Source organism: Cavia porcellus, unplaced genomic scaffold (assembly GCF_034190915.1).
Source record: "Cavia porcellus strain 051 isolate PalLab524CR breed Dunkin Hartley unplaced genomic scaffold, mCavPor4.1 scaffold_22, whole genome shotgun sequence".
In the NCBI taxonomy this organism is placed as follows: Eukaryota; Metazoa; Chordata; class Mammalia; order Rodentia; family Caviidae; genus Cavia; species Cavia porcellus.
Genome location: NW_026947505.1, coordinates 52,656,713 through 52,728,801, shown reverse-complemented (window position 1 = coordinate 52,728,801; position 72,089 = coordinate 52,656,713). Strand labels below are relative to the sequence as shown.

The following is a 72,089-nucleotide window of genomic DNA, read 5'->3' as shown; positions in this document are numbered from 1 at the left end:
AAAAGATGGTCACACAAGTTTTGGAAAGTTGGAAGACATAGGAGAGAAATTGGATGAAAGAGAAAGTGTAGGAATGGTGAAGTGAATCAGGAAGAAAATAGAAAATATTCACTACTTTAAGATATAACTTTAAGAGGTAGTTGAGGAAAGAGAGAGAGTATGAGTAGGAGAAAACAAAAAGAAAGATAGTAATGAAATAAAAGAGAAGGAAACTATAGCAACAACAACAAAAAATGAAACCCAACCAAAACAAAACCATTGTTAATTTCCTATTATTTTGTTTTGAAATTTTGTATCATTGCTTTCATTCTTCTTTCATTTAAAAAAGAAACAAAACAAAACAAAACAAAACACCCCAATGAAGCAAAAAAGGATAATCAATTAAACAGAAGTAAATGTAGTATGGTTCCTCTGGTGTTTACAGGTCTATGATAGTGTCCCACTGAGTTCCCAGAAATATGCTGGGTACCCCAGCCAGGTTTGCTATAGGAATTGTGCTGGGTTTGGAGCTGATCTTGTTCTTTGGATGCAAGAGCTCGGACTGGTCTGTTGTTGGAGTTCTACCAAACCCTTCAATGTAAAGTGGCAACCCCATCTGCTTCAGTTCTACCTGTCTGTGTACTGAAGCGCCAGCCTGGCTCACCTAGCTTACCAACTGCTGCCCACTCACTGCTCTTTCAGACACTTCTATGTTGCTGATTTCATCTGGGGTTGCATATGCACCTCCGGTAGGGGCTGATCTTGATCTCTTTGGTCCCATTCACTGTTGTGCGTGTCCACACCCGGTTTCTGACCTTGTCTTTCTGATCCCTTGGTTCGTCCAGTGCTTTTAGTTTTCACTGTTGTTTTGTATTTTCCCTTGTGCTTAATCCTGTCTGCAGTGTGTACTGTATGCTGGGCTGGCTACTGTGTCTGATTTATTCCTTTTTTTTTCAAATCCATTTTATTTCAAAGAGAAAAAAATAAAACAAAATTTCAAAGCACATCAATCAGATGGCAACAACGGTAACTGCATTGCACATTGTCATACCCAAATCATTTACCCAGAGAACAAGATATCTGCATCCAATTGTCCAAACAATACCAATACAAATTTTTCTCTTCAATGAACTCAGAAAATTTGTAGTATAACTATCTTAACTATTTCTTATATACATATACATGTACACATGTTGTTTCTTTCAAGCACTCATAATAGTGAGACAATACGATGTTTACACGTGTCTGATTTAATTCATTTATGAGTATGGTCTCAGTTTGCATCCATTTACCTATAAAAGTCTCCAGTTTAGCCTCCTTTGTAAGAAGCCATGGCTCGAGTGAGTGGAGGGTGACCCAGGAAGAGAACCCAGGTAGCATCTCCCAAGATCTCACCATGTTAGAACTTAGGGCACTGGGCAACAAAGCAACCTGCTCGCCCCCCATGTAAGCAGCCATGAGCCACTGGTGTGCAAGCTGAGAATCGAAAAACATCTCGCTCTCCCCCATTATCAAAGGGGAGCCAGAGGTCTGAGCATCTCTTGGGCGGATGACTGTATGCAATATAGCAAATATAGGGAATTTCCTTCTACTACCTCTTTGAAGGCAAATATTGTTATAACTGTTTTGCTTTGTTCTGATTAATTGTATTGCTCTATTCAACATTCTGTTTGATAAGTTTTATAATCTGTATTTGGAATGATTTTGCTAAACCTGATTGAAAGGACAATTATTGTGAAGCTAATAAGATATACTATGGTACCTATTACTGTTATCCTGGTAACCTGCTGTGAAGTTTCATGACAATTTCACTGCATTGTCTTGATTGGCTTTGTTCTTTTATATTTTACTATCTTCAAAATAATAATAAAAAATTCTCCAGTTTATCCTTCTTTATGGTTGAGTAGTACTTCATTGTAAAAAAGTACCACATATTTTTTATTCATTCCCCAGGCAATGGGCATTTAGGTGGTTTCCAAGGTCTAGCTATTACCAGTTGTGCTGTTATAAACATGGGTTCACATATATTGCTGCGGTATGATATTTTAAATTCTTTTGGGTAGAAGTGGAATAGCTAAGTGGAATGGGCTTCTAATCCTAGCTTTTTGAGGCATCTCCACACTGATTTCCACAGTGTTTATGCCAGTCTACACTTCCACCAACAGTAGAGAAGGTTTTCTTATTGTGCAGTATTGTGTGAATTTACACCTCTGAAATGACCAGTAATGTCCAACATTTTTTCACGTATTTATTTTCTATTTATATTTCTTCATCTGAGAAGTGTGTATTCATCTCAGATACCCATTTTTGTACTTGATCTTTAAGTCTGGGAGGACTGGTTCTTTTTTTGATTTCTTTTTTTTTTTTTTGCTGAGTCCTGAAATTTATTTATTTATTTATTTATTTTTATTTAAGAGGAAAAAGAGAAAAACACAAAACAAACCAAAGCGGTGTAAGGGTACACGCAATACAGAACTACAAAACAAAACAAAACAAAACAAAAAAACATAACAGTAAGAAATCACCTGCTAGTAGATTACACACTATCTTCTTGAAAATAGTTCCTCAAATCACAGTATCAAAGAACACAAGGTGGACATTCAAACAGGGAGACTGCAAACAGCTGTGTTCAATGTTCCAAAAACATTGATAAAGTCAGCTATTTAACACCCCCAAACCTTTGTATGTTCTCCATAGTAACCCTTTGTCTGAGGAACAGCTGGAAAATGATGTCTCCCACATTGCAGGTTGGGTTGTCTCTTCACTCTGTTGTTGGTAGTTTCTCTTGCTATGCAAAAGCTTTTCAACAGGATGAGATTCCAGTGGTCGATCCTTTGCCATAGTTCCTATGCAATTGGGGTTTTAAAAAGTTCATAAAGTCTCTGCCTACAAAAATGTCTTCAAGCATTTTACCTACTCTATCTCCCAGCAGATTTAATGTTTCATTTTTAATATTAAGATCTTTGATTCTTTCTAATTTTAGCTTAGTGCATAATGAAAGATGTAGGCTCAGTTTTATTCTTCAGTATGTGTAGAGCCAGTTTTTCAGGTGGCATTTATTAAAGAGGCTTTAATAATTTTCAGTGAATGTGTTTGGCACCTTGTCAAAGATAAGGTGGCTTAGTGTATCTGGAGTTGTTTCTGCATCTTCTAATCTGTTCCATTGATTTTTGGGTCTTTGTTTATTTCCAGTATCATGCTGTTTTTATCACAGTAGCTTGATAGTATAACTTCAAGTCAGAAATTGTCTTGTCTTTGTTGTCCAGGATTATCTTTGCTATTTTAGGTCTTTTTTGGGTTCCAGATGAATTTTACAATTGTTTTCTCTAATTCTGTGAGATATACTATTGGAATTTTGATGGGTATTGTATTGAATCTGTGTAACAGTTCTGGAAGTATGGTCATTTTTACTATATTTGCTCTTACTACCCAAAATCATAGGATATCTCTCCATTTCCTAACATTCTCTTTTATCTACTTTTTCAGCGTACTGTAGATTTCAGTATAGATGTCTTTTACATCCTTTTTTACATTGATTCCTAGGTATTCCATTTTTTTGGATGCTAGTGTGAAAGGTGTTATTTCCCTGATTTCTCTGTCAGTGACTTATTTGTGTACAGGAATACTATTAATTTTTAGTGTTGACTTTGTATTCAGCTATGTTACTGAACTTACTTACTCAATGTAGTAGCCTTTGGTGTTGTTTTTGGGATGTTCTATGTAGAGTATCATGTCATCTGTAAATTATGATAGCTTAACTTCTTCCTTTAGGTTTATTCTTTTTATTTCTTTCTAATTACTCCATCTAATATTTCCAGGATGAAGTTGAGTAAGACTGAAGACAGTGGACATTCTTGTCTTGTTCCTGATTTTTGAGTGAAAACTGTAAGTTTTTGTCCATTTAGTATGATATTGGCTGTTGGTTTGTCATAGAGGGATTTTATCAGATTCTAATTCTATTAGATCATCTATTCTAATTTTCTGTTGGGTTTTTATCTTGAATGGGTGCTGGACTTTGTCAGAAGCTTGTTCTGCATCTATTGAAATGATCATATGATTTTTCTCCTTAGGTTTGTAATATGGTGTACTACAGTTATGGATTTGCATATGCTGAACCATCCCTACATCCCTGGGATGAATCCCACTTGATCAGGCTGTACAGTCTTTTTGATGATTTGCTGCATTCTATTTGCCAATATATTAGTAAGGATTTTTGTATCTATGTTCATTAGGGAAATGGGCCCATAATTTCCTTTATTAGTTGTGTCTTTCTTTGGTTTTGGTATCACGGTAATGCCTGCTTTCATAAATGAATTTGGGAGTATTGCTTCTTTTTCCATTTCTTTAAAAGAGTTTGAGAAGTAGTGGTGTTAGATCTTATCTAAATTTCTTGTAGAGGGCTTGGTATTTAGCTCTGCAGCATAAGCACCTGCCTGACAAGCATGAAGTTTTGAGTTCAATCCCCAGTTTTAAAAAACTTTTCTTGTAGAATCAGCAGTGAATTCATCAGTTTCAGAACTTTTCTTTGTTGATAGGTTTTTAATTACATCTCTAATTGATCGATACTGGTTTATTTAGAATTTTTATGTCTTCTTGATTCAGTTTTCATAACTCATAGGTATCTATTAATCTGTCCATGTCTTCTATATTTTCCATCTTATTAGAATACAAGTTTTCATAGTAAGTATAGGTGACTTTCTGGATTCCTGAAGGGTCTGTTGTGATTTTTCTCTTTTGATTCCTAACTGCCTTGATTTGAGTCTTTTCTTTCCTTTTTTGGTAAGGTTGAAAAAGTGTTTGTCAATTTTATTTAATCTTTCAAAGAACCAATTCTTGAATTCCTTGATTCTTGTATTGTTTTTTCATCTCCAATGTGTTAATTTCTGTTCTGATCTTTATAATTTTCTCCCTTGATCAAGCTTTTGGCTTAGCCCACTCTTCTTTTTCTAAAAGTTTGAGGTTCAACATTAAGCTGTTTATATGCGCTTGCACTGTTTTCCTGATATGGGTATTTATTGCTATAAATTTCCCTCTTAAGACTGCTCAGAGAGTCCTATAAGTTTCAGTATGTTTTACTGTTATTATCATTCAACTGTAAAAACTGTCTAATTTCTTCTTTAATTTCACCTGTGACCCATGGGTTGTTCAGTAGGGTGCTATTTAATTTCCATGTGTTTATGAGGTTCTTGTGGTTTCCTTTGGCATGCATTTCCAATTTGATTGCACTGTGGTCTGATAGTATGCATGGGACAACTCCAATTCCTTTGTATTTACTTAAGCATGTTGTATGAGCCAGTATATGGTCTATTTTGGAGAATGTTCCATGTGCGGCTGAGAAGAATGTGTATTCTGATATTGGGGTGGAACACTCTATAGACATCTACTAAGTCCATTTGTTAAAAAATTTGATTCAGTCCTCATATCTCATTATTGATTTTCTGTCTAGTTGATCTGTCTTTTTGTGACAGTGGGGTACTGAGGTCTCCAATACAATTGTATTAGAGCTTATTTGATTTTTCATGTCCATTAGTAATGGTATTATATAGTTGGGTGCATGGTATTTGTTGCATATCTATTTAGGATTGTTATCTCTTCCTCTTGGCTTGTTTCCTTTATGAAGATATAGTGATCTTTATTTCTCTTAATCAGTCTTGGCTTGAAATTCACTTTGTCTGCAAATAGAATAGCTACCCCTGCTGTTTTCTGGATTCCTGTTGCCTGGAGTATTGTTTTCCATCCTTTGACTTTCAGTTATGAATTTCTTTTTGAATTAAATGTTTCTAGTATCCAGCATATTGTTGGATCTTGCTTCTTGATCTATTCTGCCAGTGTGTGTCTTTTGACTGGTGACTTGAGACTATTAACATTGACGGTTAAAACTGGTATGTATTAACTCATGTTATTTTCCTGCGGTTGACTTCTCTTTACTTTTTTTGCTTCCCTCTGATTATCTGCCTTTCCTGTTTTGTTCCTTCTGTTGGGGTTCATGAAACTGTAGTCATTATCATCTCTTTTTAGTGTGTCCTTTAGATTATTTTGGAGTGCTGGCTTGGTGGTTATAAATTTCATCAGATGTTTTTTGTCATGGAAGTATCTTATTTCTCCATCAACTTTGAAATATAGTTTTGTGGGGTACATCAATGTGTGTTGAAAGTTGTTTTCCTTCAGAATTTAGAGTACTTCACTCCATGCTTTCCTTGACTTGAGAGTTTGTGCTGAGAAGTCAGCTGTGATTCTGATGGGCTTTCCTTTATAGGTGATTTGTTTCTTTTCTCTAATATCTTTTAAGATTCAATTCTTGTGTTGAATTTCTGGAATCTTGACTATGATATGCCTGGCTGTAATTTTTTTTGATTGCTGCTAATTCTATATGCCTCATTTATTTGTATGTCAAATTCTTTTTCTTTAACAGGAAAGTTTTCTTCCATGATGTCTATAAACATTTTTTAAAATGTCATTTGTGGAATCTCCTGCTTGTTGATTGACTTAATTAATCTAAGTTATTCTTCTTCACCTCATCTGGCAGCTGCTGGATTGATTTCTCATAATCCCTTGCTATTTTTGAGAAATCTTTCTTTTCCTACTTGCTAACTGCAAGCTTGCCTTGAATATCTGAGATCCTATCCTCACTTTGGCTTAATCTGCTTTCAGTGGTGTTTTTATTATCCCGGATATATGCTTGAATCTGCTTTATGGATTCCATTTATATCCTATTCTGAGCTTCCATTATTATCTTAAATTCATCTATTTTTTTTTCTGTGTCTGCTCCAGCATCGCTAAGCATAGTGTTATTTTGGTAATCTCTATAGTTATCTGGGAAATTATTTCTGATTTTATGTATTTCCAGAGCCTCATTCAATTGATTTTTTTTGTTACCACTTCAGAGAGGCCTGATGGGGGCTTTCAGATTGTCCCACTTCATTGCCCCCTGAATTTGCCTTTGGTGACCTGGATGTCTGGGGTTCCATTTTACTATGTGTCTTATAATTTTCTTTTCTCTCCTTTTTTAGTTTAATTTCTCGGGTGATGCTTGTAAATTGCACAATTGGGTTGCTTTATTGCTAGTATTTAGGTCATTGAGGAAATGACTACATCTCTGAAGTGTCTTCCATGCATAGCTAGTTTTTGGGTTTGAGTCTGTTAGAAAATCTTACCTCTTCAGTTTGTTGGAGATGAGTTGTTGTTTGTTTGATCTAGTCCCTAGTTCTTGTCAAAATATTTTCTGTGACTCTCAGTCAATTTCTGTCATGGAATACCAAGACCAACAGTTGTTTAGAACAATTATATCAATTTTGTCTGTAATGGTATCAGTGCAATCAAACACAGCCTAGAAAATGACAAATTGAGCTAACCTTTAACTTGCCACTTTTACCATATGAACTAGATTTGTGATTACATAACAAAATATAAAACAAACCAGAAAGTTATATGCAGTGTATAAGTCCTTAATGTGTCCTCAGGGATTAAGATTTAACATGGATTAGGGAGAAAATAGAGAAGTGAAAGAGGAAGAAGATATTAGTAGTAAGTTTGGAGGACAAATAGGGATCACACCAACTTGGGAAACTGGTATAGAGAGAGAGAGGAAAGGAAGAACAGAACAGAATCACACCCACAAAGAGGCTGGGAACCACATTCATGCTCATATAAAAAACAATGATGGATAATGAGAAAAAAGAAAATGATAAAAACCAAACAGCACACTTTCAGGATTCTCTCTGGTTTCAGTAGTAGACAACCCGTGGAGACAGAGTCCTGAATCATGCAGATCTATCTCAGCAAGCCAGCAATTGCTTTTTGGCAGGATAGTGGATAATCTTGTCATGCTTGCCACGAGACCGGATGAACCGGGCTCATTGCCTCTCAAGCAGTTTTGTGAATCTGAGCCCAGCTGGGAGCTGGCAGACAGAACCAATAGCAGTTCTATATATTAAATGCATTAATATACATTCTGCCATTATCATCTTGCTTCTGGGTTCTGAGCTTGGTTGGCCCATCTCCAAGATGGCTCCTGGCCAACTGCTGTCTCCTACAGGAAAACTAAGTCCTATGCACTGACCACCAACCAGTGCAGTCCTCCACACCTGCTGCTCCCCTCCACTACTGAATCTCTCTGCAGAGGCTTCTAAGATAACAAGCATCACTGCCAGAATGACTGTGTGTCCACAGGTTCAAACCACTCCTCTCGAACAGTAAGTTCTGTCTCAGGGAGAAGATGCTATTAGCTACTGCTTTCTTCGTTGAAATTTTTCTGATCAGTCTCTCTGTGGGCTTCAATTTACAATTTAGATTCTTCCTGGTTCAGAGGAACACTCAGAGAGGCTATTTACTCTGTGGCTTACTGCTCTACTATCTTGATCTCAATAGTAAATACCAGCTTTCCAGTCATGGGGAAAAATACTCAGCCCCCTTATTGTGAAGGAGTAGAGGTTTAATTTCACTCATGGTTTGGGGCACTCTGATTGGCTGGTTCCAAGACAAAAGCATCATGTTGCAAGAGATGTTAGGGCTTGCAGAGAAGGAGAACATTGCAAGAATGGAAGGGGAAAGGGGGCCAGACATAGTACCTAAGATTGTGCCTTCATGACCCAGACACACTCAGATATACCAAAACCTCTGGCTGGTTCTCAAACATACAAGTTGATACAGTTAAATTTATCCATCACAAGCTCACTCAATCTATGGAAAGTGTGTGACATCTAACTTGGTCAAACCAGACTTTTGGTGAAACCAATAAACCATTGCTTTTCATTAATGTTTAAATCAAATAAATGCATTAATATACATTCTGCCATTATCATCTTGCTTCTTAATTCTGTCTCTGTCTCTCTGTCTCTGTCTCTGTCTCTCTCTCTGTGTGTGTGTGTGTGTGTGTGTATTGGGGGTTGAACCCAAGTCCTTGCAGTGAGATACATCCTCACTTTATTAAATTTTTGACATAAGATATCACTAAGTTGCCCAGGATGGACTGGAATTCACAATCCTTCTACCTCAGCCTTCCAGGAGAATTAGATAATACACTATCATGCCTAGCTGATGGCTTTTTATTTTAAATTTAATTTTATATACTTACATTTTGATATGATATTCCAGTGAGTTGCTCATGGTGGCCTTGAACTTTTGATCCTTCAAAAGGTTTTAATAGCTTACACAACTACATATAAAAGATAAAAATATTACTTTAGGTATTTAAAGGAATCAGAATTGATGCAACACAATTACAAAATTGCATAAAACTTAAAGCAAGATTAGAGCACAAAATACTTGTTGAAAATGTCTTCATTCTCTTTTTAAGGCCAGTGATGTCATACTGTGCTTTCTAGTAGCCAGAAGAAGTTGGACATAATCATCTGATTTGCACACCCTTGAGCTGGAACTCTATTGCTTTCACTGGGGCTGAACAGAAATTCTCCCATTATGAAGCATAGTGGAGAATTTTTCAATAATAGTCATATATATATATATATATATATAGCATATAGTAAAGTTGTTACTATATATATAAATATATAGTAACAATCTTACTATGTATAGTAAGATTATACATATATATATAGCATATAGTAAGGTTGTTACTATATAAATAAATATGTAGTAACAATCTTACTATGTGTATATATATATATGTATGTATGATACATACTAAATGTATATCTCAGTCATCCTAGTAGGATTGCTCCTTATGATAGTCTTCATGGTAACAGTTATTGAGTACTTACCATGTAAGTAATACTTGGCTAAGATTTATTGAGAGTTATATGTGTTAAATTCTTACAAAAACATGGAGTGAGGCTAAAATGATAGCATGTGGCAATTGGTAATTAAAAGTAGCATAGCTTTCAGTCTCATTTTGTCTCTCTTGGCTCACGCACTCTGGGGTAAGCCACCTGAGCCCACTTAAGTGACAGACTGAGGTTTCCAGCCAACAGCCAGAGGGCAACAGGGAGCTCTATCAACAACTATGTGAATGGTATTGGAAATGTTGTTTTCAGCCCCCATGGAGCCTTAAAATGATATCAAGCTTGACTGATAGCATATGTCCTCATGAAAAACTTGAGGTAGAGAGATCCACAAGCCATTTCCCTATTTCCATGACATAATAAACTCTTGTAATTTGAAACTGCTATATTTGAGAAATTTTCTTATGCAGCAACAGATAACCAGTAGAGGTGTTTACCTTCCTGATGCTTTTTAAAAGCTGAAGAAATATTTTAGAAAACATAGCTAATCAACCTTATGTAAATATGTTTAAAGCAAACGATTCTGAAAGTCTGATCAGATAATCATTCCTTGGAAAATGCACAAATGAGTACACAACTTTTACATGCAATTCTAAGAGATTCATTCCTCCTGAGGCCCATCTAAGGACTCATAAATTTGTACATAGTAACGCTTTGTAAAGTGTATATACTCAAAAATCAAAAGCATTCCTACACAGTAACACCAAAATAACTGAGAGAGAAATAAGAGAAGCCACATCCTTCATACTAGCATCCAAAAAACTGAAATACTTAGGAATTAATCTAACAAAAGAAGTAAAAGATATATACAGGGAAAATTATAATACTCTGAAAAAAGAAATAGAAGAGGACCTCAGAAAATGGAAAGACATCCCTTGTTTATGGATAGGAAGAATAAATATTGTGAAAATGGCCATTCTCCCAAAACTGTTACACAGATTCAATGCCTTCCCAATGAAAATACCACTAACATACCTCACAGATCTAGAGAAATCCTAAAATTCATCTGGAACCAGAAGAGATGTAGAATAGCAAAGGCAATTCTAAGCAGCAAAGGCAAGGCAGGAGGCATCACAATCACTGAGTTGAAGTTATACTACAAAGCTACTGTAATAAAATCAACACGGTACTGGAATAAAAACATATCTGAAGATTAATGGAATAGATTAGAAGATACAACCACAACCACAAACACACTCAACCACCTTATCTTTGTAAAGGGGCCAAACATGTTCGTTGAAAGAGCGATAGTCTCTTTAATAAATGGTGCTGGAAAAACTGGCTCTCCACATGCCGAGAACTAAAACTAGACCCATGCCTATCACCATGTACTAAACTAAAGTCTAAATGGATCAAAGATCTAAATATTAAAACAGAAACACTAAGTCTGTTGGAAGACAAATTAGGTAAAAATCTTGAAGACATAGGGCTAGGTAGAGAATTCATGAACAGGAATCAAACTGCATGGGAAATACTTCCCAGAATCAACAACTAGGATCACATCTTATTAAAGAGTTTCTGCATGTCAAAATACATCTCCAGCATAGTGAAAAGAAAACCCACAAACTGGGAAAAAAATCTTAGTGCACTGTCCCTCAGACAAAGAAATTCTACCATGCTTTTGTTCTTCTGTTTCCATTGGTTCTATCATTTTGTGTCTTATTGGATTTTAACATGTGTGATATTATAAATAATTTTTTTATGGAAAATGAGATAATATAGTAGCCATTGTTCATTTTCTGTTATTTGGTTCTGAATGCCTTGTAATATTTTCATTCTCTTGAATCGTTTTATACTATTTCTTTTATGTTTGATACTATTGTATGTGGAGGTATTCTTAACTATTTCAAAGAAAGAGACATTATGGTAGCTACTGTTAATATCTGGTTGTCTTGTGAAGTGCCATGTTGTTTACATTTTTCTGTTCTGATCTGCTTTGTTCTGTTCTCTTTTATCTTAATCTCTTTAAAATAAAATTAAAAAATAAGGTGTATATAAAGTTGGTCAAACGTAGATTCTACTTATAAGATCTTAGAAGAGCTTATTAAAGTAAGGTTTAAATTTCTGCAAATTTAACAAGTCTTCATGTAATGCAGATGTTTCTGGCCTATAGATCTTACTGAGAAGTAAAACCAAAGAAGGGGTAGTTGGGACATTCTTTGGGCATTCATAAAATTATTTTTTTCTTAAACAATTTTCTATTGGATGAGCAGTAGGTTGTGCTCTTTGGCACATATCTGGAAAGCAGCAGTTATTCATAGTGCAGTAAAATTCCTTAGCATTTAACAGTAAACTAATTGGGACTGTTACTGATGACAAAATTAAATATTATAAACCTTGCCTCTACTTTCACTTATTCTTAGTTGACTTAAGCATGACTAATTTTGAAGGTCATCCCTCAAAATATTTTCTGTAGATAATATCTCTGCTATTTGGGCTGTGATGACAATTGTCTAGGTCACTCACTGTTTAGGGTCTACATGTCCAGTTTTAAAGAAACTCTAACTCTTCTTGGGCTTGGAGATGTTACTACATAGGGTGACTGGAACAAGATTAAAATATTTGGTTTCTCTGCCTTCATACTGTGTCTCATTTTGGGCTTAACTGTCGCCAGTTATCATGAACAGAATTACCAAACTATAAAAGTAGTGAAAAGATTTGGCACCAGGTGTGGTGTGCATGCTTGTAATCTCAGTACTCTGCAAGGTTGACACAGGATGTTCACAAGCTTGAGCTCTCTTTGGGTAACTTAAAAACTTTGGAAGATTTTTTTAAAGATTAAAAAAGACTAGGATTGTAATTCACTGCATAGGTCCTTGGTTAAATCCCCAGTACCACACACACACACACTTGGTGGCAGCCAAGTTCCTGGATGATTCCTGTCTTTTCCATTACAGATATGAATATTTTTCCTCTGTTATGGCTTACCTCTTGTTTACTATTCCTATCTTGTATCTGTGACTCCTTTGTAGTGGAACTGAAAAACTGTTTTATGAGAAAAATTCTTGCTTCCCATTCTTGGCCACTGATTAAAGCTCTTTTTCCCCCTGTCATCCTGTATTTTGAGATGCAGTCTTATCAAGTGGCTACAAAATTGGACTTTTCCTCAGTTTGAGGAGGATAACTGAAAGGTCTTTAAAAGGTGGTCATATACATGGAGACTTCTGTGTATTCCACACAGAGACAGCTGTGATAGGATCTTTGTACAGAGTAAGGTTCTTTAAAAAAAATAGTATTTGGTGAGCTCTGAAAACAGGCAAATGTACCCTGAGAAGGTCAAATTTCTTCATCCTGCTCATGCCTATAATTATTTAATTCCAGAAACATTATTGAATACTTATAAATGAACATTGGCTTCGAGCATAAAACTAAGAAAATGAACCAAAGAGTGCATAACTTTAAGAAAAAATATAATTTCCTAATAGCATAGTAACTTTAACTGATTATAAAATACCAGCAAATGGACTTGTGAAATTTTAAATTATGAACCAGATTCACTTTTGTGTCTCATATCTGAGATAAAAATAATAATTATACAACTCTTCACCTCTGGCCCTTTTGGGGAAATAATATGATAGTGAGACAGTCAGAGACTATCATGAGGACAAAGGACAGGTGCTTTCTGGGTTCTTTACTGGTCGCTCATTAAAATCATGATGTGTTAAAAAAATCATGATGTGAATTTTTCTTTAAGAGAAGAAATGACTTAAAAGCTGCTTGTGCTATAAAACTGCAATTCTTCACTTGGGCCTACAGATACCTGGTGGAAAACTAAAACCAGAACAAATCTTGACATTTGTTTTGTATCTACCGCCTTTATTGCCTGAAAACTTTGAACTGGATCTCTGTTCAGATGTGCATATAGGTATATTAATCATTTAGGGCATATCTCTTTAAAACCTGGTAATGTGAGGTTGTATAGCACTAAATGTATGTAACTTATTTCTTTCTTCTTCAAGACTAAGACTTCAAGGTAAGAGATTTACAGGAGCATTCAACTATCAAATTCTACCTAAAAGTCCCCAGTCATTGCCCTAAACCCACAGTAACCTTGGAGTCTCTCAGAGCCATTGCAAAACTGAGACCGCCTCAAACAGAAATGTTCATGACATGGATTGCCGGCTTAGGCTATGAGGGCTTCTGTCAGAGCCACCTTACAAAACGAGAACTCAGACAAAGATCAAGCAGACACTAGCCATCCCAGAGACTGTAGAAGCTGATACCTGCCTTTTGTGATGGGCTGATCTGGTTTCCTCCATCAGAGTCGTGATCTTCAGGTTGAGGTCCATTCCATATTTCTCTTACTTTCTTAACTCTGTCTAATAAATCTGGCTGTACATCAAAGACCTTCCTTAAGCTGAGTTGAAGTCCCCACCTCCTTTTTAGAGGAACCTTCTCAGACTCATTGGGTGACAATAGAAAGGCTGGTTCTATTGCAAAGCAAATCTTGAAGTGCTTAAAATAAAGGCATGCCAGCCAGTAAGGAGCTGCACATGTGTAATCCAAGTTGAGACAGGAAGATCACAAATTAACTGGGCAGTTAAGTGACTTAATGGGGTCCTTTCTTAAAATTAAAAATAAAAAGGAGTTGAAGGTGTATCTCAGTGCTAAGGTCCTGGATTCAATTCCAAATACCAAATAAATAAATAATTTTAAAAAACCAAGCAATTACCATTATGATGATGATGATTTTTTTTTGTTTATACCGGGGATCAAACTCATGATTGTGCACTTGCAAGATGATGATGATTTTATCTTTGAAGATTTTCAAATTTTCACTAACAAAACCACATCATGAAAAACTTGGTCCCAGAATTTGTCTCATTATGATTGCCTATAAACAAGATCTTATCAATAATCTGTACATGTTTACTTGCTTTTTTGTCTGTCATTTTTTCTGGGTTTCTTAAACAAAAATTTAAGAAGAGTAAATAGCTAATAGGGAATAAAAAGTCATCAGCTTTCATAGTCATAGTTTCATTTTAGATGTGTTAAACATTTTTGATTATAGCAATATTTACCAAATTACTTGGTGGTGGAAGAGTCCAGTTTGCTGAAAAAAGTAGGAGGAATGTAGTCAGCAATTCATTGATAAGAGGTGACAGGAGCAACTGTGTCTCTGAGACAGCAATGCTGAATTTTAGAAGTCATTGTATAGAACCTGGAGATGGAGAACCACAATAGAGTGCTTGCGCAACATGTGCAAGGCCCTGAATTCCACCCCCAGGACTCCCCACACCAGTCATATCCTACAGGTAAAGTGCTGCACTGGTCAGTTTTCCTTTTGCTGGGACAGAATACTTGATACAACTTAAATGAGGAAAGGCCCAGTTTCAAAATTTTCAATGCATAGTTTTCTGGCTCAGGTATAGGAACAATATGGTAGAAGGTGTTAGTGGAGTAGTTGCTCAACTCCTGATATCCAGGAGATAGAGAATAGGAGAAGGACCAGAAAGAAAGGGAGCAGGAGCCAGGTATGTTCCCCAAGGTCCTTGCCCCATGACTTAGGCAAGCACACTCAGAAGTGAGCTTTATGATTTGGGCAGCTCTCAAACTGACCAAGCTGACAGTCAGAATTAACTGTCAAGTATGCTTACACAACCTAGATGGTATAACCACTCCTATCGTGTACCTACAACCTGCTACAACCTGCTGCTCTTTCAGGTTGACCCTGTCCTATTGCTCTGCTGCTCTACAATATTGTAGTTGTCATATTTGTTCAAGTAATTTCTTTCCACAATAGTTCATATAGAATTTTCAAAACTTTTTCTACTACTTCACATGAGCACTCACAGATTCACTGTTCCTTTTTACATTATATAATAAATAATGACATTTAAATCATTCAAACTAACAGAGCTGGTAAATTCAATATCATAGTCAGGTTCATTTTCCTTCTCCTTCTCCTCCTTCTTCTTGTACTAGGAATCAAACTCACAGTCTTGGTGCTTGCCAGGCAGGCGCTTGTGCTGCCAAGCTAAATCCCCAGGCCCTTCATTCACTTCTTTTAAAACCACAAGTGGATATTGCTTTGGCCATCATTGTTATGGTGCTGAAAGAGAAATGCTTCAGTCCGTGTCATTAGAAGTTTTCCATATCTGATCTGGGCTAGTCCGATTGCCCTCAATATGCAGAAGCTTTAACAGCTTTCATCATTTTGTTCTTATTTTTCAAGTTGGTAGCTATGGTGGAATGATACATGCCTGACTGGTTAGTAATAAACATCACTGATTTCCACCTTCATAGTTCTTAATCACTTTAAGTCTCATTCCCAAGTCAATCATTAGTATAGCCTCGCACTCCCAACTTTAGCAGTAGATTTTGTATGCACAGGGTTTATAATAAACTGCACAACATGGGATCAAGCCACATACAAGAGAAAATTTTGCAATTAAGAGACTCAGTAAACAGGAGATATACAAGGTTGCTGCCTGTGTAATAGGAGGTATAGTAGACATTTTTTGATAAGCAGTATGCTCTAAAATAATGATAGAGTGGAGGTTTGTGGCTTAATGCACCAGTGGTTTCCAGCATATCCTAGGTTTGTTCCTTTGCAGTGACAAAAATAAGAAAAAAATTAAAGAAATGATATAAAAGTACAATAAACATGTAAAACAGTAATTATTAATTATCATTATCAAGTTTTTCATACTCCACATAACTGCATGAACTATTCTCTTATATTACTGATAGCACAGTGGGTTTGTTTATAGTAACATCACAATGAATGTGAATAATATGGTACAACATTACCATGGCTATAATGTCACTAAGGGATAGGAATTTTTCACTTGTTACAATTCTATGGCACCATCATTGCATATGTAGTTTTTGGTTGACCAGCCTGTACATATATTAAAACTGGAGATTCACATTGTAAAATCTTTCCTTTAATTTTTCAACTCATCGTATTACAATCTTAGACACTGAGGACTACATTTTATAATAGCTTAATTAAAAATAAAAACCTAACAACTTCCAATATTTAAATGTAGTTTATAATATAGGCAATATTGAGTAGTACAGCAACAGAAAGTCAATCTAGGGCTGAATTCAACTCCAACTGGACAAATGTGCTATGGTAGTATTTGATTGGTATGTTAATTTTTTAAGAGAAAAAAAGATTTAATAAAACAATATTATCAACATCTAGGAAAGCAAATTTTCATAAATATTTATGGTTTACAAAGTCATTATATTTCAAAAACCTAAAAAGATAATTGCATTCAATACAATCATTACCATCAGTTTACTGATAACTTCCATCTGATATTTTCTTATGTGGATAAAAAAGAACTGACTGATTTGTGTGCACGCTAGAAACCATGTTGAATGTTTCTGCCTAAACTGAATGACATGCGTACAGATAGATGTGACAGTAAATTACTGGATTAGCCATCAAGTATGTGATAGTGAATGCCAAAAGATAAGGTAACATGAACAGTGTAATACTGGGGCAAAATACGGCTCACATTAAGAAAAATGTTCAGTTACTGCAACCTTTAAGCAACTTCTAAAAAGATCTAATCTGTATTTTCAAACAGTCATCAGAGTCCCAATTAATCATATATTCAAGAATAATAAATATGTCTTGTCACTTAATTCTGTGTTGACGTTAGTATTCAGTTCTACAAAAGGGATTCTGTGGTTTCTATCTTCAGCCTCCTTGTTTAAAACACCTGAGATGTTATCCTGGATTTGTCAGGCCTTTAAGGACATTATCAGGTTACTTAGGCATAATTTAGTAAATTATTAAAGTAGTATAAATGCAGGGTACGAATTATTTAAGGAGCTTGAAAATGCTTAAGTGCACGTCAACATGTCATTTGTGGGCTAAGTAAATAATTGAAATCACACTAATAAAGAAGTTATCACACAATTTTAAAGAAAGCTTAAATATAATTATACTGATAAGTAAGCCATCACTCAGTGTAATATATATAAATATATGTCTGTGTGTATGTGTGACAATGTGTGAGAAAATTCACTGTTTTTTAAGATGCTTTTTCTTCTTCTTATCAAATAAAAACATTTTGTTACCATGGTTAAGAACAAGATTAAACATAAGACAAATGACTCAATCAGAAAATCTAGAATAGGAAGCTGTCTTATTCCCTAGAAAGCAGGACCAATCACTAAAAAACAAAAAGAATTTCTCTGAATAAGAGAGAGGAAATTATACCACTTTCTGAATTGAGTCAGTAGTGCTATAAAGAAAAACAACATTCAGGACAGTACATTTAGATAGTGCAATTATATAGATTATTAAGATAATAAAGTAAAAATTAAAACATTGTACAAAATTCACACAAATACCACCAGCAATATATGTGAGATTTCAAAATGCAAGTTTTAAACCAAGTGTGAAATTTAGAAAGGTGGCATGACAATTTTTTTATTGCTGCTTTTAAAATATTGTCATAAACTTACTTAAAACAATAAAAATTTATTATCTTACAGTTTTGGGGTTAGATATCTAAAATCAGTTTTACTGGGTTAGAATGGACATCACTAAGCTTATTCTTCTTGAGTCTCTAAGAAGGAATACATTTATTTCTTTGTCTTTCCTAGCTTCTAGAAACTGCATAAATATTTTGGCTCATAGCTTCTTTTACATTTGAAGCTACTACTTAGTATAATCCCTCCTCTTTGACTTCTGCTTCACTTCTTAACTCACTCTGTCTCTTTCTCTTTTTTTCTCATCTTCCTGCTTTTATAGTCTAAAGATCCTTGTGGTTATATTAGACCCAGACATATAATCCAAGATAATCTCTCCATCTCAAAATTCTTAATTTAACTACCCCAGCATTACTATGTAAAGTAATGTAGTCATAGGTTCTGATGATTTGGAGGTGTATGTTCAGTTTACCACACTGGTCCTTTTGCTGGGATAAAATACTTGATGTTCACAACTTACAGGAGGAGAGATTTACTTTGGCTCAGTTTCAAAGGTTATAGTCCACAGTCTTCTGGCTTCAAAATAGGAACAGCATGGTAGAAAGGTCTGATGCAGCAAAGTTGCTCAACTCTTGGTACCCAGGAACCAGGGGAAGGGCTAGAGAGGAAAATAGAATTTTTATCTCCCAAACTACAAGTCTGTTCAATGACTTTATTGAATTTATCCCCCATGTACAGGGGTAAGAATCTGATGTAAGTAAGACAAGTGATCTTTTATTAGATTTAGGGTTTTTTTTTTGCCCTGGTACATGGAAAAATCTTCCTTAGTGATGATAGCTGTACCATATCAACTTTATGTTCCATCAGCAGTAATATTTTTTGAGGATGGGAGACTGCTATGAAGGAAAAATAATAAAATCCCTTGGAAAAGTCTAAAAAAAAGTAGAGACTGAGGACCATGTACACATGGTCATAAACTTAAAACAACAAAATACCCTTGACTTTCAGTTAAGCTCTTGCTATTGCTGGGGCAACTCAACCAGGTCTTTCACGCCAATTTCATGTAAATCAAATTTGTATATCTGCCACATTTAGAGACAAAACAGACTTACTGAGGCATGTTTCTGTATCAGGATGACCAGTGCCTCACATAAACCAGAAAAAGTTTCAGGGCTAAGCTTTGGAGAGACTGGAGTTGTCTAAGGGACGAGATGATTGAGAACTAGCTATCTTGTCCTAGAAAAGACCTGGGACCTCTGAAAGTCAATTTCCACAATATTGAGTTGAACTTTTCCCATCCCTGCAGGTTTCAGTGGAGAGTCTGTACGAATGTTTCCTTTTTCTCCCTGACAAACTCTAATTCAGTCTTCAAGGTCCAATTCCATATTCCCCTTACTCTCCTCCTGTAGCCTTTTTTGAGTGTATCTTTCATTCTCTTTTGTCTCTGTCATCTTCCTCTATTCTAGAACTAGTTTTCTTATCTTGTGTTTTCCCACAGTGATTGAAGCATTTTTTTTTGGTGTGTTTAACAATGAAATATTTTGTTGTTTTGTGGCATATATTCCTAACTACTTCCCTTGATGTTAAGTTACTTGAGAATGTTGCGTGCGTCAATCTGTGTCATGTACTATGCTATATAAAGACAGTCTTCCTTTCAGAGGGACTAACAATATTGGGAGGTAGAGCAGTAAATCCTGGCAGTGTGTGATGTATCGTATAACAAGGTACGGCCAATCATCAGGAGCACTCATGGGGACATGACTCAGGTGCAGAGAGGTAAGGGTTGGTTCCCATAAAGGTGATGCTTGTATTGACCTTAGAGGATAACAGAAGTTTTGATATTCCACACGAGACACAGAAACATGAAGGAACATGTTAGGTTCAGTGCACAATGAGGAAAATAGATTATGGGAACAAAACATTAGGTAGCAGACAGCTGAGATTAGAGATACTGACATTGGAAAAATTGGAAAGGTCATTCCAGAAGAGTTAAGATTTTGCAATTGCCTAGTCTAGCATAGAATATTGATCATCACATTGCTGATAGTTTGTAGGCAGACTGTTCACAGCTGTAGAAATCAAAAGATCTGGCCACAGAATTGACATTTGGCATCGGTGCTATTACAGTGATATCTCTACTTTGAGAAAGAAAAGTCAATAGTAGATGACTTAAAATTTTTCTGTTTTTAAGTTCAAATATCAAAGATATGAGCAGGACTGTATAGCTGTCTATGAAAGGGAATGTGAGTGGAATTGGAAAGCTGGGAAATAATATGTACTTCTTCATTGTTTCTCTGTATTCTTAGTACATTAATTGCTAATAGTAGTTATTCTGGGACCTATTGAGCTTTATAAGATTCTGAAAACATCTTAAAATTTTAGGGAAATTTTTGATTAATATTTGTTTGCTTATTTTCCTAGGGAGAAGGATTTTGAATATTTTTTAGCTTTGAAAAAGTCACTGGTCCCCGGAAGGTTAAAATCTACTGGCCTCTATCACAGTTACTAGAACAAAAGGACAAAGAAGCAACACTGTTTTATTTAAATTTTTTTATATTAAAGATAATAAGATACAACAAAACAAGACAAAACTAAGCCAATCGAGATGATGCAGTGAAACTGGTACAGACCTTCAGAGCAGGATGCCAGGAAAACAATAATAGCTACTATAGTATATCTTGTTATCTTCACAATTGTTGTCCATTCCATCAGGTATAACAAAATCAAACCAAAAACAAAACACTACAATCAAAACAGAATATTGAATAAAGCAAAAATAATTAATCAGAACAAAGCAAAACAGTGAAAAGAATATTGGACTACAAAACAAGATAGAAAGAAATCCCCTATATTTGCTATACTGCATACTGTCATCCTCCCAAGAGATGCTCAGACTGCTGGCCCCAGGCCTGCATAATCAACCAAACAATATAAGCATTTAGTCATTTTATGTACCTTAGTTGTTACAACTCAAGCTGTCTTAGGATCCATTGCTACCAGAGGTGGGTTGTGGTGGTTGGGGTCTTTATTCTCATCCCATCTGACAGTAGGCTTGTGCTGCTTACCAGGAAGGCTGGATCATTGGTTTCTTGGTGGGCACCCAAGACCTGGCATGGCAGATTCTTGGGAGATGCTGCCTTTTCCCTGCAACACTGATTTAGACTTTAAACTGTGGATTATATTCATAGTGGGATTTTGATTTTGGAGAAAAGTAGGGTTAGCAGATAGAACAACATTCAATAGACAATCGAAAAACAATCCTCAAATTCCAGAAGGCTCATGATAATAGTGATTTATTTCTTGCTCACTGTGAAGAAAAAGTCAATGCTGGGTGTGGGGAGCTGTGGGGCCATATATCACAGTGTAGAGGAGGCTCTGTTATGTGCAGTCCTTTAAAAATCAAACTTGTTTCATGCTGTGGCTCTGCCACTTCAATATGCTACCTAAAATGTGCACCGGCACCTCCCAGGTAACAGAGGGGAAAGGAGCGAGCAAGCAGGAAGGCACCTCACTCCTATACGTCTTCAAAGCGCTCTGGTACATGCTTCCTTAGATTTCATTCCCAAGTGCTGTCATGATAGCCCCACTTTTAGGTGCAAGAAGTTAGGAAATGTAGTTATTTAGGTACACAGGAAAAAGAAATTGTTCAGTGAGTATCAGGTTAACTTGTCATGGGAATTTAAGAACTGGTTGAGTTCTTACTGTTTTGGTCTATCTCCAGACAAAAAGGAGGGATTGAACTAGATGCCTTTTTTCAAAGACTTTCCTGTGGTTGTTTAAGGAATTTTTTTTAAAAATGTGTCTTATGTTAAAAGAAATTAGATCAGAAACAACCTCAAGAATTCTGATTCTTGGTCAGGCATGGTAATCCCCACACTCTAGGAGCCTGAAGAAGAAGGATCACAATTTTGAACCTAACTTGGGCAACTTAATGACTTAGTAAGATCCTGTCTCAGAATAAAAAAATAGAAAATGGGTTAGGGATCTAGTTCAATGTGAAAAGTCTGGATCCAGTTCCTAATATCTCACATATACAGACTTCTATAATTCATCAATACCCTCTAAGATAGTGATCTACCCAATGATTCAAATAAACTGTAAGGTACACTCTCAAGATTTCAATATGAAGACAAAAATGTCTCCCTTATAATCCTCTATACCCTGAGAACAGTCAATAATTTTTTGATGATTAGTATATTTTATTGTCAAATAAGATTAACACTTTGTTTTCTTTTTGATAAAACATTAGTCCAGGAGTTCATTAACTCAAGCTGCAGAACAAGTCAATTCCAGAGAGGAACAGAAAGATCAAGTCATGGAGATCATCTAAGAACTGGAGCCTATTAAAATGCTTCACTTTAATCATATAGAATTTTGCTAATTAAACAGTCAATTTAAATGACAACTGGATTTTGAGTTACATTTAATTTTAATTGTTTCTGGTCTCTAAAAATATACATAAGGCTTTTAAATTTTAATTCCACATTTTACGCAGCAGTTAACTCTCCCACACAGTCAGCTCCAACAGATGCAAAAGCAGAAAAAAAATACAAGCTGAAAGTACAGTTTCCCAGTTTCAAGTTTTTTTAAAAAAGTATCTGTTGAACTATTTAGATTAAATTCTGCCCTTAATGTGTTTTATTAACCCCCCCAAAACCAAGTTAACAATGTGGTACATATAAAAAGTAATAGATGATCCAAGTCTTGACTTTAAATACTTCCATTTCCATTGAAGCAGTCTCTCTTTTTTTGACTTCTAAGTCTGTTTTCCAGCTCTGACTTCATGCTTTCATTTTGAAAATGTATTGAAAAGCTTCCACTTTTCTGGGTGAGCATGGGCAAACTGCTGTACACTGTAAAGCCTCAGCTTCTATGTCTGTGAAACAGGAATAGTCTTCTAGGTCTATTTCTTAAACAAAAGATGAATAGGACAATACTTTAAAACCTTTTAAGGACTATAGAAATAGAGGTTACTATTATCAATACAACCACTAAAAATCCAAATAGGTGGGGAAAAAACTGTGAAGTTTGGAGAAGGAAGAACGCATGACTTAAATCCTATTGGGAATGAGAAGTGAGAATGGGGAGATAAGACTTCTACTGCAGTCATGGTGAAAGAGGTATTTAAATATGTGTAGAAGAAACTGTGTGTGGTGCACATGTAAGCCCAGCAGATCCAGAAGATGAGCTGAAGGGTTGGCTTGGTCATGAGCTTAATCCAGCCTGAGAGCTCATATTTATAATAGTTCATAGTATATAGCTCATAGTTATAATCTAGCACCCTTGGGAAGCTGAGTCAGGAGAACTGCAAGTGCAAACTCAGCTTGGTCAATTTAGTAACTTAGTAAAAAAGAAAAACAGAAAGAAAGAAAGAAAGAAAGAAAGAAAGAAAGAAAGAAAGAAAGGAAAAAGAAACAGAGAAAAAGAAGGAAATTTGGAATGTAACCCTGCACTGAAAAAGAAATGACAACAACAAAATCCCCCAAATAAATACACAGATAAGTGGAAAGGAAGAGAGGGCATCTCAGAACTATAAAGAAAATTCATATCAAGAAGAATGAGTAAAAATATCTGGCCATCTTAATCTCAGTATATTGCTATATAAATTTTAAAAAGTAAGTTAGTGCATGATTGTAATCTTAGAATTTTGGGAGGCTGTGGCATGAAAATTCAAGTTCAAGTCCACCTGAGCAATTTAGTGACATTCTTTCTCAAAATAAAAAATAAAAGATGATGGGAATTTGCTTAGTGTTAGAGTATCCTTGAGTTTGATCTCCAGTAACACACACACACACACACACACACACACACACACACACACACATCCCTGGCAAAAATGTCTGACCAGAAGAGCATATGTATTCCTCAGTGTTATAACATGTACTTAATATGAGCAAAACTCTGAATTCATCTCTGATATCTCCACACCAAAAACAATGACACCAAAAAAACTTGGTGAGAAAGAGAAAAATCTGAACTGCATGTGAAGAGTGGAAGAAGAAATAGAAAAACCACAATTTTTATCACTATGCTACCAAAACCATGAAGACCACAACATAGCAAGACACACCATGGGCTTGGTGGGATGGATAAGGACAGTGGACTAAAATCTTTATGTTTTGGAGACTTTGGAGTTAGGAAAATGGCATCATAAATAACCACATTGGTATTTTATTGGGAAAGAGAAGGAAACAGGCATTTGTATTGGATACACTGAGTTTGAGGTGAACGTTGGAGATGTAGGTGAAAAGTTCAAGACTTGCTGGATGCCACTACTGTTTAAGTGCTACTTGTTAGAGCCTTGCACTGAGCTATTTGGAGCCTTTCAAACATATCACAAGCTCATAGTTTCATTGCTTCCACTTGTTACTTCTGATTATAATGCCCGTCCCATCTTTCTCTCCTGTGATAGTTAACTGATTGTGTCAGCTTAAATAAGAAACACCCAAATAAACTGGCTCAGTATGGTTCTGGGGCCACCCTAGGGAGGATTGTGACCAGAATGGTATAAAAGGGAAACGAGAAAGGAGAGATTGTTTCTGTTTTTTTTTGAAGGAACTCTGGTCTTTGCCTTCACTTTAGATGTTGATTCCTTGCTTCCAGCACAGACTCTTTAGTTCTGCAATGCAGACGCATTTTGGTACCAGAGAACTGGGGTTGTTGTGACTGTACCTGACCATGCCTTTAGAGCTGGCTTGTGGGAAGAATTTGAAAAGATTTGGAGATTTGACTGAAGAAGAAGCCCTAGAGTGCTTTAAACTGTACTTAATAGGAGATTCTGGTCAGAGTTTACAAGAACCAAATGCTGATTAAAAAGTTCTGCTGGCAAAGACAAGTCTTAGGATGTTTCTACTGGGAAGAAGGACTGCATTGATTGTTGGACTCTCGATTATGTGGACTATGCTTTGGCTGAAATTTTGCTCATGTCCACAGACTTTGCCTGAAACTGATATTAAGGGCACTGGGCCCATGAATCTGGTGGAAGAAATTTCAAGGCATGCTCATGGACAGAGACTTTGCCTGAGATTGAGATTAAGGGTAGTGGACTAAGAATCTGATGGAAGGAATTTCAGGGCAGTCTAAAGATAGGGTTGTGGCATGGCTACTGTTGGAGGCTTTAGCCAAATATGTGTTGAAAATAAAGAACAAAGGACACATACTAGACATGGTGGCACACTCCTGTATTCCCAGGATTTGGAGGCTGAGACAGGAAATCACTATGAGTTAGAGGCCAGCTTGGGCTCTGTAGTGAGATTAGGGTCAAGCTGGACTACATAGGAAGGTCCTGCTTCAAAAAACCAACCCCTCAAAACCAAAAACCAAAACCCAAAAAAAAAAAAAAAAAAAAAAAAAAACCAAAAACAAAGGGCCCACAGAATGCTTCAGAAAGTTTTGAATTTGGCTAGAAAGGAAGCGCCAGTAAAGTGATGGCCTGCAAAATTGGAGTAGAGGAGAACCTGGTTGCTGAAAAGAAACAGGACAATAGAAAAGTGGCCTGAGAACATCACCAGAACCAACATGATGCTAACATTTGGAGCCTGAAAATTGCAAAGGTATCAGACTACTCTGAGAGGACAGCCCCAGAACACCCTGTTCTAGACTGGTGGCATCCTGGAGAATTTGTTCCATGTGCCTGGGTTCAGAGCAGTCAGTAATCCAGGCATTTGACCCGTATAGCTAAGAGAAAAGGAAGCCTAACTTCTGCTCCAGTTTGTAGCAGACCTTGGCATTATCTTCATGGTTTTTGTTTTCTGGAAACTAGTCTTGGTGTTTCTGAGAATATTCAAGTTAAAGCATTTCCAGTAGAAAATAGGCTTGAAGAAGTGAGTATGGCACGAGTGGGCTTTGAATTTGATAAGGCACAGAGATGGATGAACTGGGTATAATTTTATTCTTTATCCTCATTTCGTTCCCACCTACCAGACAATTATACTGAAGATGTGTGTGTGAGAAATACGTAAATATGTATGTAGGAGAGTTGAAGAGTAGAGACCAATTTGTACTCCTTCTAAAAACAAGGGAGTAATGTGGAGATACCTTCTTCCTTTGTGAGGAGCAGAGGCTCCTTCTGTCTGGGGAACAACAGGTGGGAACATGCATCACCCCAGTGAAGCTTAGGCAGCAGCTAGAGACTGAGATAGACAGACTCTACCTACACCTCAGTTTAGTGCTAGCTCAGGGTAAGATAAAGGAGAGAAAGAAAGAGAAAGTCCTATGACTATAGTGTCATAAGAGAAAGAAGAGAAAGAAAGGAAAATATTTATGACTATATCTTCCTCTTTTTTCTTAAACATATTTTTCATTGATAGCAGCCTTTGTTTTAGGTAGGCCAACTGGCACTGCTGGCCTTGTCTTCTAATTGGAACTATATTATCCCCATTATCCACACCAAAAGAATCATTCAGTGGAAATTTCTTCTATAAAAGAGGTGCTGATTCTCTCCTATCAAGTTCTTCATTCTCTCTCAGATCTCATATGTTCATTAACACAAACACAGGGGGTTCTGCACATATTGCTCTTACCTTTCATGGCAAAATAGACCTTTAGATTTCTAGGTAAATGGTTGTAATGCTTCCTAAGTCTTTCCTGCCAAAATTGTGGTTGGAAGTTCTTTTGGGATTCATTCACACCAGAAATACAATGGAACCATTCTGCTGATACAATTGCTTCTCGTCTCATTCTTGTACAATCTCTATTTCTTCTGAGAAGCATTTCATCGATAGCCCATTACTGAAAGTGTTCTAAAATGGAAGTGGGAGGAGGTATGTGCAAAGCAAAAAGAAATGGGAAAATGTGGAGCAAATTACTCTTTGCCTGTGAGCTTTTCCTCCTTTTCTTCACAGAATTATTTGCCTTGTCTATTGACATGTCAAACTAGAGAAAGATTACATATAATGGTATCCAGCAGTGCTTTATCTCTCTGAGTGTTCAAGTGACAGAGATTGTTAGCCTGAGAAATGGGGTATTTGCATTATTGATTGGACCACATTGTTTTGACTGAAATAGCAAAAAATATTCTTGGCTGTTTGTATTTGTCAAGTGAGTCTGCTTCTTGTCCAGCAGTTCTGGGAAGATTTTCTTGCCGCTGCACAGGGTTGACATCATGTTTAAGGTTATTCTTTTTGACTGTCAGTTACCTTATCTGCTGTTGCTGTTGATTAAAAACCTTATCTCGACCAAGAAATTGTCTGCTGCCCGTTTTCATGTTTGTGACAGGGGGATAGTTGTTTTGGTGCTTTGGGATATTTTTATCATAGATTGCTACTGCTTGATATCTCAGACATTTGTGCAGTGTGAAGCTCATATAGCTGAACAAATCACTTTACCATTTTCAATTTAGTTATGCCACAGGGGCACCTTAAGATAAAAACAAATACACTGCTTTTCACCTAAATTTCTGGTTTAGTAAGCAAAATAGTCATGCTTCTAATGCTTTGACAGATCAAATACAAATTCGGGGGCTCAGCTGAGAGATATTTCAATGCAATAGATCTCAAATGGAATCAAGGAATCTGTATTTTAAAGAACACCCTGAAAATTCTGATGTTGAGTATAACATGATATATATTTCCAGAAACACAGCAGTGCAACATAAAAAGTGAGATAGATATTAGAAGGGCAGGGTTTTAGTGGCTTCATGGAAAGGCAAAAATGAAGGAAAAATTTCAATGCTTTTATAGGAACAAGACTGTTAGCTACGTGTAATCTAATTAGTGTCTAATTTCTCTTTGGTAATACACTTTGGTAGTTAGACACTAGATATTAAGTCTAATAATCACCTTAACAAATTTAAAACATTAAGTATAATTTATTGAACATTTTATTAATATAGATCTCCCACATTACTCTCCATAAACTGCCGAATATTTGGGAGTTTAAATTTTAAATTAGTGGAGAAAAAGTGAATTATTCAGTACATGTTATTAACAATAACTGACATATTAAAAATTAGAAATAGGGTTTTTGTAAAATTTCTATTTTACTGGTACAATTTATTTTTCGTAATGATAGCATTCATCACAGGGAGTTTGTACCTGTACATGAGCTGTCTTGCTTCTTTTTTTTCCCAACCTCTCTCCTCTATTCAACTCCTCTTCCTCTCTTTATTTGCAAAAGCTTTGCTTTCATTTTTTTCTTCTATATTTTATTGTCCATTCTTCCTCCCCTCTCTCATGTTCCTTCTCATTTGAGCGTATTCTTCCCATTTACCAATACTTATTATCCATTTTGGCCCTTATTTAGATTTTTGGTTTCTCACATCAGAGAAACCATGTGATTTGAACATGTGTGTCTGATTTATTTCTCTTAAGAGTGTGGTCCCAAGGTGCATCTATTAGGCTAGAAATGGCTCAGGGTTATTTTTCTTAATGGAAGAGTAGTACTCCATAAAAACCACATCTTCTTTATCCATTCATCAATAGATGGGCATTTGGGCTACTTACAAGATTTGGTTATTACAAACTATGCCACTATAAACATGCATCTGCATATATCTTTGTGATAGGACACTTTTAATTATTTCAGGAACATACCAAAAAGAAGGTCTGGATTGAATGGAACTTCTAGTTGTAGTTTTTTGAGAAAGTGCTGCACTGATTTCCACATGGGTTGCAGTGGTCCACATTCCCACGAACTGTGGAAAAGGGTCTTTTCATCACAGCCTCACCAGCATTTGTTATTGGTTAATTTCTTGATAGTAGCCATTCTTATTGCTGTGAAATGGAATCTCAGTGTTGCTTTAATTTGCATCTCTTGAAAGATCTTTGGTGTTGAAAATTTTTTCATATATTTATTTGCTATTTCTACTCCTCCATCTGAGAAGCGTCTACTTTTTCAGATGCCCATTTTTGGATAGGTTCTTTAAATTTGGGAGGACTGATTTTTTTGAGTTCGTTATGTGTTCTTGATAGTAATCCTTTGTGTAGAAGCAGTTGGCAAACATTGTCTCCCATTCTGTGGGCTGTCTCTTCACTCTATTAGTGGTTTCATTTGCTGTGCATAAAATTTTTAATAAAGTGAGAGATCTCAGTAGCTGATTCTTTGTGATAGTCCCTGTGCAACTGAGGTTTTGTTTATAAAATCTGCACCTATACCAATGTCTTCAAGAGTTGTACTTATGATGGGCCCGGGGGTTTAGCTCAGTGGCACTGCCTGGCAAGGTCATGAATTCAGTTTCTGGTACCAAAAGAAAAAAAAAGTTCTACCTATTGTATCTTCTAGCAGAGTTAATATTTAGATCTTTGGTCCATTTTGATTTTTGATTCATACATGGTGAGAGATATGAGTCTAGTTTTAGTTTATGGCATATAGGAAGCCAGCACCATTTATTAAAAAGGCTATCTTTCTTCCAGTGAAAGGTGTTTGATTCCTTTATCAACAATAAGATAAGGTGACTGAGTGTGTTTGGAATTGTTTGTGTATCTTCTAGTCTGTTCCATTGATCTTTGTTTCTGTTTTTATTTTCTTTTTGGTTTTTTTTTTTGGCAGTGCTATGCTGTTTTCATCAAAGTATAAATTCAAGTCAGGGATTGTGATGTCTCCTGCCTTGTCTTTGTTGACCAGAATTGTTTTCACTATTCTAAGTGTCTTCTGATTCCAAATGAATTTTAGGATTCTTTTCTCTAATTCTGTGAGGTATTATTAGTATTTTGGTTGGAATTGCTTTTAATCTATATAACAATTTTAAAATTAGGGCCATTTTCAATATATTCATTTTCCTACCCAAGAACAAAGGATATCTTTCAATTTTTGATATCCTCTTTGATCTCCTTTTTCTCCTTATCCTCACTGTTATTTCCATGGTCAAGACAAAGACTTTATGAACAAAACCCCAAATGCACAGGAATTATCACAAAGAAGTTTTCTTTTCTTTCTTTTTTTTTTTTGTCTTTTTCCTTTTTATCGGTACCGGGGATTGAACTCACGACTGCCTGCTTCCAAGGCAGGCGCTTATGCCGCTGAGCTAAACCTCCAGCCCCCCACAAAGAAGTTTTCAATGTAGAGGGATTTTTCTTTCTTCATTGGATTTATTCTTAGGTATTTCATCTTCTTGGATGTTGTTGTGAAAGGTGTGGCCTCCCTAATTTCGCTCTCAGAGGGTTTGTTTGTGTACAGGAATTCTACCAATTTTTGAGTGCTGACATTATATACAGTTATGCAATTGAATTTGGTTATTAAATCTACAAGTTTTTTGTGGAGTTTTTGGGATCTTCTGTATAAAGTATCATGTTATCTGTGAATAATGATAATTCAACTTCTTCCTTTCCTAGGCTTATTCCTTTTATTTCTCTTTGTATCTAATTATTCTGGCTAATGTTTCTAGAACTATGTTTTAAGAGTGGTGACAATGGACATCCTCGTCTTGTTCCTCATTTTAAAGTAAAAACTTAATTTTCAACTATTTAGTATGATATTGACTGTTGGCTTGTCATAGATAGTTTATATCAGAGTGGGATAAAGACCATCCATTCCATTTTCTGCAGGGTTTTTATTATGAATGCATGTTAAACTTTATCAAAGGCCTTTAAAGCATCTATTGAGTTGATCATATTGCTTTTGTTCATAGATATATTAATGTGGTATGTTACATTTATTGATATGAATATTTTGAACCATTCTTGTATCCCTGGGATGAATCCTACATGGCCATGGTGTACAATCTTCTTCATTATTTGCTGCATTCTGTTGCCCAGTATCTTATTAAAGATTTTTGTATCTATGTTCATTACAGAGATTGGCCTGTATTTCTGCTTTAATTGGATCCTATGGTTTTGGTACGAGGGTAATGCTTGCTTCCAAGAATGAACTGGAAATTTTGCTTCCCTTTCAATTTCAGTATAAATTTGAGAAATAGAATTATTAGGTTTTCTGTAAATTTTAATATAATTCAGCAGTGAATCTGTCAGGGCCTGCACTTTTCTTTTTTGATAGGTTTTTATTACATCTTCAATATTATTGACTGATAGTGGTATATTTATGTTTTATATCTTCTTGATTCAGCTTTGGTAATTCATTTGTATCTAAGAATCTATTTCTTGTTTACACTTTATTAGAATACATGTTCTAAAAGGAGTTATTGATGATCTAGATTTCTGCAGGATCTGTTGTGATTTAATCCTTTTTATTCCTAATTGCATGGATTTCAATCTTTCCTTTTTCTGATAGACTTAGTAAAGAGTTTATTAATTTTATTTAATCTTTTAAAGACCATCTCTTCAATTCATGGGTTCTTCATACTATTTTCTTAATGTCCATTGCATTAATATTTACTCTAATATTTATAACTTCCTCCCTCACTCAACTTTGGGCTTGACTTTTTTTCTTTTTCTAGAAGCTTGAGTTTCAATGTTACATTGTTTATTTGAGCTTTGTTTTTCTCATATTGGAATTCATTGGTATATATTTCCCTTGTAGAACTGCTTTAATTGTGTCCCATAAGTTCTAGTATGTTGTATAGGTAGCATCATTTAAGTGTAGAAATTTCAAAAGAAGATAATAGTTAAACCAGAATGGGCATCATAGTGAATCTTACTGTCTTCACAGTTGTTGCCTATACTTTCAAACTTGGTACTACAAAGCAAAACAGAATAGAGTAAAATCAGTCAAAACAAGATGATGAGAGCAATACAGGGTTTCATATCAAGTTAATAGGAAATCAAAGGGGTTTACTATAATATATCCTGTTATTTTTATTTATTTTTCCTTTAATTAAAAAGATAAAAATAAAAAAATAATAAAAAAGGATATTGAGATAAAAGAGGATATAACAACAAAACAGCATAGGTCAGAACATAAGTGTTCAAGCAAAATAGTGTTTCTTCACAAGATATCCTGATATTTTAGAATATCCTGTAGTACTCTCTGCAGAGTTGAATTGGTGGTTACAAATTCCCCTAGTTCCTCTTTATCCTGAAAGCACCTTGTTTTTCCATCAATTTCTAGGGACAGTTGTGCAGGATATATCAATATTGGCTGGAGGTTGTTATCTTTCAAAGCTTGAATTATTTCCCCCCATGCTCTTTGTGATTTGATGGTTTGTGCCGAGAAGTCTGCTGCCTTCTGATGGGTGTTCCATTGTAAGTGATCTGTTTCTTGTCTCTGACGGCTTTTAGTATTATGTTCTTATATTGGATTTCTGGAATTTTGATTATTATATGCCTGGGTGTAGCTCTGTTTGGGTTGTAGTTGGCTAGGGTCCTGTATGTCTCATACATCTGAGTATCTTTACCTTTTGCTAAATTAGAGAAATTCTCTTGGATTATTTCTGTGAATAGCTTTTGTAGTCCATTTGTTTGTGTCCCTACTTCTTCTTTTATGTTCTTAATTCTTAGGTTGTAGATCCTCTTATCATCTTCTAACCTTTGTATTATTGCTGTTTGTTTTCTTGTTATTTTAAATAAGTTTTTCATTTCATGCTCGCATATTAAAAGTCTGCCCTCCAATTCAGATAATCTATCTTTAGTTTCTTTCAAGCTGTTATACCAGCTTTCAATAGAGTTTTTAGTTTCCTGGTAATCTCTTTGAGCCTGCTTCATGTATTCTATGTTTTCTCTATTTTCCCCATCAAACAACTTCTCCCCTTTTTTTCTGTTCTTCCATTCCACCATCTGTTTTTTTCTTGGGCGTGCTTAGCATTTCTCTAACTATTCTACTTATATCTTGCTTTATTTTGTTAAATACTTCATTTTTGAACTCATCTATGAGACTCTGGAGATATTGCTTTATTTGGATTGGTGCCATGTCTGATATTGCATGTTTTCTGTCTTTACGTTTCCCTTTCCTGGATCAGTGTTCTCAGGATTGGGGACTGAGGGCCCTTTCTTGTTCCTTCCTCTTCCCATACTTTTTGTTCCTTCCATATAAGGGAATGTAGGAGGCCCAATTTTTTTCTCTTTTTCGGTTACAGTTTGTTTGAATTGTGCTTGCTAAGTGTTCCCGCCCACTGTGGTGTACTAGGGAGACACAGACCTGGGCAGCCTCTGCTGGGCCTGCCCCTTCAGGTCTACCTACCTGAGGCTTTACTGCTAGGGTGCACCTCCAGGCGCTCTGACCTGGTTTGGGCTAGCCTACTGAGTCTTAGTCAGCGGCATCAAGCAGACAAGGCACTCCCCACTATTCCCGCTTGAGAGGGGAATATGTAACTGAAGTCACTGCAGCGCCCTGTTCCGGCAAGTCTGCCTTGTCCCAGTATGTCCTTTGCTGGAACCTCCTACTCTATGAAAGGGTCACCATTCCGTTCACTCACCACAAGTCGACGTAGGGCTCCCTGCTAGTCCTGCTCTCAACTCGGTTTGCAGATTCACACTCTCAGAGCTTTTACGCATCTCTCTCCCTGCCCTGCAGATTTGCATGCAGCAGCAGCAGCAGCAGCAGCAGCAGCAGCAGCAGGAAATTCAAATCGCGGCTTCCAGTGGCGTGGGTTTTAGCTTCCCACGCTGAGATTTTATGTGTTCCTGTTATAGCACTAGGATTGGATTTCCAGTTTGTTTCTTTTAGCTTAGGGTGTATTTCCGCTTGCTTAAGACTCCTCATATCGCAGCATTCCTGGATTCTAAGCGGGGTATCTCAGAGAGCCTCCGTAGCTGTGCTATCTATCTGCCATGTCTTCTGGAAGTAAAACATGTCATATATTTGTTACCCATTGTTGAGTTGATGGGCAAGCTACCCTTGCTTCTTTCTGGTTCCCTGTCACATGGAGCATTGTTTTTGTCTCTTATGACTTAAAGTCTAAGAATTTCTTTTCACATTAAATGTGTTTTTTTGTATAAAGGATATTGATAGATCCTGTCACCTGATCTACTCTACCTGTATTTCTTTTTATTGGTGAATTGACAAAATCATTAATGGTTTTGGTCAACATGCACTGGCTCACCTCTGCATTTCTGTTTTCCTGTGGCTGGCTCTCTACTTTCCCCCTCCAATCAAATGCTTGCCTTCCTTGGTGAATCTTCTCTGCCACTGTTCCTGGAACCATGGTCATTTTTATTTCTCTCTAGAATATCCTTCAGTATTTTTTGTGGAATTGGTTTAGTGGTCATGAATTCCTTCAGTTGTTCTTTGTCATGGAAGTATCTTGTTTGTCTATTAATTTTGAAAGGTAGTTTTGTAGGGTACATAAATCTTGATTGGAAGTTGTTTTCTTTCAGCACTTGAAATATTCACTTCAAGCTCTTCTTGACTTGATGGTTTGTGCTGAGAAGTCTATCATCATTCTGATTGGTTTTCCTTTACAAGTGATCTGTTTTTTTTCTCATTTTCTGTCTTGATTATTTTATGTCTGGGGTAGATTTATTTTGGCTACTGCTAGTTGGAGTTTTATATGCCTCACTTATCTTCATGCCACACTCTTTTCCCATGCTTGGGAAGTTTACTGCTATTACTTATGTCAATAGTCTTTTTACTCCATTTGTTTTGACCTCTGCTTTTTCACTGACACCTATAACTCCTAAATTACTTTTCTTTGTGTTGTCTTGCAGGTATTGAATTATTATTTCCTAGTTCCTTGTTATTTTTAACAGATCTTTTCTTGCACAGTTGCTAGTTTTGCAAACCTGTCTTCAAGGTTTGAAAGTTTATCTTTAGTTTCTTTCAAGTGGGTTTGCCAGCTTTCAGTGGCATGCTTAATTTCCAGAGTGTCTCTTTGACTTTGCTTCATGCATTCTAAATCTTTCTTATATTGTTCATTCAAGGTTTCCCTCATTTTCCTATGCTCTTCTATTTTTTAATCTATGTCTTAGATATGCACAGCAATTCTTTTATTATTTTTTCAATTCTTCTTTTACCTAAGATAGTATTTCTGATCTAATTTCTTTCATAGGCTCATGAAGTTGTTCCTTTCCTTCAGTTGCCATCACTTCAGAGACTTCAGTTGTGCAGCTTCCAATATCTTCCATATTTACGTCTCCTAGACTTGCTCCTCATGGGTTGGGACCAGAGACTGCCTTTAGCTTCTTTGCCTTGACACTTTCCTGGGTTCTTCTAGACAAGCTATGTGTGGAGTCCCAGTCACCTCCCATGTTGGGTCTGATTTCTCCCAGGTATGACTGGCTGGTTCTCCCAACCAGTGCTGGGTAGAGGTACCTGATGGTGGCCAATGGGTGTGCTGGTGTGAGGCTGGCTGTTACTTTTCCCAGAATGACTTGGCTACCTGTAGCAAGCTCCTTAATTGTGGTCAATGTATGCATGAGAATGGGGCTGGCTGCTGCTTCTCCTGGCCCATGCTGGTTACTGATAGGAAGCATCCCTGATGGCAGTTGGTGTGTCTGTGGGACATGGCTGGCTTCTGTGTCTCCAGGGACTAGCTGCTATTTCTCCTGAGCCACACTGCTTTCTGGTGGGAGGTGGCTTCCCCAGTGGTGGCTGGTGTGCATGTCCTTCTCGCGTTTTGAGACAGTGTCTTGCTATGCAGTTCAGGCTGGCCTTGAGTTCAGGAGGAGGAGAAAAAAGTCTGTACATTTAGTTCCATGTAGGATCAAACCAATTTCTTTCTGTGAGCATGGAGCCTAATTAGTTCAGTCTGCAGTACTTCATACACTTCCTGTTGGCCTGGACTTGGCTCCCTGACCTCCTTCTGACTAGACCTCAGTAGCCTCTCCCTGACACTGGGAGCTGCTAGATGTTCTGACTTCTGAGCTTAGTTGGCTCCTCTCCAAGATGGCTACCAGTCAGTCGCCCTCTCTTAGAGGTTGTCTGTATGTGAAGAACTCACCAGCCCTGTAGCCTGCAAGAGGGCATGTGAGGTTGCCATGTAGTTACCATGCATTTGCTGTTTTGAGTTGTGTCTCTCACACGATGAGTCCAGGCTCAGGAGAAAGCAGTTGCCTGCCAAGTCCCTCTTCATTAAAGTGTTTCCCTTTGGTTTTCCTGTGGGCTTCAATTTTTGCTCCATATCTGGATCCTGGGAACTCACTTTTCCTCCTTCTCATCTTCAGATTGCTATGTTCCAGTGTGTAGACACCAAATCTGAAAGAGTCTGTTTCTCTGCTGCTCAGCACCCTGCCATCTTCCTAGAAGTCATCTAAAAAGCTAGATTTCTACTTCACTCCTCATTCCAAAAGGCATTGCAATAAGTTAAAGTTTCAAACCTAAAACAAATGAGTATATACCCTAGGATAAAATATGGAGACTTCTTTTTAATATTTTTGCATTATATAAAATCTGTAATTCTGATAGTAAAAGATAAGCTTGAGTACATAAAACTATGTAAAAATATAATGAAAGATCAGCAGTCAAATTTTAAAACAAATTACGACCTTCAGAGTTTTTTTTTATTTTAAAGGGAATAAAACAGAACAGTAAGATGAAGCAAAGCAAAACAGTAATAGCACAGTAGGAAATCCAAAATTGTTTCTATGTTGCATATTGTTATCTTTTAAATAGTTACCCAGATCACCAACCCCAGACCTGCAAAGTCAAACAATATCAATGTCAGATTGCTACTCTGATTCTGTTTCTTCAGTTATCATCTCAGTCTGTGTCAATCTGGTTGCTTAAGACTGGGGGGCGGGAGGTGGAGGTGGCTTCCTTGCTGTTTCTCCCCAGCAAACAGAGCCTCTACCAGCACACGGGAAGGTCCCTCAGCTTGCTTGCTGCTGCTGCCTGGCTGACAGGACCTCCATCGACAGAGAGGCTGCATGGCATTCTTGCTACTTCTCTTCTCCTTGGTCAGTACGCGGCCTCTGCCAGCACACAGGGAGACTGTGCAGTCTCCTTGCCACTTCTGCCCAGCTGGCAGGGCCTCTGGCTGCACAGAGGGAAGTGGTATGCCTTCTCTGTTACTTCTCCCTGGTCAAAGGGCCTCTGTTGGCACACAGGGAGGGCACATGGCTTCCCTGTTGCTTCTCGCTGGCTGTAGAGCCTCTGCCAGCACATGGGGAATGGGGGACACATTGCATCCTTGCTGTTTCTCCCTGGCCACTGGCAGGGCCTCTGCTGGTACACCAGAGTTGGGGGCTCTGTTGCTTCCTTACTGTTGCTCCCCAGTGGCCGGAGGATCTCTGCCAGTGCATAGAGGATGGGGCCACATTGCTTCTTATCACTTTTCCCTGGTGGCCAGCAGGACCTCTGCTCGTGCACCAGGGCAGGGGCCACATAGTTCACAAGTTTTAGCAAGAATGATTCAAAGAAAACAATCTATGTTCTTCCTTAATAAAATTAGGTAAATTGAAATAAAAATAACATAATCTTTATATCTAGGAGTTTTACAAAAATTAACATTTCATGGCATCGATTTTAAGGAAGGGTGGAGAACATTTGAAAAATGTTCAAATTCTTTTACCCAAAAGATCTTTTCTAAAAGCTTATACCTAGGATAAGTGTGTAGCTTAGTGGTAGAATTTATGTTTGCATGAGGCCATGGACTCTTTCTCTAGCACCAAGAAAAAAAAGATGGGCATACTTGTAATACTGGCAACCAGGGAGGTTAAGGCAGAACTTTGAGGTAACATACAATTGTTGACAAGTTATAATTTAGGGAGACTTTTTCAACCCCTATCCCCAAAAGGGCTGGAAATGGCTCATTGGTAAACCACTTGCTTGGTATGTATAATGTCCTGTATCCAACTCCAGTACCACAAAAATCAAAACAAAAACTAACTTATTTTAGCACTACAATTTTATGTGTAATTAGGGTAAGATGGTAATTATAATATTATTTGCAATAATAAAGTATTAGAAATGATGCAAGTACTCTACCACAAAGCTAGATCTCTAATAGCAAATAATCATTACTAGAGGATTGTCTCAATAATATTTCGTCTTCCCCCTCCTTTCTTCTTCCCTCCTTCCCTCTTTTAATCTCTCTCTTTCTCATTTTCTTTCTTTCTTCCTTCCTTTCTTCCTTGCGCTTCTAAAGACTAAACTAATGGCTTCATACATGCTAGGCTAACACCTTACTACTGAGCTACACCTTCAGCCCTTGTTGAACAATTGTTCAGCCCTTGTTGAACAATTAGTGGTGAAAAATAACTTTGTGTTATTAAAAAGTATGAGTTAAAGCTGCACATTCCAGTATATACCAAAATATTGCTTAGTTTAGAAAAAAAGAAGGAAAACAGGATACTAAACAATGTGCAACTTATTTTTCTATATGTATTCAGCAAAACTCCACTGGATCTCCAAATGATATAGGAAAATAAATGTAACTCCCAACCTGATAGGTGTCTGAAACACTGTTTGTGTTCCCTAAAACTGAAGATAAATTATAGGGAATAACAGAAATTGATAGTAAGAAATTTTGTTGAGTGAAAGACAGCTCCTGGGCCAGACAGGTGGGACCTGGAAAATGGGTTGCTGAAAAGCCAGATTTTCAAAGGAGACTTTGTAGAGTGAAATCATGAGTTGGGTAGAATGTCGGACAAAACTGTGATCAACCAACATTACAAGTATAATCTCTTAGGTAATGTTGATCCATTGGGGAAGCAAGTCACTGAGCAATTGTGTGTGGAGAGAACAAGGACCTTCTGGGAAGAAATGAATCAGGAGGTCCTGGTCGCCCACCCAACTGATTGATGTCTATCTAGACTTTGTTTGACTAGGTAGTATTAATAATAGTGTTATGGCTTTTGTCTTGATGTCCCCCAAGGCCTCATGCAATCATGGGAGTTACAGGCTTTTCAAAGAGTTGGGCAAACCTGGACCTCATGGCCTCACCTCAGGAAACAGAGTTGCAGCATTTTCAGCTCAAGTCATCAAGGGTCCAGGGTCTTCAGTTTGTAAACATCCTAGCCTGTGCAAGAGGAGAGCACGGAGATGGTGTGAGTGACACCTCCCTAGGGTGGTAGGTGGTGTACAATAACAAGGAGGAAAAGAGGCTTTTTCTTTCCCTTTTGTTCTTGTTGCTTTTTGCTGTTTTCTGCCACTATGAAACTGTTGCACCTGGGTGTGCCAACTTGCCTTGGAGCCAGCTGATTATGGACTAAAACTTTTACAAACTGACTACATAAACCTTTCCTTCCCTAACTCGGGCATCAGTATTATTTTGTCTCAGCATGGCAGAAAAGTAACTAAAACTAATAGTATATTGTTTATCTCTTGGGGAGTTAATGTAAGTAGATTCATTCCATCTTTATCTTGAGGCCTGGCCTTCAATGGATGAACCTTTAGTCATAACTATAATGTGTTTTTATCTTCTGCACTGATTCCTTTGAGGATCTGATCCTGTCTGACTGCCTATAATATTTCTATCTAATTTACGTGTCTATAATAATGTTCATCTAAACTTTAAAAATTTTTAAAAACATTAATAAATTATTAAAATTGTTACCTTTGAGAATGTGACTAAAGACTTTGAAATATGAGGAAGACTTATTTTTCATTATGTGTTCTCCTTTTGCCTGAAAAGTTAAAATTGTGCCATGTATCACTGAAATTACTGAAGAAAAAAGTATTTGAAAAAACAAGAATTATGTACCTCAGCTGTTATAATTATAGCATAATCTTTGTGATAATCACATATATTTAACAGAATAAATTAGGTAAGCACATAGAATATGTACAGGTTGTCCATACTTGGTTGTGAAAAGAAGTTTCTGACTTGTTTTCTGCAGCATATGTGCTTTAAGAACTTTGTCTAGAAAACGTGGTGAGTAATCTCAGTGTCTTTAGACATGTGACTCTCATGGTAAGGAACCATTCACATTTTAGCCTTGTAAGATAACTGCAAGTGAGTGAGGAATTGTGTTTATAGCCTCTACCTACCAATCTTGCTACCAAGTATGGGATAGAATTATCAATAATACACAGAACAGTTGTGAAAACATTGAAATTTAAAAACAAATTTTTGTTACGAGTACTTTCTCTAGCTGGGGATATGGCTCAGTGTCATACTGCTTGCCCGGCAAAGTGTGGGGTCCTGAGTTCAATTCTCGGTACCAATAAAAAAAAAAGAGTACTTTCCTCAATTTTAAAAATAATATATATTTATTATAGGAAGTCCAGAAAGTACAATTCCACTATATTTATAGAAATTTTCCAAAATATGTGTACAAATGTAGTTTCTTCTGATTTTTGTGGTTTTTTTTTCAGTATTTTAAGAAGAATTTGGACAGGGACAGAGACATATGTATAATTTCCTTATATTATATATACATAATATTGCTGCAAAAAACATGTAAGAAACTAGAAACATTACTCCTGAGCAGGGGAGCTCGGAGTCTGGGGGAGAGAGAACAATGTGGAAGGGACAGTTTTGATAGTGCTTTGGTGTTATTTATTTATTTTGCCACATAATTTAAAACTATACAAAAATGCTACATGAACTTTTAAAGCACTACAATACTTTCATATGAACCCTACAATCTGTGTGTATGTGTGTGTTTGTTGTGGGGAATAGAAAGAATCCGGGCCTCCTGCATGCTAGGCAAGCTTTATAGTCATAATTTTTATATGGAAATGTGAAATAAAAGTAAAACCTCCTACTAAGTCATTCATCAAGTGAAAACAATTTATAAGTGCACGCAAAAAATATCATTTCTGTTGAACCAATTGGATAAAAGAGAAAATGTGTTGGAAAAAAAGGTACAAATGAAGGTGAGACAATGAAAGATAGTGACATTCATGAATGAAAGAAAGGAAGAAAAAAGATGACTTTCCAGAGAGCTTGAAAAGTGTTCTTATGCTGAGGCTGTGCAGTCTTCAGATTCTTAAAATAAGTGGATTACATTGAAAATATACTGCTAATCCTTTGAGATTTAAATGACTGAAATTCATAAAAAATAGAGACATTATCATCATTGTCAAAAAAAGATGAATAGGCAGGGTGGATGCTAGAAAGAGACAATACAAATTTAAAAAGATATAAGAATGAAACAAATTTATTTATTACAGAAAATAACTGAATAGTTGATTTCTTTAAATCAACCTCCCCCTACTGCACATTATCTACCACTGAACTGTATCCCTAGTGTAGTTTCTTTATATTAAACAAAAAGATGATTTACATGTACCAGGAGTCCTCTAAGCTCTTTCCTGTGAGGTCCTGGGTAGTTTGTATCTCCTTCGGAAGTGGCAATAAACAAAGCAGATTGAGATAGAAACCTTTAAAGGTCACAGTCTGTGTGGACAAAAACAGCTGTAGACACAGCCTGAAGAGCTGTGTGGGTCACAGGAAGACATTGGATTTAGGGAAACCTTGGAGTTACAAGTGTTCCAAAGCTGCCAAATCCTAATACATATTTTCTGTTCAGACAGAATCTGAACCTTACAATCGTGAAATAAGAAAAAAAAAGTCATATAAATAGAGAACCACAGAGTCTTTTCAGAAGTCTCATATCTTTTCCAGGCATCTCTATGAAACCCAGCTGCTCATTAATTTTCATAAAGTCCAAGTAGGCATGTTATTTTTCTGTTTCCTACTGGAATAACTGTAAGCCTTGAAATGCTCCATATCTATTACCTGAAGTTTACAGCTCTTCTCCTGCTTTATGAAAACATCAAGTACTTAGCTAATTAAATGTGATACTCTTAGAACTATGTTTATAGGAAAGTGTCAACTTTCAGGATGTTTTGTGTAAGTCTAGATAAAATTACGTAGAAAATGACCATGTCTTTCTCTGTATAAACTGACCTTGTGATCACTGCTGCCTGGAGCTCAGAACAAAAGTGATCTGAAGATTGAAACAAGATAAGATCAAATTGATGTCATGGTAATTACAGCAAGTACCATTCAATCACTGAGCGAAATTTACTGTTGATCCCTGGACTTAGAAGTAGGTGGGAACATGCAGTTTTTATTACTCTGCTGGTATAAAAGACAGATGAGGACTTTATTATCTGCAGTTCCTGAGAAATCACAAGAGAAAATTAAATTCCTTTTCAGATCTACAACTGACTGCCCTGAACATATTGTGAGACAGGTAATTTGAAGAAGGTAATTTAAATGAAATAATTTTGAGGGGGTTTAATTGAGGAGTATTTAAGAATATAGAGGAACTTTCAGAGTTGATGCTTAAAGCTTAGTGAGAAGAAAATTAGACAGGCATTTACTCATTCTTTTTTTATCACTCATGACTAAATTGGGAGGAAGTCTCAAAATTGTGGTCTGATCTAACAAAAGCCAGAAATCAAATGTCTCCTGCTGATATACTGGAGACTTGTCAATATCTACAAATCTTGTTCAAAAAGGATGTCATTTGAAAGGCATTATTTTGAGCGGCTTCTAGCAGCTAGGCGAGAGCAAGTGGACATAAGTTGCTGGTATTGTTTTATTGTTAGTTTTTAAATGATACATAACTGTATTTTCAAGTTCACAGGCAATAAAGCAGTTCACTTGTTCAACAGAATAACAATAGCTTCTGATTAGATTTTTTTCTTTTTGTGGGTACCAGAGATCAAACTCACAACCTCACACTTGCCAGGCAGGTTAAATCCCAGATTCTAAATACAATTTGAGGAAATGGGGCTGGGATTTAGCTCAGTGGCATAAGCGCCTGCCTGGCAAGTACCAGGGTGTGAGTTCGTTCCCGGTACCACAAAAAACAGAACAAAACCAAACAACAACAGCAAGAAAAACAATCTGAGTAAACATGCTTATGTGGGCTTGAATAGTAACACTGGAATTTCTTGAATATTATTTCCACTTTCTTTTTTCATAAGATAGTATAGAAATACAATTATTAGTATTTCTTCAAATATTATTGCTGACCTTGTAGTAATAAATTACATGCCCAAGTCAAATTGGGTGTTTTCAGTGGGTTTCTAGAAATCTTTTTCTATCTTTATAGCTGGTCCTCCCTAACTGCTGTTTCTATAGCCAAGAATTTACTATTTGCTTTGGGGAAAAAATCATGCATGTATAAACTTTTTTTTCTTGTATCTCCCTAGTTATAGTATGACAAACATGTATATAGTATTTACAATGTGCTAAGATTTAAAAGTAATATAAAGATGATTTACAGTGTTGTCACTATGTGCGTAGGTTATGTAAAGGGACTAACTTGAGCATCCAGAGCTTTTGGTATATTGTGGGTGGCAGGAAGGAGGGAGGGGTCCCTTCCCATATAGTGAAAATGAATGAAGTTATATTTGCATTAGCTCTAGTTGAAGTGATGCCTGGTTGAGAAATTGAGTTTAGAAAAAAAAATCAGTGTTCTTTTGTCCTTCATAATAAGTGCTGAAAAACGGGATTTAGGCACATGTGAAGCACTGTGGGCCTGATGCAATTTGGTTTCCTGAGTCTGTAGAAGCCCCATTTCTTCTCTTTAGGAATTTTTGTTTCCAAAGTTGCAAATTTTCCAACTTTCTCTCCCCCACTCATAAGTAAAATATTTTAGGCTGAAAGGGAAGTCTTTTCAAGTTACTGAAGACATCTTTTAAATAATTACTTGATAACATCAATTCAATTTTATGTCCCAAGCTTCAACTTTTATATGGATTGTGAATCCTAGAGTAATGTGCCATCAATTTGGGATTCTTGAAATTGTGAGTTTGGCATATGACATTATAGCATCACCACTGTAATGTCATGCAAAGTATTTCAACAACTCCTTGATTCATCAGACTCACAGAGAACACTGTAGAAATGTTTCAGCATATTTAATACTTTGAAGCTTAAGAGAGGTGGTACCTGGGTGGAGTAGGAGTAGAATCAAGGGCAATATAGGAATTCAATTATAGAAAAACAACTATAACAGCATGATACACATGTGAATCAGTCATAAAGCAAGATACTGATTTACTTCTAGCCACAGAGACAACACAAGTGGAAGGATGCAGACTTAGAATTACACTGCTTTCTAAGTGACTGGAAAATCTTTTAAATTCTCTGGCATGTAGTTTTCTACCTGAAATAGATGCTGTATAATACCTTCCTCACAGCTGTGTTAGGAGAATCAAACAAGTGAACAAATGTGAAATCCGTAGATTTTGTTCCCTTTCCTTTCTCCCACCAAACAGTAGTCTTCTTAACTTACCAGTTATTAAATGCCTGAGCCAACCCTCTTTATCCAAATGTGCGTTTTCAAAGACAGTTCTGGAGAACTGAGGTCAAATGATATCTAAGAGAATCACAAGGGCAAATTATACTTACGCTGGCACATAAAAGGTGTTAGTATCTTGTTTAGAAAAGACTGGGTGACGATGTGGCTCAGGGCCTAGCAGTCCGTGTGTGTGTGTGTGTGTGTGTGTGTGTGTGTGTGTGTGTGTGTGAGAGAGAGACAGACAGAGAGAGAGAGAGAGAGAGAGAGAGAGAGAGAGAGAGAGAGAGAGAATGTACACAGGAAGGGAAGGCAGTATGTGAAGTGCAGCTCAGAGCTTGGAATCTGGATTGTGGAGAGACATTTAACAATCTCGGATCTGCAATAACTAGTGCACTGCCTTATCTACTTCACTTGTAGAATTTCTTTATCTGTAAAAAAGAAAATAAAGGGCTGGGGATTTAGCTCAGCAGCCTAAGTGCCTGCCTTGCAAGTGTGCAGTCGTGAGTTCAATCCCCGGTACCGATTAAAAAAAAAAAAGAAAAGAAAACAACACAATCTTAATTCATGTGTGCATTCAACATGCCCCAAAGGAAGTTTTGCACAAAAAGTGATCAATTAGTTGTATGTTTATTTTAAAAATGTGACATGTAATTGTTACTACATCCAGTACTGCAGATGCCATGTAGAACCCTAACTCAAATTTATTATGCTTTATTACATTCCCTAACATATTAATTGAATGTATGTTATATAAATACTCTATCACCTCTGCCCTCCCTAATCCAGGGGAAAAGCACTAGGAAAAAGTAAAGAGGCAGGAATGAGGATCACTTTAATTTTTGATTTGAGACATTTTTATTGTAAGAGACAATAGCTATTCCAGTTATTTCTTGCTGTGGTGCATCAGACTACCTGAAACCTGAGTGGGTACACAACAAATTATTATTATCTGTAAAAGTCCTTTGGAAGACTGGGCTCAGCTGAGCAGTTTTTAATTTGGATTTCTTAGGCAGGGCAGTTAGTGGCTGAGGGTGAAGTTTTTTGACAGCTCAATAGGGGTAGGTTCTTCATTCCCATGTCTAATTCCTCATCACTCCCTGGCCTCTCTTCTTCTCCATGAGGCATTTCATCCTCCAGTGTCTCTCCATGTGGCTTCAATATATTATTTCACAGTAGTCCTAGAATGGAGGCATTTCTTACACACTGGCTGGTTTCTAGGAGACAGGACGCAGGAGCTGCCAGGGCGGCTAAGAGATACACCCACAACTTGCCTAGTGTAATTTCTGCTGTGTTCTGTTGGTATAGGCAGACACAGGGCCTGATTGGATCAAATAAGGGGCAAAGATAAACGTATTAATTTTTGATGTAAGAGTGGCAAGGTCACACTGCTGAGAATATTTTGTGACCCTTTTCAGAAAATGCAACCTGCAGTGAAAACTTCAGGGAAATAAACAAAGACTTTCCTTTGGAGCTCCTCTACTATTTTTAATCACAGGAAACTATTCTTATTAAATAAAGTGACAGAGTTGATTATCAATAACCTAGTTCTGTTTCTTATTGAAAACTTCAGGTAAATTATGTATGTTTTTATGATTTAGTGTCTTTTTTCCTGGGGATTGAATCTGGAGCCTTATAGTATGCTAGACAGATGCCGTACTACAAAGCCACATCGCCCGTTTCAGATGCCATAGTATTTTCAATTGCAAAGGATACTTGCTGTTTCAAAATAGCCCAAATAAATGCAAAAAATATAATGCATACATTTAATAAGCTACAAGACAGATTCTGGTACTCCCATAATGCCATGCCTGATAGTACTTTTCTGTTTTACTTTACAGATAGAAAGATTGATGGTGTCTATGCTTTATGCCTAATAGTATATATTATCACAATAAATTTCACTGACTTTTAAAGCTTGAATATTTTAAAGCAACAAGCATTAGAATTTCTCCTCTAGAAGAATATTTTATGGTACCTAGAGTTTGTCCTATCAAAGTTTCTAATTTTTTTCAATATAAACTTAGTATGCAGAAAAATGTTGCAGACGTGCCAGAATAATGCTGATGTGCTAGAAAACCAAACAGGTAATGGAAAAGACAAGATTTTAATTACATAGTTGCATTAACATTGTAGAGTGTTAAAGTAACAATTAAAATAGTGTGTGTACATCTTGTAAGTCCTTTAAATTTTGTCAATCAAAAAAGAAAATGTTTCAAAGTATGACTGTTAGAAGGGCATAAATGAATTGAAATAATTTTTTATAATTCTATAAATCCTTCAGTTTCCTTCTGAATACTACTTATTCTTTCTTTTCAAAGTAAATATTTTAAAGGCCATCTTTTGTTTTATTTTTTTTATAGAAATCTCTAGTTTTGTAGGCCTTAGCAGCTATGTGTGTATTTCTTATATATGAGATCCTACTCCCTTTAAAATTATTTCCTCTTCCTCTTCCTCTTCCTACCAGGGATTGAACTCATGACCTTGCACTTACCCAGCAGGAGCTTATACCACTGAGTGTAATCCCTGGCAAAATTATCTCCTCTTGAAAAAAAGTTGTCTCACTTAAAATTTTGTGAACAGAAAACACTGTTATGTGATTAATAAGTAGAAATTTGTTTGGAATACTTCAGCTAGTACCAAAATGTGTGATTTCACTTGGTTTTGCTTTCCTTTGGATGCTGGAACACTTTGAGAATATTCTATGTACAACTGTATTTGCTGGGGAACTTACCAAAACTAGTGAGTGTGTAATACTCTTCAATCGATGTCAACAAGATGTGCCATGTTTACTACTATTGTGTTTCTTTTCCTATCAAGTATATATTCATCATTTTCATTGGTTTTTATCTGTCAATTTTCTTGTCCCCAGCTTACCTGTCTCATTGTCTCCAAATACTTTTTAAATGAGATTCATTTCAATTCCTAACTATTTGTCTTTGTATTATGTTCTTTATTGTGCTCTAGGCTCCTCAGATGGCAACAAACTTCATATTTGCATCATCCATATTTGGCACAGTACTTGGCATATAGTAGGCTTCATTCAAAGTCTTTAGTTTTTGCAAGTATTTGATTTGAATCTTTAAATTTTGTACATTGTAGCCATTGAATTTTTGTCAAATTCCCTAAACACGCATCCTTTTATAAGATAGATGTTATCTACATTAACGAATGGATGAAGCAGATTCTGTGGTTTCTCAGCCATTGTTTGTCACCACCTTTGGAGAAAACAAAAAAATTTGTTAATAACTCAAGATCATTAGTGTCTAAGCAACATCTGAGCTTCTATTTGGAAGAACAGGGGAATTAGAAGATTACTGGGTTGGGGAAGTGGACATGGGATCATGAAAGACATAGCTGACTTGGAGTTTTAGAACATGTAAGATAGTATCCATCTGTGGAATGAGGGCACATGAAGAAAGAACACTAGTGTCCAGGCTCGCTCCAAGGTGGGTTTCCTGATCACTGGAGCTCAGGTCTTTAGAGTTACCCACTTGGAGACAGAAGTGGTCACTTAAGAGGAGGTGGAGGTGAGTCTGTAGATGGTCAGGGGCCTGCTCTGTGGAATATGGTAGGATGGAAACAGAATATTTCACTTCTTGAGACTTTGTACCTTAAAGGTTTCATTAAGCCGAACCATTTTTATCTTCTCTGGACCAGGCAGAATGCAAATTAATTTGAAGCTCTATTCCCTGTTTAATAAACTAATATTGAATATCTTTCTCACACCACCCAAAGTGCTGGAATTTAAGACTTTTATTTCAAGGGGCTCCTTAGTTACCAACAACTAAAGGCAATGTATTTTGTCTCTATGAGGTGACACCTGGGTTAACCTCCTAGAAGTCAGTTAGATTTAATCTGTTTGGTTAACATAGAATTATGTCTCCAATCCTAGCCAGTCATCTCAAAAATGTGCTATGAGTCACTTGGGCTTCCCGAGGTGGAGAGTGCAAATGAGTCACTCCAGCTATTACCATCACTAGAAAACCACAAACCCCTCATTCTATGGTAATTCAGAGCAGTGGCAACGTCTTTGTAAGTGAAGGGCAGGATGTCATATTATTTCAAGCATTTGTAACTTGCCTGAAACCATATTTAATATATATGGGGTTGTATACAGATATACATGATACTTGGAGTGCTTACATGTAAGGATATGTATATAGACATACATCTTATTGGTAGAGTGTTAACATATTTTATTTAATCACTTAATGCATTTGTCTTATATTACCACAAAAAACAAAATTATGCAAACCTTAGCTAATAATGATAAATTATGGCAATTATATTCTTTTATTTTTTTCAAGAATGCTACATTTTTCTCACAGTCAAATTATTTCAAGAATATAAATTGTACACATACATAGTTTGATAGAAAGTAAGAGAAACCCAATTTGGACTTTGATTGTATTAATGTTTTATTCAGAGTTCATATGACTTACAAAATGGTTCTGCGTATATCATATTTAAAACTTACAGATTCACATACAGTTCTGTACTGCTACAAATTACACATCTAAGGTAGAATACATTGTTTCTGAAGAATTTATCTGAAAATATTCTGTTTTATTGAACATTTATTCTAGCTGTCACTCAAGGGTTATCTTGTTCTTTATTATAAATGACAGCTCTATGTCTGCAATTTTTAACTGATATTCTTACTGTCCTGAAGCCTCAGCTGAACATAGTTGTACTGAACATCTATGTTGTGCCTTATGCTAGGGTTGGTTGGAGATTAAGTGGGTAGAGTCTTTATATTTAAGAAGCTCTCCCATGTACCTAATTGGCTGCATCATGGGATACCACTTAAGAATTTAGGCTAAGTGATGGGTGAAGGCAGTGGAGAGAGTTATATATTCTGGCTTTGGGAATGAGTAAAACTTGTGCAGTGAAACTGGCAGTTGGGCACTTCTTAGAGACCTTTGAAGAGGGAAGTCTAAGAAAGCAGAGAAAGGACTTATAGGTCAAGTTGGAAAAACACACATTTTTCTTGAAGTCACCTTATTTTGACATAGTGGGTGGCAGGAGACATTGAAGATCAGTCTGGGTTGGATGGATAGGGCCTATAAAATGGTAAGTTATTCTCTTGAAATACTAAAGGAGATAAATCTATAAATCTAATTTTAGATTTGGCATATTATCATAAAATAGCAGAAATTACAGCTGAATGTATTTTTCTTGCCTCAATTGATAATTATTCTTTCCAAATTCTAAAATAGGAAAAAATGAAGGTAATTAGGATGGCAGCTCAGCAGTAGAGTGTTTGTCTAGCATATGAGAGGCCCTCGGTTTGATCCCTAGTACAGGGGGAACGAAACATTAAAAACATTTAGAACTTGAGAGTTTATCCTTTTCTTCTTGGTTAATGCTTTTTCAGAATAAAGACTAAGAAAGTCACGAAGTGCTTTCTAATATTGTAGGCTCCAGCAATAGTGATTTTGGTTCCATTTTTTCAATCTTTTTTTTAACTTATCATAACACAAACTAAAATTTGCACTGATCTTAAATTTTCACATTTTACAATCTTGTTATAATTTTTTCTCTCTGAGTTAATTCTGATATAACTATTCACTGCATAATGGCTGAATTTTTATGTGAGATACAAATTCAAAGCACAAAAGTGATACTATCTTAAGAAAGAAACCAATTTAATTCTGAAATTTCCCTTATGGCTTTGTCAACCACTTAGGGTAGTAGTTCTCCAGCTTTTTAATCTCAGAATGCACTTATACTTTTAAAAATAATTGAACGCCAAAGAGCTTTTGTTTATGGGACTATCTCTATTAATATTGAGTGGTTTAGAATCATGTTAGAAAAAGTTTAAAAAATATTTATTCATTAAAAACTAACAGTAGGGGGTTGGGGATTTAGCTCAGTGGCATAAGCGCCTGCCTTGCAAGCAGGCAGTCGTGAGTTCGATCCCTGGTACCGATAAAAACGAAAAAGACAAAAAAACAAAACAAAACAAAACAAAAAAACTAACAGTAAACTCATCCTATGAATAAAAATAGCACACATTTATTTTAAGATGACAATATCCACAATGAAAGATATTGGTGAGAGAAGGATCTCTTTAATGTCTGGCCTAATAGAACACAGCTAGGTTTTACGTGCTTATTTATTCAGCTGACCATTGTATCATGTGTCATAGTTTATCTGAACATTCAAATGAGGAATAAAGAACAAAAAAGTAGATGCCTTTTTGACTTATTATTATAAAAACTATTTTGACTTCCCAGATGCATTAAAAGTGTTTGAGGTCTCCAGAGCACACTTTAATGTTTATTTACTTTCAGACATGAAGATAAAACACACATTTACTTATAAACATGTATGTCAGGCAGAAGTAATGACATATCTATGCTTTTATTTATATACTTGCATAGTCTGTACAGTATTTCTATTTATAAAATGTTGGTCCTGTCTGAAAAATTATTCATTAGAAGTGTTACAGGTTGATATAAATATCTAGCAAAAATGTGGTATCATTATCTCAGTTTACATGAAAATAACATTTTGATTTACATTCATTCAATTTTAAATTTCATTCTGAATAGTCTTTAAAAAACCTTTTATTTTAAATAGTTACCAATTTAGAGGAAATTTCAAAAATATACAGAGAAGTTCTTTATGGCCTTCAATTAATTTTTCCCAGTGATAATTATCTTGCATAAATAGTACAGTATGAAAAGTAGGAATCTGATATTGTCAAACCCACAAGTGATTGTTCAGATTTCACTAGTATTATATGTTTAATTCTCTGCAATTTTATTCCACATACACCAGTGCCACTAGTATCACAATCAAGATAGAGAACTGCAGTCAGGCAGGTTAGTGAACCTTTGATTCCAGATACCTGGGAAGCTGAAGCTGAAGGACTGTGGACTTGTAGCTATTCTGGGAAATAAAAGTTAATAAAAAAAAGAAATTGTGTGTTTTTTTAAAAAAAATGAATTACGGTATAAGATACACTGTCATTAATCATCCTCAAAATATCCTCCTTGCTTGTAGTCTGGAGATACACACACACACACACACACACACACACACACACACACACACACATATATATATATATAAATATACCCAAGACCTCATGTTTGCCAGGCAAATACTGTGCCATGGAGTATATTCCCAACTACTCACTTTACTTACAACACAACTACTCCATCATTCTTGAGAAATGTGCATTGTTTTACCTTTTTGTAAATCTCTTTAATGTTTGGCATAGTAGAACAATGCTAGGTCTCATATACTTCCTCATTCAATCTATTGCTATGCAGCATGTCATGGAGCCGCTATGAACATTTTCTGAAGCAGTTTGACAAGTCCCCTTTTGAGAGTATCTTTATGAAGTGTGATGAAAAATATAGTGAACACTACTTTCAAGTGCCATCCAATGGATTTGAAAATACTAAGGTGTGTTGTCTTGTACTTTATTCAGGGATCTGACACTCTATGATTTCTGATTCTTCCCCAGAGTCAAAATGGCAATAGAAAGCAAATGATTTGAGTAGATTCAGATCACTGAGGCAGCTATCACAGTACCACTAAAGATATAAGGACAATCATATAATGTGCAGCTTTCACTCAGCACAATGCCCTTGAGCTCCAGGAAAGTTGCTTTGTTCTTTTTTTGATGCTACCTAGTGTTTCACGGTACAGATGGGCCATCATTCGTGTAACTACTCACTTGTTAATCGGCATTTGCATTGCTTCTAGTTTTAGGCTACTATAAATAAAGTTTCTATGAATATTCATATACAAGTTTTGTGTGAAGATAGTTTTCATTTCTCTGAAATAAATGCCTAAGAGTACAAGTGCTGAGTCATAAGTGCACATTTTGTTTTATAAGAAACAGCTAAATTATTTTTCAGAGCGGCTGTACTATTTTACATTTCCAACAGTGTCTACGTTATTTTGTTTATTTGTATCCATACTAACATTTGTTTTTTTTTAAAGCCATCTTGATAATTATAGTTTTATTTTGCATTTCCTTAATGACTGAGTACTTTTTATGGGTTTATTTTCCATCTATCTATCCTCTTCAACACAACACTCATTTTATAATTAAATTTTTTTGTGTTTTGAGAGGTCTATTTATAGTCTATATTCTAATCCTTTGTTAAATATAGGGTTGATAAATACTTTTTCATGTCTTTATATTCTATTTTTATTCTTTTAACAGAGGGCTAAGCCATAATTTAGATAAGATATAATCTGTCAATTTTTTCCTTACCGTGGTAGTTACTTTTCTCATTGCTGAGGCAAATAACTGATGCCAAAAATTAGGGTAGGAGAAGTTTACTTAACTCACAGTTTGTAGAGGTTTCAGTCAATAATCAGCAGGCTCCAAAGCAGGGTGGTGTGTCAGAGGGGCAAGTCAATGGCAGCAGAAGACAGCAAAAGCAACAAGAACAAAAAGGGAGGAGCAAGCTTTCCTCACTTTTATATTGTATGCTTGCTGCTTGACCTAAGGAGTGTGTAGCACTTACACCTCCAATTCCAGCACTAGACAATCAACCAATCACAAACTCTAGATTCATCTGACTTCCATAAAGCCCCCCACCCATGACTGCATGAGGCTTTTGGGGGACATCCAGGCACAAACTATAACACTTATGAATGATGTTTTTGGTATTGTGTCTAAAAACTTCACTGAGGTCCCTAAATTTTTTTCTCATTTTTTCCCTAAAAATTTATAGTTTCATATTCTTATTTTTATTTTTGTGATAGTAGGGATTGAATCCAGGGATGTGTTCATGCTACACAAGTGGTGTACCACTGAGCTACATTCCCAGTATGTTTTAAATTTGCTTTTGAGATAGAGTCTTGCTAATTTGCCAAGGCTGGCCTTAAATGTGTGACCCTCTTGGCTCTGCCACCTAAGTGGCTGGCATTATAGACTTTTGCCACTGTGGCCATCATTTTACATTTCACATTGAGGTTCATATTCCATTTGGAAATAGTTTTCATATAAGTTATGACGTTTTAAAAAAGATGTGGTTTATTTTAGAATTTCTTCTTTTGCTCACAAATATCTAATTGCTTTGACAGCAATTGTGAATAGTTGCTTTGTTTGTCAAAAATCAACTGGTTATGTGTGTGTGTGTGCATATGTGTGGTCTATTTATTAGTTCTGTTCTGCCCTATTAGTCTATGTATGTGTCTCTGTGTCAAAATCTTACTATTTTGATTACTGAAGCTATATAATGTCTCCCTTACCCCACCCCATGCTGGGGATTGAATTCAGGACTTTGTGTATGCTGGGCAAGTGCTCTACCACTGAGCCAACTCCTTTAAGTCCTAATACTGAAAATAATGACTTCTCTCATTTTGTTCTAAAAATTGTTTCAGCTATTCTATGTCTTTTCAGTGTTATTATTATCATATAATATTAGTGTCTATAGAAACTTTACTGGATTTTTAGGAATTTTGTTTAATACATAGGTTAATTTGGAAAGAATTGCTATCTTTACTAAGTTAAGTCTTTTAATCCATGAATATGATATGTTTCTCCATTTATGTATTTAGGTCTTCTTTACTTCATTAGCATTTTATATTTTTCATCCTACAAGTCTTGACATATGTTGTTAAGATTTCTAACTATTTTATTTTCTTTCGGTGCGCTGTAAAGAGTATTGTTTTTGATTTGGCTCCACAATATTTAGTATATAGAAATGCAACTGAGTTTTACGTATTGAACTTATGTCATGTGATTATGGTGAACTCATTATCTAGTTCCAGGAACACTTTTTTGGTAGCTTTCTTGGAATTTTGTCTTTCTTTTTCCAAAAAAGATGAGAGTGTCATCTACAAATTGGAATAGTTTGATTTATCCCTTTTTATCTGTGTGCTGTAAATTTATTTTTCTTGTCATATTATGCTGCCCCACATTTCCCACATCATGATGTTGAATAATAAATGTTAAGCAAGGGTGGATACCTTTAGTATGTCAATCTTAGGGCAAAGCATTCAGGTTTTTTAAAAAACAGTAGTTTAAGATATTCTGTTTGGTCTAAATTTTGTTTGGTGCTGTTTATTGAGTTGAGAAATCCTCCTTGATTCCTATGTGCAGAAAATTTAAATTTTTTTTGTCTTTTTCACTTTTATTGGTACCTGCGATCAAACTCACGACCGCCTGCTTACAAGGCAGGTTGCTTATGCCGCTGAGCTAAATCCCCAGCCCCGAAAATTTAAACTTTTATCACAAAGAAAATAAGATATTGTCAATTTTTTTTCTGGGTCAATTCACATATATTTTTCTTCTTTACCCTATTGAGGGAATAGATTACATTTTCAAATATTGAGCCAGTCTTGCATACTATGACTTATTCCTAGCTAGTCACATGTGTCTAATTTCACTTTGCTATTATTTTGTGTGGGATATTTGCATCTAGTTCCACGAGAGGTATTGGTCTGCTATTTTCTTTTTTCTATTTCTGCCTGGTTTTGGTGTTGGTAATCCTGGCTCCATAAAATGAGTTGGGAAAATGGTTCCTGCTTCTGTTTTCTAAGAGTTGCTATAAAATTGATATTAATTTCTGTTTAAGTGTCCCAAATTGTCTTTTAATAGGTAAATGACTCTGTCTTTCCTATCTCTCCTCATTTGAACATGAGTAATCCATAATACTTTCACTTTAAAATAGGGACAAAAGTTGCCCATTTGATCTTGCATAAGGTTTTTCCTGCGACATGTGGGGCTAAAGTCCCAATTTCCTTTCACTCCATTCTTAGAAGCAGTCAGTTGAATGCTTGGATATGGTCAACCACACAGCTGATCTAACACAGCTTGATCTTACGGACTCACAATGTTTAGGTAAAGCTGTAACTAGAGGTCTAAACAAAGGAGTGTTAAGTGTACTAGATAAAAGCCTAAATGGAAAATGTGGAGCAATACTCTATTGCCTGCCCTTGGTACATTGCTGGCTTAGCATTTATTCATTGATAGACTTAGAGAACAAAAGGCAGGAGGGTGTAGTTCTTTCTTCCTGTTCTCCATCCTGATAATGTATGAATGGGAAGGATATACATATATATTCTTCAATTCCTAAATATTATTTAATTTAAATTCTATGTTTTTACAAACAAGACACTTAATAGGAAGGTACATTTAAAAAAAGATAATTTTTGTTATTATCAAGACCAATTCTAATTGTTTATGGGGAAACAGGAAGATTCCATTCCTTACGTCTTTCTTGAAGAGAACTTATTTTCTATCTACAAGGCTTTAGAATGTGTTGGGAGCTGAAAACAGAAGGGTCAAATGACTACTATTGGCACTAATATTAAAACTGCCAGTTGCTGTTATAACAGGTGAGTCAATATTAGATTATTATTGCTGCTTTTACGTTTTACCATGTCTTTTTTGCAGGAGCGCCATGGATTACTACAGAAAATATACAGCTGCCATTCTGGCCATCTTGTGTGTATGTCTGCATGATCTCCAATCTTTTCCTGACAGAGAGTATACAATGCAGGGTATGTGACCAATCTGGGTTTCAAGTAATATGGAAAGTACTCATTGCTAGGTATATATCAGTAATGTCATTAATTACATTTCTGTCTCCTTTTCTAATGTGGTAAATCTTCACTGCTGCATAGATATCTAGGCCCTTATAGATTGTGAATATGAAATTAAATTAAGTTTATAAGACTTACAGTGAAAATAGTATCTTAAAAATCAATTTAAATAGCGTGCATATTTTCATCTACAATAGCTTCTTTATTATTCTTTACCTGAGTTTTATAAGAAGAAAACTATTTGGTTAGCTCAGTTCCTCACCTCTATTTCTTCAAGAGATCTTGAAATTTTAACATTGCCTTTGTAGACATATTTTCACATCAGTGAATGTGTGAGAAAAACAAAATAAATTTTATGTAGTAAACTTGTTTTGCTGCATTCTTTGAAAAATCTCATATAATGGCTAATATAATTCCATTATTCTTGAAACTGTGAGCTACTATTGGTTATAGGTTTTCTTTAGACAAATGGTGATATTTTAATCCCATGTTCCAAGGGCGGATGTGTGGTGTAATATCAGACTCTATATTCACCAAACTTTCTTAATTCTGACAGTTTTCTCTGTCAATATTTGAAATTGCTCACTAAATCTGTTGGAAGACAAATTAGGTAAAAATCTTGAAGACATAGGAAGAGGTAGAGAATTCATGAACAGGAATCAAACCGCATGGGAAATACTTCCCAGAATCAATTACTGGGATCATGTCTTATTAAAAAGTTTCTGCATGTCAAAAGAAATCTCCAGCATAGTGAAAAGAAAACCCACAAACTGGGGGAAAATCTTAGTCAACTGTCCCTCAGACAAAGGACTTCTGTCTAAAACGTGTAAAGAATTAAAAAAAAATCAGACCCCTGAAAATCAAAGACCCAATCCAAAAATGGGCACCTGAGATGAATACACAATTCTCAGATGAAGAAATACAAATGGCAAACAAATACATGACAAAATGTTCATCATCATTAGTCATTAGAGAAATGCAAATTAAAACAACACTGAGATTCCATCTCACTCCAGAAAGAATAGCCAGAATCAAGAAAACTGCCAACAACAAATGCTGGAGAGGCTGTGGGGAAAAAGGAACTCTCTTGCACTGCTGCTGGGAGTATAGACTGGTGCAACCATTATGGAGGTCAGTCTGGAGATTCCTCAAAAAGCTGGGATTGGAAGTTCCATTTGACCCAGCTATTCCTCTTCTAGGCATATTCCCAGAAAAACTGAAAACATCATACCACAGTGATATATGTGCACCCATGTTTATAGCAGCACAATTTGTAATAGCCAGATCTTGCAAACCACTTAAATGTCTCTCAATTGAGGAATGGATAAAAAAGTTGGGGTATTTTTATACAACGGAGGACTTCTCAGCTATAAAGAATGATCACAATGAGATATTTATAAATAAATGGACACAACTTGAGACCATACTCATAAGTGAAATAAATCAAACTCACATGTATAAATACTTTATAGTCTCCCTAATATAAGAAATGGTAAGAGTATGTCAGATTTTATGGTAATCGTGATTCCCTGTTACTTTTCTCTGAAGCCTTATAGTGTTTTCATTCATTAGTTGAAATGATTTTATTCTGTTTTGTTTGATTTTATTATGTGTGATGGTATGAACATCTATTTTGAAGAAAACAAGATATTATGGCAGCCATTGCCGATTTCATATCATCTTGCTTTGAAGTCCTACCATGCTTTTGTTTTTCTGTTTCCATTGGTTCTATCATGTTGTATCTTACTGGATTTTAATGTGTGTGATAATATAAACACATTTTTTATGGAAAATCATATAATGTAGTAGCCATTGTTCGTTTTCTGTTATTTGGTTCTGAATGCCCTGTAATAGTTTCATTCTTTTGAATGGTTTTATACTATTTTGTTATGCTTGATACTATTGTATGTTGAAGGTATGCTCAACTATTTCAAAGTAAGAGTCATGGTAGCTACTGTTAATATCTGTTTGTCTTGTGGTGAAGTGCTGTGTTGCTTAAACTGTTCTGTTTTGATCTGCTTTGTTTAATCTCTTTAAAATAAAGTAAACAATTAAAAATGTTTGAAGTTTCTATGTGGATAAATAATAGCATATTCTGAAAAGGGGAATACTTTGCTGGGCAAAAGTCTTTCAGGTAAATATGACGTTTTCATCAGTCAAGTTTTATGTTTTTTCTAGGCATATTGTTAGCACTGGGATAGAGGATCCATGCTCAAAGAGAAAGAAACTATTTTAACTAAGATACCCATGCAAGTCTGAAAAATTTTTTTCACAGGAAGGTGACTGTACTAATGAGTATTCAATATGAAGAATAACGTTTGGCCAAAAAGATTGATTTATTCTTTATTTTAAATGGAAAAATATTTACCATCTCATACTAAAATATTCATGACTTCTTTTTGAATCACTTTTGAGTTTCTTCTTCTTTTTTTCTTAATTTGACAGGTTGCCCAGAATGTAAGCTAAAGGAAAATAAGTTGTTCTCCATGTTGGGTGACCCCATTTATCAGTGCGCAGGCTGCTGCTTCTCCCAGGCATATCCCACTCCAGCAAGGTCCAAGAAGACAATGTTGGTTCCAAAGAACATCACTTCAGAAGCCTCTTGCTGTGTGGCCAAAGCATTTACCAAGGTAAAAATATGAAAGGTGCCAGAAGCTTTCTAGGAGCCCATCAGAGAAAGGCTCATGGGGCAGAACAGACTAGTGGTCACTAGAGGCAAGGAAAGGTCAAGGGGATGGAGGACAGAAGGAGGCTGATTATTGAGAGCAAACACAGCTACATAGAAAGAATAAATTTTAGTGTTTCATAGCACAGTAAAGTGACAACAACTCACCACAAAATACAAAGAATTAGAGAACTAGAGAACTAGAAAAAGTGAGTCCAAAGTTTTCCAACACAAAGAAATACCTGTGAAGATGTAAGTGCTAGTACGTTGATTTGATTATTATGTATTGCATGCATGAACCCAACTGTCACACTGTATCCTATAAATATGTACAACTGTTATATGTCAATAAAAAGTAAAGTTTCAAAAAAGAGTCAGGGCACTGGGATGTAGTGCTGTGACAGATATTTGCCTAGCTCTGGTTTCATCCTTAGCACCACAAAATAAATATGTAACATCAATTGATAAGATTTTTAGGGACTGGGGAGGTGGCTTTGTGGCAGAGCACTTTCCTTTCATGCATAATGCTTCACTACCAACACCATTTTGAAAAAAAAGGAAGAAGAAAGAACTAAGAGTCAGTCAGGCTGGAATTATTCAGACTGAAGGGTTGGTTAGAAAAATATGAATCTAAACTTTTAGAGTGAGAGTATCACTGAGAAATAACAAATATACTAATGTAGCAATTATCTGTTTAGCTCAGCTGGCTATAATTTTATTTACCATTTTCCAATTTTGTCCTTTTCTCTCATTTTCCCTCCTTGCCCCTTAGGTCACAGTTAAGGGAAATGTCAGAGTGGAGAACCACACGGAATGCCACTGCAGCACTTGTTATTATCACAAATCTTAAACCTTTTGCAAAATGCATGATGATGATTACTGATTCCATGGGATGGAAATTCAAGTTGCTCAGTGTTTGTAGCCTCACAAATTAAAGCCCTCCTTTCCTTACCAGACCATTTTGATGTGCTTCAAGGATATACAGCAGCTTTATCCCTTTCTCCTTATCCTACAGTATAATCAACAGTCTAGCTCTTTTCATCCAGAATGAAATAGAGTGTTTAGTATGATCATAAAAACCTGGCTCCATGGAAAATAAAGCCTTTAAGCTATCATTCAATCACTGAATTATCACTATTTTTCTTAAAAGTAAAGCCAATTGATTGTTGTAGAATTTATGGAAGTGAGACTGGCCAGTGGGTGAGATGGGGCTGTGTGCACTTAGTGAACTGACTTTAGAGAATCTTATTCCCACCACATCTTCTAGAAACAAACTGCTTCTAATTTAGTCAGCTGGTCAGTTATGAGACAATCCACTGGAGTGGAAGAAACAAACACAAGAACTTCTATTTCAATTCATTTTTATGACGTCTTGTCAATTTCTGTTTTGATGGGTTTTACAATAACATAGTTGCAATATTATGGTGACACATGTATACAATTTTTAAATGAGTAATTATTTTCATATTAGGGACATTTGATCAGAAACACTTTACTGGTAAATGTATACAATCAATAAGTGAACGGATAAGATGTAAAGCACAGAGGTAGAGCGCACACCTAGCTTGTGCAAAAGCCTGGGTTTGGTCTCTGGCACTGAAAAAATACCTCCAAAACCAAACCAAACCAAAACAACAATGAATCAACCAATCGAAATGATAACCAACTAACCAACCAACCAACCAAACAAAAACTACTGACTTAAGAATTTTGTAAAGACAAAATCTTTCCTAGCCTGAAGTTCCTACTTGGCTTAAGTTGATCAAAATGAAGTGCATCCTGTTAGTCTCTGGCAGTCAGGCTGGGACCAAATGGAGGCTAAGAAAAGACTATCATTGTTGTCAACTAAATTGATGTATGTCACTAAAGTTCCAGAGACACTGGGTCATCTATCACATGTTCAGATCTGAGTGAGAATGCACAAATACTGAGAAAGATATCCTAAGCACTCACTGTATGCTAAGTGGAGTATCAAACACTTTCATTTAGCTACAGCACAATGTCTTCTGCAGGTTTCATGCTTCAAGCTCATATTTATGAAACATTAAGATTTAGAAGCAAAATGATTCTTCCTTGAATACAACAGTTTTATACCCATTAAATCATAGTTTAAAGCTACTCAGAAACTGTACCTCTTACAGGAGCCTGAAATTTTAAAACAAGTCTGCAATTTAAAGTTATCACACTAGTCACAGATAAAATTAAAAAAAAGTTCAGCCATCACCAATTTGTCAATATTCCATTTCTGAGTAACAAGCCAGTTCCTTAACAGCTTGGTAAACAGAGCAGATGTCAGGGTAAAAAGTTAAAGGAGATGTGCATACTTTTTAAGTAATATGGAAGCATACATGAAAATTTTAATTCTTTTGTTCATTCATTTATTTATAAGTGTTTATTATACATTTGTTCAATGCCAAGTAGGTATTGATATTTTGTTAGTTTTTGAGAATTCAGAGATATCAGGATTCTATAGAAGACAAGGTAGATAAAAGACCATGTGGCTTAATATGGGAGAAGAAAAGTGCTGATCATTGATTCATCCAAATACTTAACAGCTGTTCACTGATAATCCATTGCGTTCAGTGTCTGAGAGCTTGTTTGGAGGGCCTCAGGTGAGAAAAACAACCACCACACCCTTGAATGGAGTGTTCTTGTTAGTCTAAGATGATCTTGCTTGATAGAGGGTTGTCGTTATAGTGATCTCTCAGTTATTCATGTGCCAGTTTTGAGGTTGGTCTTCGGAAGGCCAGTGTGAATAAGACATAAACACTACCTGAAGCAATTTAGACCAGTAAGGAGGAGAGACATGGTTACAATCGAGTGAGAAATACTTTATGAGAGGGATCTGGATTTTGATGACATAAAGGGAAGGATGACTAATTTGGCCTTTTGAAATTTTTCATGGAGTGCTTCACAGGGCAAGGTGGTATTTGGGTAAGTTTAGATGATAAATAGGTATTGGGGAGGAGTATATTCTAGGTTAAGAAAATAGCATAAGCAAATGTGGTAAAATTATAAACAGTATGGTGGTCATAGAATTGCAAGGAATTCAGTATGATTGGATTGCAGGAAGCTGTTTGGAAGGGTACAGATGCAGATACAAATAGGTGAAAAACTGGAAGCTTTCCTTCTAAAATTGGGAACAAGATAAGGATGTCCACTGTCATTACTCCTGCATTGTCAAGCCACAGCAGTGAAACAAGGGAAAGAAATAAAAGGGATAAATATAAGAAATAATGAAGTCAGAGTAATATTATGTGCAAATGACATGATCCTCAACCTATCTGGCCCAAAATACTCCACCAAAAGATACCTAGAATTAAGAACCAAATCTAACAATATAATATGATACAAAGTAAACATACAAATATCAATAGTGTTCCAAAACACTAATAATGAACTCACCAAGAAAGAAATAAGAAAAAAATACCATTCACAACAGCATCAAGAAAAATTAAACATGGATTAATCTAACCAAAGGAGTGAAAGGCCTCTACAGTGAAAATCATATCATTCTGAAAAATTGAGAAGGACATCAGAAAATGGAAAGATATTCTTTTTTCCCAGATAGAACCAAGGTAATCAAAATGACTCAATTTCCACAATTGATATGCAAATTTATTTTGATTTTAATCAAAATACAACAGTATTTCTTACATATCTGTAGAAAAAAATCCTAAAATCCATATAACAAGAAGAGACCCAGAATTGCAAAAGCAATGCTGGATAACAAAAGCAAAGTGGGAAACACCACAATTCCAAATGTAAAGTTATACTACAAAAATACTATAATTAAAACAACATGATACTGGTTCCAAAACAGGCATGTGGAATAACGGGACAGAAAATAGAAAGTAGAAACAATTCCTCAAATGTTCAGTTATTTGATCTTTGACAAAGGGACAAAAAGCATCACTGGATGAAAGATAGCCTATTTATTTATTTATTTTTGATACCAGAAATCAAACTCAGGACCTTGCATTTGCCAGGCAGGTGATGTGCTGTTGAGCTATATCCCTGGCCCCAACACAGCCTTTTAAAATAAATTTTTCAGGGAAAAATTGCTGCAGTATACACCTTCTGAAGATCAAATCTAGACCCATATATCTCACCATGTACTAAATTAAAAATTGATTACTTATCTATTAAAACAGAAACACTTTATCTGCTGGAATGTAAAACAAGTAAAATTTTTGAAAATAAGCATAGGCAAAGATTTTCTGAACAGAATCCCCATGGCACAAAAATTAACACAATGAATCAACAAATGGGGTCACATCAAATTAAAGTTTCTGAACAGTAAAGAAAACTAACACAGTGAAGAGACAACCCACAGAAAGGTAAAAAGTTTTGTGGTTATTTCTCAGAGAACTAATATCTAGGCTATATAAAGAACTAAAATACACCCTTGAAAATAAAAGATCCAATCAAAATGGGCAACTAAAATGACTAGATATATCTCAGATGAAGTGCAAATGGGAAATAAGTCCATGAAGAAATGCTCAACATCACTGGCCAGTAGAGCAATGCAAATTAAAACAAATTAAAGCAACATTGAAATGCTGTCTTATTTTAGAAATAATATCTATCATCAAAAAATCAAATTATAATAAATGCTGATGAAGATATGGGGAAAAGTGAATTTTTGTACATTGTTAATGGGAATGTAAACTACTATGAAAATCAGTGTAGAGATTCCTCAAAAAATTAAAACTAGAAAATTGTGCTTGATTCATCTGTTCCCCTTCTTGGTATTTTCTTGAAAAGATTAAAGACGTAACAACACATGAAATACAGGTGTACTCATGTTTATAATAATACAATTTATAATAGTTATTCTTTAAAATGGCCTATATATCTGCTTATCAACAGATAAATAGATAAGGAAAATGTGGTATTTATATACACTGGAGTACTACTCTGTCATTAGGAAAAATAAATTTGAGGCATTAATAGGTGAGTGGAGGCAACTTGAAACCGTAATGTTAAGTAAAATAATTAAACACACAAACTTAAACCATGCAGGGTGTGTTTGTTACTTTTCTCTCATGTCTGAGACAAAATACCTGACACCCCAAATTAAGGAAGGAAAGGTTTATTTACCTCAGAGTTTGTGGAGGTTTTAGTTTGTAATCAGCTGGCTTCAAGACAAGGTAGCATGGCATGGGAGCAACTTATATTGTAAGTAGGCTACCATCCTCACAGGGGTGGGTATAGTAACCACACCATCTCATGCCCTCCTTTTTCACAGGCTCAGAATGTTTTCTAAGTGAGGACACTGGCTCTTGGCTGAGTTGCTTAGTTAAATTTGTTAACTTCTCAAATTGACATAATATATCAACCATAACAATCAACCCCTCGTCAACTTGACAACCAGGCATATTTCTTTAAACTGGCCATCAGATACAAAGACATGCTTATGCTTATCATTTGACAACTTGAACATTATAACACAGGCTTAAAAACTCTAAAGAACTAGAGTTAGGTCTATGAAAATTATCTTACATTAGAACCATAACATTGCATCCTTGGCTCCCTCCAAAGACTCATGCACATCCCTTTATGCAAAAGATTTTTAGTCCATCTCCAAGAGTTGTTAAAGTCCTAACACTCTCAGCATTGCTGAAAAGTCCAAGTACCAAGTCTCCTCTGAGATTTAAGGAGAACTCTTAGTTGCAATTCCCTCTATATTTGAAAAGTTAAACACTTTCAACATTCAATGGCACAAAATAAAGATTTTCATTCCAAAATTTACAAACAGGGAAATACAAAGGATGGGGACCAAAGCAAGTCCAAAGTCCAGCAGGGCACACATTAACTGCAATAGTTACATGGCCAGCATCTGAAGTAATCTGTGGCAAATTGTGAGCTTCAAAGTGTTTGAGTAACTATTCGTATGGCACTTCTGGTGGTTGAGTAACTATTCGTATGGCACTTCTGGTGGTTGCATGACTTCTCTCTTAGACATGTTTTGCTCTCTCCTTGAAGCTTTCTTTAGATGATCACATTCCTAGCTTTTCCAAACTTCTGGGGTCTCCGCTGCACCTTCAGCTTCACAGTCAAACCTTCACACACTACTCTCTCATGGGCACATGCCTAGCCTCCCATGCCTTTTGAAATTGAAGTGGAAGTCTTTTCAATTCCATAATTCTTGTACCCTGAGTGTACCTTAAGCCAGTGCCATGTGGATGATGCCAGGTGTCTGCCACTGGAGCAGTAGTTAGGCTTTCTTCTCTATTGGCTGTAGGAGTTGAGTGCCTGGATCACTGGGCACTCTAAATCCAATTTTGAGTAATAAATCTATGCTATTGCCATTCTGGAACATGGTGCTCTGTGGCTCTTTCCTCAAAAAGTTTTGCAGTTGTGAGGCTGCAAAGGGTGAATACTTTTATTTTGAAGGGAATAGAGCCAAATTAAATAAAACAATAGAGTAAATAAAAACAAAACAATGAACATGATGCATGACTTTAAAACAAAATACAAGGAAATCAATAAAGACCACCATAATGTCTCTTGTTAACTTTAATAGAATTACCCCTACTCTCAGGCATAATCAAATCAAACAAAATAGTACAGAATAAAACCAATAAAAACAAAACAATGGAAGAAGTATAGGACTTCCAAAATCAGATAACAGTAAAACCACAGTGGGCATCAAAATGCATCTCATTGTCTTTAAAGTAGTTGCCAATACCATCAGAAATGATACAATCAAACAAAACAGAATAAAATCAATCAAAACAAACCAATGAAAGCAATACAGGGCTTCAAAACAATATAATAGGAAATAAATAATGGCTACCATAATATATTTTGTTATCTTTAAAATAAGACTTGCTGCTTCTTGTGAAGCCCTCAAGTAATCTTTTCTATTTGGTGCCTTATCAGCAATGGAGATCTTTTTTGCTCTGCTTTTGTGGATCACAGTTTTATTGGTGTTTTCCTTCTGGCCAAACTTAGAATGTTTTAAATCATCCTTCTTGGGCTCTCAGCTCTCGATTGGCAACATAAGTCTGGCTAAAAGCCCCCCATGAATAGCCAAGTCACTGCCTTAACATCGACTACCTTGAAATTTCTCTTAGATTAATTAGTCCCTCACCCTTAGTCTTAGAGAAAGTTTCTGGACATCAAGCAAAATGAAGACCACCTCTCTGCAAAGTCATTAACATGCATAATCTGGAGTCCAGCATCAAATTCAGTCCTTCCCAGAAGAAACCTACCAAGCCTGGTCTTTAACAGCAGGATTTCTATCAGCCTTCTGGTCTTCTGAACTCTGACCAGAATCCCCTGTACAGAATAGCATAAGGTATTCCAGATCTACTGTTTCATATGACATCTCTGAACCATTCCAGTCTCTTCCCACTACCATTCCCAAAGGCTCTTGAACCATATGGTCAAGTATAGTTACAGCAATGACTCCAAGTCTTCTGGTATTAAATTCTGTCTTGGTTGTTTTTCTCTTGTTGCTGAGATAAAATACTCAACAAACAAAATTAAGGGAGGAAAGGCTTATTTAGCTCATAGTTTTTAGAGGTTTTGGTCTGTAATCAGCTGGCTCCAAGGCAGAGTGACATGGCACAAGGGGAACAGTTCCTGGTGGCAGAAGACAACAAAAGCAAGAGCAAAAGAGGGGAGAGCAAGCCTCTTTCTTCCCTTGTATTGTAAGCAGGCTACCCTACTCCCAAAGCAGGTATAGCAATCACACCATCTCATGCCCTCCTCTTGCACAGGTTCAGGAAATTTATAAAGTGAGGATCCCAGCTCCCAGCTGAGTCACTTAGTTAAACTAAACTCGAGTTGATGCAATGTAGCTACTATAACACAATTTGTCTTTTTTTTTTTTTTGGACAAAGCCTCACTGTGTAGCTCAGAGTGGCTTCAAATTCACAATAATCTTTTTGTTTTAACTTCCTGAGTGTTTTAGTGTTATAGTTGTGTGTGTGTATGTGTTGTGTGTGTATCAAAATTAAAGACAGATAAATAGAAAGTGAGGAGATCTTTCTCAAATGGATAGTAGAAAAAAGTGCAGAGAGAGGAGAGTAAGGGAGAGGAAAGAGGATAAAAAATGAATTAAAGAAAAAAGTGGTGAAAATAGAACTTTGCTAATGGGAAAAGGACCAAGGTTGGAAGAAACAGGTAAGGGTAAGGATAAGAGATGAAAGAAATGTAGAAAAAAGAATTAAGGTGTATTATGCACATATACTGACTACACACAACAACTGCAAACATACATTAATAATAAAAAAGATCCTGGTGTAACATACAATGAAATGTCAGTTTCAGGTAGGCTGCTGGCTTCTCAAACTAGAGACCCTGAGGGTTCCTGAAGCAACAGGCTAAAGAAGCACGTTTCTGTGGATCAATTTTGCTTGAGTGCTAGAGGAAATGTGAGTTTCATTTTAAAACAAAAATTCATGTATTATAGAATGGAAAGCAGAACAGCAAGACTAAGTTTAAAAGCAATGACTTAAAAAGAAACTTCATGCTGTGAGTGGGTCTTTCCAGGTCTTGCTTTTATGATCCCTCTGAAACCTTCTGTTTTCTTCTTGTATTAGGAGTTCTTAAATGAAAAAGTTTAAGAAGTTCTAGTAAAGGAATAACATATTCAGTTTTGTAGTTTAGAAAAGTCCTTCTGACAGCAAATAAAGTGGAGACTGAAAAGGTGAGAGACTTCAGCTAGGGTCACTATCTGGGGTCTTTCCAATTGTCTTACCAAGAGATGGTGACGGTGTACTGATAGTGAGAAAGAAAGATGAGAGGGAGGACCTGATCACTAGGAAGGAATAAAGACTAGACTGTGTGTGTGCCTCTGGCTTTATGAGTAGGTGCGGAAAACTGTTCCAATACTTTGAAAAGAAAAATATTTTTGTAGTAGAAGAGAAGAAAGGTGACAAATTTGTTTGTGACCCATTAAGTTGAATTATCTAGGGAATACTAGGTGATAATGAGAATGTCTAAGCCACATGGAATTTAGGGAAGGACTACAGGTTCAGGTAGAGATGCATCATTTGTGAGTTGAATCAGAATCACAAGGGTGACTGGAATTGCTGAAGAGGATGTGAGGCCATGAAGCAGTAGATATTAGACCACCAAGGATGAGCTTTACTGGAAAATGGCCTTGGTTTATTTGCTTCCAGGAGAACATGGCAGACAGATAGCAGCAGTTACAGAGGCTCTCTGAGAGACCTAGCTTAGAATCCAGGAATGGTGCGAAGTGAGGAATCCTAAGCAAGAGGAGATATACCCTGCTGACCCAAGAACAAACTGGGCTGAGAGAAACCAACTGGGAATGCAATCCTGGTGCTATAATAGGAACAGATAAAGCCTTAGTGTGGAAGCTGGAGCCTGCGCCATTAGAAGCTGCGATTTGGGTTTCCTGCTGCTGCTGCTGCGTCTGAATCGGCTTGGTAGGGAGAGAGACACACGAAAGCTCTGAGAATGGAAACAGGTGAACAGAGTTGAGAGTGGGATGGGTGGGAAGCCATGCATCGACCTGCAGTGAGTGAGGGAAATGGGGACTCTCCCATGGTCTAGGAGGCTCCAACAGTGAACATTCTGGGACTGGGCAGACTTGCTGGAACAGGGCGCTGCAGTGACTTCAGTCACATATCCCCCTCTCAAGCTGGATTGGTGAGCAGTGCCTAGCCTACGTGACGCTGCTGGCTGAGACCGAGTAGGCTAGCACAACCCAGGTCCCAGCGCCTGGAGGTGCACCCTAGCGGTGAAGCCTTCGGTAAGTTGACCTGGAGGGGTGGGCCCAGCATAGGCTTCCCAGGCCTGTGTCTCCCTAGTACACTCTAGTGGGCAGGAACACCTAGCCAGCGCAATTCAAACAGACTGTGGCTGACAGGGCCACATATGTGGCCTTCCTAGCTGGGCTTCCTATATACACTTGTATATAAGGAACAAAGAATATGGGAAGAGGGAGCAACAAGAAAGGATCCTTGGCCCCCAATTCTGAGAAACATGCAATAGCAGACATGGCACCAATAGACATAAAGCACTATCTCCAGAGCCTCATATATGAGTTCAGGAATGAAGTTATTAATGACCTGAAGCAAGACATAAGCAGAATAGTTTGAGAAATGCTAAGCACCGCCCAAGAAAAAACAGATGGTGGAATGGAAGAACAGAAAAAAAAGGGGGAGAATTGTTTGATGGAGAGAATAGAGAAAGCATAGAATACATGAAGCAGGTTTAAAGAGATTACCAGGAAACTAAAAATTCTATTGAAAACTGGCATAACAGCTTGAAAGAAACCAAGGATAGATTATCTGAACTGGAGGGCAGATTTGTAATATGGGAGCATGAAATGAAAAACTTCTTAAAAATAACAAAGAAACAAACAGCAATAAAACAAAGGCTAGAAGATGATACGAGGATCTATAACTTAAGAATTAAGAATATAAAAGAAGAGGTAGGGACACAAACAAATAAACTACAAAAGCTACTCGCAGAAATAATCCAGGAGAATTTCCCTAATTTAGCAAATGGTAAAGATACTCAGATGTGTGAAGCATACAGGACCCCAGCCACCTACAACCTAAACATAGCTACACCCAGGCATATAATAATCAAAATTCCAGAAATCCAATATAAGATCAGAATATTAAAAGCCGTCAGAGACAAGAAACAGATCACTTACAAGGGAACACCCATCAGAATTACAGCAGACTTCTTGGCACAAACCATCAAATAACAAAGAGTGTGGGGGGAAATAATTCAAGCTTTGAAAGATAATAACCTCCAACCAAGATTGGTATATCCTGCACAACTGTCCCTAGAAATTGATGAAAAACAAGATGCTTTCAGGAAAAGAGGAACTAGGGGAATTTGCAACCACCAATTCAGCTCTATAGAGAATACTGTAGGATATTCTAAAAAGAAAAATACCAAGATTCCAGAAATAGTGGCAGAGGGGCCACAATGAATGGAGCAGAAAACAAAATGAAGAAGACAAACTGACAACTAATGACAGAAAAAGAGCTCAACAGAAATGAAGCAGAGAAGGTTGGATGATAGGAACAGCTATTTTGGAGAAAACAACATCATAATAGGTAATGCTGATTTAGTATCATCTTGTTTTGAAGTCCAATCAAGCTTTTGTTCTTCTGTCTCCATAGATCTTAACATGTTGTATTTTATTATATGTGATAGTATAAACAAAAACTTTTATAGACAAGGAGATTATACAGAAACCATTGTTCATTTTCTGTTAGTTGATTCTAAATACCCTGTAATACTGTCATTCTCTTGAATGGTTTTACATTGTTTTGATATATTTGATGCTACAGTATACAAAGTTATACTCAAAGATTTCAAGGAAAGAGACAATATGGTAGCTACTTTTATGTCAGTATGTCTTGTGGTAAAACACTATTTTGCTTAAATGGTTATGTTTTGATCTGCGCTGTTTTGTTGTTATGTCCTCTTTTATCTCATCTCCATTTTATTATTTACTTTTTTATTTTTATCCTTTTAATTAAGGGAAAAATAAATAAAAAATAGCAGGATATATTATAGTAAACCGTTTTGATTTTCTATTAACTTGATTTGAAGCCCTGTATTGCTCTCACCATCTTGTTTTGACTGATGTTCCTCTATTCTGGTTTGTTTGATAGTACCAGGTTCAAAAGTTTAGGCAACAGCTGTGAAGATAGTGGGATTCATTATGACACCCATTCTGGTTGACTATTATCTACTTTTGAAGACCTGTAATGTCTCCAATGTTTTGGTTTTGTTGGTTTCGTTCTTTACTGTTTTGTTCAATTTTATTATAACTGATGATATAGGAAATTCTTTTTGAGATAGCAGGAGGCATTATGGTAACCATTGTTGATCACCTTGTATTATGTTTTTACATTATCTATTATGTCCACCCTTTTGATTTGACTGACTCTGTTCTGTTATGTCACATTTGGTTTTACTCTCTTCCAAAAAAGTAATAATAACTGTGCGAGTAATAAAACTGAAAATATGTAATAGTCATTGTACAAAAGAGAGGAAAAGAAAGTGCTCTAAACAATATAACTGCATGTATATTAAGTGTATAAGATAGACAATGATATTACTGAGTTTTGTTGGATCATTGAACAGAACTGTTTGCAGTCTCATTGTTTGAATGTCCACTTTATATGCTTTAATTTTGTAACTTGAACAAATATTTCTAAGAAGACAATATGTAATCCATTAACTAGTGATTTCCTATTTTTTTTTCTGAAATTCTGTATAACTTGTACCTTTTTTCTGCTTTTTTTTCTTTTTCTCCTTAAATAAAAAAAAAAAAAAAGAAAGAAAGAAAGTGGCCTTGGCTTTCAGGGCATTCATTTTGAAATCTCTGATGTAAGCTTTCTCTAGGGAAAAAATATAGGAGTTTCAGAAGAAGAGGAGAGGCAAGCAAGGAAGCACTAACTTTGTTTCAAGCACATTTACAAAAAGAACCTTAAAGATCACCTGGTGAACCTACTGCCATGGGCTGGCGGACAACAAGCCATGGCCCTTACTGAGCCCATGGCCACAGGCCTGGAGAAGAAGAGGCCACACGCTGAGGCCCCACATCATTGGGGCTGGACACCCCAGTATGAGCCCACTGCCTCTTCCCAGATAAGAGAAGGCCACCTCCTGATCCTGAAGTCTATCCACTATCAGAAGAGCATTAGTTGCTGCCTTGCACCTCTCCACCACCCCAGGAACCTCAGATTTGGGGTACCCATGTGCCTAGCCCAATCCCCTGCATTGTGGAATGGGCATCCAGTGCAGGAAGTATCCACAATCTAGCAACAGGCTGATTTGAAGGAACACAGAAAAATAATGAGACAAAGGAGCCAGGTGAAATCTCAGACCTCCAGCCCACACAGAGCAAGTCTAGAAAACATAGACACAAAATAAATTAGAAGTCACACATTTGAAATTTCTGAAATGATAGAAACTGAAGTAAAAAAACCAATTTAGTTTTTATATTGTTTGATTAACTTTATATTTCTATATATCACCCAGAGCAAGTCCAAGAGGCATAGAAGAAATTAGAAGCATTACAATTGAGATTTATGAAAAGATATCAACTAAAGTAAAGAAACAATTTAGCATTTACATTGTTTGATTAACTTTGCATACCTATATCTGGTAGTCTGAGCCACTGTTTAGAACATAACAATGTGCAGTATAGGAACTATTGTTAATTTCCTACTGTTTTAGTTTTGAAATTGAAGATCATTTTATTGTTGTTTTGTTTCATTTTATTGTTTTGTTTTACTGTCTTTAAAACTAAAAAATTACTTTAAGAGTAATAATGGCAGTACTAAAAGAACTATTCTTTTATGGAAGGGTGATTCTGTTTAAAAAATATCTCCATCATTCAGTTTAGCCCAAGAACTATCTAAAATTCTCTCCTTTGAGGTTTCTTCTTAATATCTAGACACAGTATCCTAGTTACCTTCCTTTAAATGACAACCTATGTGTCTGAGGTGATACAGGTGGTCATTTAAAAAAATTTTTTTAAATTTTATTTAAGGAAAGACTTGGTGAGTCCTGCCTGCCATCCTGAGCCCCGGGAGACTTTAAGATCATCACTCCCAGTGGTCAAGGACCCGCTCAGCTCCCAGCCACACTAGACCAGCCTTGGGAGGTTTTGCAGCCTGACTGGAATATGCCCAGTGACCTTCTTCAATCAAGGGAGTTGAAAGTATGTGATGTGAATTCCAAGACATTGGTTCTTGCCTGGGGAGAGTTTTAGATGGTCATCCACAGTGGTTAGGTGCATGGGAGGGCCTGAGGGCCTCACTGAACCACATTCAAAAACCTTCGCTCAGTCCCAGGAGCCCAGGGCATAGGAGACAATTTCCAACACACCCAGGGAAGGCATGGAACAACACT

The 72,089-nt window shown here is 36.2% G+C and overlaps 1 protein-coding gene across 2 annotated transcripts; it reads left to right on the top strand.

The window, feature by feature from the left end:
• The first annotated feature begins 41,862 nt into the window (after positions 1 to 41,862).
• On the top strand, positions 41,863 to 59,337 carry Cga (glycoprotein hormones, alpha polypeptide). 2 transcript variants are annotated; one of them, XM_063232863.1, is made up of 4 exons: positions 41,863 to 41,982; positions 55,404 to 55,510; positions 57,998 to 58,182; positions 58,990 to 59,337. In XM_063232863.1, the coding sequence occupies exons 2-4, from the start codon at positions 55,411 to 55,413 to the stop codon at positions 59,065 to 59,067; spliced, it is 363 nt and encodes a 120-aa protein (XP_063088933.1). In that variant the 5' UTR covers positions 41,863 to 41,982; positions 55,404 to 55,410; the 3' UTR covers positions 59,068 to 59,337.
• Positions 59,338 to 72,089: the final 12,752 nt, after the last annotated feature.

Bases quoted from the DNA above. Each gene is read 5' to 3' on its own strand.
- Cga (XM_063232863.1), top strand. From the start codon at position 55,411: ATGGATTACTACAGAAAATATACAGCTGCCATTCTGGCCATCTTGTGT. The intron at 55,511-57,997 runs GTATGTGACCAA...TTAATTTGACAG, and splicing joins CAGAGAGTATACAATGCAGG to GTTGCCCAGAATGTAAGCTA. The intron at 58,183-58,989 runs GTAAAAATATGA...CTTGCCCCTTAG, and splicing joins TGGCCAAAGCATTTACCAAG to GTCACAGTTAAGGGAAATGT.